This window comes from Grampus griseus (assembly GCF_964374135.1).
Source record: "Grampus griseus genome assembly, chromosome: 16".
Taxonomy (NCBI): domain Eukaryota; kingdom Metazoa; phylum Chordata; class Mammalia; order Artiodactyla; family Delphinidae; genus Grampus; species Grampus griseus.
The window spans coordinates 5,106,404-5,172,646 of NC_139010.1; the positions used below are offsets into that span (position 1 = coordinate 5,106,404).

A 66,243-nucleotide genomic window follows, 5' to 3' on the forward strand; every position below is an offset into this window, starting at 1 on the left:
CTCTTCCTCAGTCCCCAGGTCCTGAACTGTGTTTCTGTTCCTATCTTTTTTTTTTTGTTTCCTTTTCTGGAATGTCATATAAGTGGAACATAAAGTAGAGAGCCTTTTGTGTTTGACTTATTTCACCTAATGCAATGCTTTTAAGATTCCTCTGTGTTGTTGCACGTATCAGGTCAGTTGTTTATTGCTCAGTAATATGCCCTTGTATGTATCATAATTTATCTCTTCACCTGTGATGTAGGTTTGGATTATTTTCAGTTGTTGGCCATTATGAATAAAGCTTCTCTGAATATTTTCATGAACTATGTCTTTGTGTAGACAATGTATTTTTATTTCTCTTGGTAAACATCTGTGTGGACTGTATGATACATTTGTGTTTTCCGAAGTGGCTGTTCCATTTCACACTGTTACCAGAGATGGATGCGGGTTTCAGTTATTCCACATCTTCATCAATGCTTCCTATTGTCAGACTTTTAAATGTTAACCATTCATGGGAGTATGCAGTAGTATCTCATGAGATTATTTTTTTTCATTTAGTTATTGGCTGCGTTGGGTCTTCGTTGCTGCGCACGGGCTTTCTCTAGTTGTGGCGAGCGGGGGCTACTCCTCATTGCGGTGTGAGGGCTTCTCATCACGGTGGCTTCTCTTGTTGCAAAGCACGGGGCTCTAGGCACACGGACTTCAGTAGTTGTGGCACACGGGCTCAGTAGCCGTGGCTTGCAGGCTCTAGAGCACAGGCTCAGTAGTTGTGGCACATGGGCTTAGTTGTTCCGCGGCATGTGGGATCTTCCCAGACCAGGGCTGGAACCCGCGTCCCCTGCATTGGCAGGTGGATTCTTAACCACTGCGCCATCAGGGAAGCCCCATGAGATTTTAATTTGTATTTCCCTAATCACTAATGTTGTGAAGCTTCTTTTCATGGGCTTATTTGCCATCTGTGTATGTTCCTGGGTAAAGGGTCTGTGCAAATCATTCACCCATATATATTTTTTTTAATGTTCTGGATACAAGTCCTCTATCAGCTATGCATTTTGCAAATATTTTCTTCCAGTCTGTGGCTTGTCTTTTCATTTCCTTAACAGTGTCATTTGAAGGGCAGAAAATTTTAATTTCAAAGAAGCCCAATTTATCAACTTTTTTAATGGTTTGTGCCTTTTCTGTCATAGCTAAAAAGCTTTGCCTAAATAAAGGTCACAAAACTTTTCTTCTAATAGTTTTATCACCGTAGCTCTTCTATTTAAGTTTATGATCAATTTGAAATTAATGTATTGTATGTGATGCATGGTAATGGTTAGGGCTTGGTTTTTGCTTATGAATATCCAGTTGTTCCAGAATCACTTAGTAAGAGTGTCCTTCCTCCATTGCACTGCCTTTGCATCTTTGTAAAAAAATCAATTGACCATGTATGTGTGAATCTATTCTGTTCTATTTGCCTATATATACATATACATATATATATATAATTTTTTAAGCCATACTTATTGTCTTGGTTACTGTAGTATTATATTAAGTCTTGAAATCATGTAGTGTGAGTCTTTCGACTGTTTTTTTTTGTTTGTTTTCTAAAATCCTTTTGGTTATTCTAGATCCTTTGCATTTCTATGTAAATTTTAGAGTCAGCTTGTCAATTTCCATGAAAAAAACCTTCACGGATTTTGATTGGAATTGCACTGAACCTATGGACTAATTTGGGAAGAAATGAAACCTTAACAATATTGAGTTTTCCAACCCATGAACACAGCATACCTCTCCATTTATTTAGGTCTTCCTTAATTCCTGATAACAACGTTTTATATGTTTCAGTGCATAGGCCTTACACATATTTTGCTAATATTGTCCCTAAATATTTAATTTGTTGATGCTTATACAATGGTATTTAAATTTTTGTGTCCAATTATTCATTGTTAGCATATATAAGTACAATTAATTTTTGTAATCTTGACCTTTTCAACATTGCTAAACCCACTTATTAGTTCTAGTACCTTTCTGGTAAATTCTCTGGGATTTTCTATGCTGAAAATTATGTCATATGCAAATACGGTTTTACTTTTTCCTTTCTAATCTGTAGGACTTTAATTTCTTTTTCCTGACTTATTGCACTGACTGGAACCACAAGCCAAACATTGAATAGAAGTAGTAGAAGGCATTCCTTGCGTGTGTTCTTGAGCTTAAGGGGAAAGCATTCAGTGTTTCACCATTAAGTATGCTGTTAGCTATAGGTTTTCAGTAAATGCTCTTTATCAGGTTAAGGAAGTTTCTGCTATTCTTAGTCTGTGCAGAATTTTTAATAAAGAATCAATCTTAAATTTTGTCTCATGCTATTTCTTCATCTACTGACACGATCATATCATAGGTATTATTTTTTTCTTTTTTAGTGTATCAATAGACTGAATTATATTAATTAATTTTCTAATGCTGAAACAGACTTGCATTTTGGGGAAAAACCCCACTTGGTCATGAAGTACTATCCTTTTTATGTATTGAAGGATTTGAGTTGTTACAGTTTTGTTAAGGATTTTGGCTGCTGTGTTCATAAGGGACTTTGGTCTGTAGCTTTCTTTTCTTGTAAGATCTTTGCCTTGTTTTGGCATCAGGGTAATGCTGGTAATACAAGTTGAAAAGTGTTGCCTTCTCATATTTTCTGGAAAAGCTTATGTAAAATAGCTATTGTTTTAAAGGTCCATATCCCTATTTGAACTCTTTTTATTTTATTTTATTTTATTTTATTTTTGGCTGCACCACGCGGCTTGCAGAATCTTAGTTGCCTGACCAGGGATCGAACTCAGGCCCGCAGCAGTGAAAGCGTGGAGTCCTTACCACTGGACCGCCAGGGAATTCCCCAAAATTGCTATTATTTTTTAAATTTTTGGTAAAATTTCTTAAATTTTTGGTGGAATTTACCAGTGAGGCCACCTGGGCCTGGAGTAGTCTTTGTGAGAACGTTTTTATCTATGAGTTCATTTTATTTAACAGATAAAGGACTAATCAGCTTACCTATTTCTTTTGAGTAACTTGTGTCTTTTAAAGAACTAATCCATTTCATCTAAGTTATAAATTTACTGGCATAAAATTGCTTATAATAATCTCTTATTATTTTTTTATTTTTTTTAGTGACTAGGGCTCTAGAGTGATGTCCCCTCTCTAATTCCGGATATTGGTAATTTGTTTCTTCTCTTTTTTTTTGCTGATTAGTTTTGCTAGGAGTTTATCAACTTTATTGATCTTTAAAGAACCAACTTTTGGATTTATTAATTTCCTCTGTCATTTTTCTGTTTCCTGTCTCACTGATTTCTGTCCTGATCTTCATTATTTCCTTTCTTATGCTTACTTTGGTTATGCTTCGCTCTTTCACTGTGGTCAGAAGACATCGTTTTAATGATGAGAATCCTTTTAAATTTATTGAGGGTTTTTTTGTTTTTGTTTGTTTGTTTGTAGCCCACAGTATGGACTACTTTAGCAAATGTTTTATGTGCAATTGAAAAGACTGTGTATTCTACTGATGTTGGATGGAATGTTCTATAACTGTCAATTAGATCAAGTTGGTTAGTGATGTTGTTCAGATCTTATATAGCATCTCCGATTTTCTTGTCTATTTGCCTTATCCATTGGAGGGAAGTGTTGAAGCCTCCAGCTATAATTATAGACTTGACTTTTTCTTTTTCAATGCTTTCCATTTTTTTCTTTATATGTTTCAAAGCTCTGTTAATACACTCTGCATACACATTTAGGATTGTTATGTTTTCTTAAATTTACCCCTTTCTGGGACTTCCCTGGTGGTCCAGTGGTTAAGACTCCATGCTCCCAATGCAGGGGGCACAGGTTCGATCCCTGGTCGAGGAACTAAGATCCCCCATGCCACAAGGTATGGCCACAAAAAAAGAGAAGTACCCTTTTCCAATTCCTCTTTATTTCTGCCAACATTTCTCATTTTGAATAAACTTTGAATGTATAGTCCCTCTAGCTTTCTTTTGATAAGTATTAACACAGAATATCTTTTTACATAATTTTACATTTTCACCTATTTGTGTGTCTTTAAATTTAAAGTAAGTTTCTTGCTTTTTAAAATCCAATCTAGGACTTCCCTGGTGGTGCACTGGTTAAAAATCCACCTGCCAATGCAGGGGACACGGGTTCGAGCCCTGGTCCGGGAAGATCCCACGTGCCGTGGAGCAACTAAGCCCGTGAGCCACAACAACTGAAGCCCACGTGCCTAGAGCTCGCTGCAACTAAGGAAAGCCCAGGCACAGCAATGAAGACCCAATGCAGCCAAAAATAAATAAATAAATTTGAAAAATAAATAAATAAATAATAAAATCCAATCTGACAATCTTTGCTTTTTAACTGAAGTGATTAGAACATTGACATTTAATATAATTGTTAATATGACTGGGGTTAAATCTACTATCTTTCTACTTGTTTTTTATTTATCACATCTGCTCTTTAATCCTTTTTCCTCTTTCACTGTCTTCTTCTGAATTGAGAATTTTAAAAATAATTCCATTGACCTCCACTATTGACTTAGTTATTCCACTTTATTTTATTTTTAATGATTGCCCTAGGTTTTACAATATATACCTTTAAGTTATCACACTCTGTCCTGTTCTCTCTCTCTCTTCCTCCCATAACTCAACTACCTGTATGTTAGATCATTGGAATTTATCCCACAGCTCTTAGGGCCACATCACCTGCTTCTAGACTCTTTGGCAAGCTCGTTCACATGAAGATGGAGTGGACGAGGATGAAGAGTAGTCCAGCCATAGTAGCACCAGGATTTGACCCCTTTGGGCAGCTCAGAAGTTCAGAGTAGATGTTCAGCCAGGCTGCAAAGCACATGTCCAAAGGACTCAAGTCTTTGATCAAACTCTTCGCTCGAGGTGGAGAGAGAGGAGGGTGAGCGTTTAGAAAACTCAAGAAGTTTTAGAGTCTCTCTGAGTGAATTCAGTTTTTATTTCAGCCACGGTTCTGCTGGCGATAGAAATTTGCTGTCTGCCTATTAGGTGTTCTCGCAGTCGTTTCCAGGCAAACACCTTCCCCCGCCTCCTCTCCTCCTTGGGGTGAACTTGAGTTCTGGAGGGCTTTCCATCATGAGAGTGTGTGTCTGCACCAGGGCACTAAGCAACTAGTCTCACGTAACTGTCATCCTCACACACACTGACATCTGCTGAGACAGCGGGTTTCCAGCTTGGCTTCTGGTCATACGGTTCTGTTGATTCTGCCTACTAGGTCGCTTTAGTTTTGCCAGTGTTCTGGGGTGGACGTGAGCCACAATAAGCCACACACGAAAAAAATCATTCTAGTGCCTCTGGAGTACTTGCGGGGAGTGCAGGATCCAGCTGGGCTGCCGTGGCCTGTCTGTCTAGACACATTTCAGCTCCACTGCCTTTTCACCCACCAGGCCCTCCGCACAGCTTGCGGCGTTCTGTCTTCTCCCGGCAATCAACACGCTGGCTCGCCCTGCTCTCAGGTCCCCTGACACGTATGAAGTACCTGTGATCCCTCATCCCTTCCCGCAGGGCCAGTATGAGGTCAGGGATCTGTGGTGCCCTGCGGGTGACAAGCCAGTATCTCAGCTCTCTTTCTAACACTGTCCCCTCCTCCCCTAAGGGGTGCTTTCTTTGATTGGTTTTTGTTTTATCCTGAGACGGGAAAAACTAACCGAACTTATAGTCTTCTAAAACTATTATTTATGACATAAAGTGTGTGTCCCGCATTATTTAGAACTCAGATTTTTTTTTATATTCAAAATCTGAAATTTAATATTTTTCTCTTAAAATATCATCTTTGCCCTGAGTTCAAAAACCTTACTTGGGAGTCACAGGCCGAGATCTGACTTTTCTTACTCTCTGGTTCTACTACGAGAATCATCCCTTGGCAGTGGGTACAGAGTTTCAAAAAGAGGACCTGGAGATAAAGAGAAATGACTGAAGAAAAAATTATTGAGACTATCTTGATGAGTGTCTTGAAATACTATCCAGTTACATGTATATAAAAGATGGACAACTATAAAAGTTGGTCACAATTTCTTTATTTAGCATTGTTTCACTAAAAGATTTAAAATCAACGTTCAACCCTTAACCTATGAATAGTGTAAATACTTAAAAGTCTCTCCTTGTTTCTTTTGTATCTTAAAAAACCCTTGTTGTCTATTTTTAGCAAGCTTACTACTTCTATGTTTTCTTTGCCGTGACTGTGACATCTGCCTTAGGTATTAGGCTCCTCTGGAGCAGAGGCTGTATTTTTCCCAGGAACTATACTCATTTCCTGATAGATTGGTTCCGGCAGCTCTCCCGTCTCCTCCTCTAACTCCTGCAAGATATGCGGCTCCCTTTTCCCACTATCCCCAAATACAATCCTAGACTGCAGCCAAAATCGTCTACTTGCAGTTCATTTATTCATGAATAACTATGGGGAATCAACCATATGACATTTGTTGGCAGGCAGAAAAGTAGTAGCGTAGTAATATGTCATGTTTGTCGAGCACTAGGCATTGCCCACTTTTCTTAGTGTTTTATATGTATTTCACTAAGTTGTCCCAACTGTTTAAGGCATATACTGTTATTATTTCCATTTTACAGCTGAGGAGTACGAGTCTCTGAGAGGTTAGGCATCTTGCTAAAGTTACCGGGGCTAGAGCCATGATTCCAGCCCATCCAGTCCGGCTCCAAAACCCACACTCCTAATCTCCACACTGCCTCACACCCCAGGAGGTCTGTCAAATTTCTACCGAAACTCGAGGGATTCTTAGGTAGAACTACGTCAAATATGACTGACGTTAGGAAGCTACTGTCTACTTAAGTGTGTAGTGACTTCCCTGGGCGAGTGAGTTGGACAGCAATATTGTTTTGGTTGGTCTCCAGCACTCTGCCATAGGGAAGCAGCCCTTCCTGGAGGCTTATGAGTTCCTTCTCCTTGGTGGTGTGTCCTTGCAGAGACGTTGGGTGAATAAAGTTATCAGCGTTTGAAATCACTTCCCCACAATATTCCACAACTTTTTCTGATCTTATTCCCACCAAGTAACCAACTTATTATTCCACGCACAGCACTTTACCATTTACCCACCTAAGGCTTTGCCCTCTGTCTCACTACGGGAGGCTATTGGACTTACAGGTACCACCAAGTACCTTCTAACATTCCATTGATTTTCAGTCAGAATATCAAGTAGAGAGAGTAATAACATCACGGAGCCATGGCTCCTGTCACGGTCAGGGAGAGGAAGCTGGGGGGCCCCCCAAAGGGAAAGCAATGGCCCGGTACAGTGGTAGTCAGGGTGAGGGCAAAGGGGGAGCAGAAGCTGAGCAGACCGGAAAGGTCAAGCCGTGGGAAGAAAACAGCATGCAGGAATGAAAAGAGCAAAACCAGTGAATAGTCAAGGCCAGAATCCAATAGAATGAGAGCAGAACCATTTCAACACCCAAAAAGAGGTGACTGAAGTATCCAATTAAACAAGGGCGTTACCTCAGTCCTTTGAATAGGCACATGGGTCAACCCAATCTTTTGTTTCTGAACTTCTTTCGGAACCCCTATCTTTTCTGAAAGGAAGACACGGTATCATAATATCATTAGGGTAGAGGGGTGTTTTATGGAACCCAAGAGCATGAGGATAGCTGGGTCTCAGAAGCGTGCAAGGATGTGGGACCCTCAGAGGCTCTCTCTTTGCTGTCTCTGCATTTCTGCTTTATTCTTCACTCTCTGTTTCTATTGCTTTTTCTAGGACCGCAACACTCCTTAACTCGGGTGTTAGAGGTCCATCCAGATTCTCTCTCTGGATTTCAGTTTTACATTTCAGGAAGAAAAGATTCTCCGATTGGCCTAGTCTGGTCAGGTACTACCCTTGGACTAAACAATCGTGCCTAGGTTTGGGGTCAAGTTGTAGTAGCATGCATGGCTGGTGAGAACCTACTATGGGCGTTGGGCCCCTCCTTCAGTTTCACCATCTCCCAGGCCAGTCTGTGTTGCTGTAAGGATCAGATTAGAGAATATATATGAAAAGCTGCCATGAAAATGGAAAGTACTGTTACAATTTTCATGGCTGACATGTGTAACCGTAAGGAAATATTTGAAGCCCAAATTGCTTTTGTGGTAATATTGTTAGTTTCCATGCATTATAAAGACACCCTAGATATATAGAGTCCTGTAAATTGGAATCAATTTGCTTCTTCTGAGATTTAATTCTAAACCTTTTGCTTGCAAAGGATGCAGTGAGAGAAGGGCAGGCTTTCCAAGAACAGGTCTCCTGATTTATAGAGAAGAAAAGTCTAGAATTGGAGGGAGCAGGGAGAGACACAGAGACAGTCATTATTTGGCATCCAAAAAGTTAACAGAGGAAACTGTTAAGCACCAATCAAGGATGTGTGAAGGGGAAAGTGGCTGGATTTTAAGTTTCCTCTATAGAATCTCTCTTCCAGAAAAGAAGCCAGTTGTACCCCCTGGAGAGGATGCTTTGTGCCGCTAGTGATTATTGCTCCTCATTAACTTGGCCACAAAGAAGCCGTGTGCTGTGCATAGAGGTAGATGTGGTTGCTTTCTTCTAGTTAAATGCTTATTATTTTAGACCATACGGTTCTTGGGCTGTAGATTTTTATTATTAAATTTCCTGACTCCTCTTCCATTGTAAAAAGCAAACAAATAAACAAAAGGTAACTCAAAAGAAAAATATCATAAGCTTTCATTTAAAAATGTGTTTCAGGGACTCTTACGCTTGAGAGTACAGCATCTATTTTTAGCTGATAAAGCTTTAAATTCCATTCTATTTCACACTTAAAATTCAAAGGGCCAAGTAGATTGATTGATTGTTTTACTTGTAAGGATGTGTTGCCCAGAGTAAATTGTTTAACCTCATTGTGCTTTTTGAGGAGGAGAGGTAACATCTTATGTCTTGTGTGTTTCTGGGACTTTAAGCATAAAAACCATGCTAGAGCATAAAGTAAGTCATGACACAGTGTTTTTCTCTGCCTTGATGACAGTGCATCACAGAATTTTAATTATTAATGTGTTGTTCAGATGTGTCCAAATGCTTCCCTTTTAAAAGAAAAAAAGCAATGGAAAATGGAGTAACTGGGATGACACTAGAAATTAAATATAGGGCCACCTTTCTGAGATCTGTAAGTAGTTCAGAATATAGATGGAGGTGATCAAGGAGGAAAGAACCAAGTAGGAATAATCAGGTTAAACAGTAAGATGATCAAGAATAAATAAAAGGGACTTCCCTGGTGGCTCAGTGGATAAGAATCCGCCGGCCAATGCAGAGGACGTGGGTTTGATCCTTGGTCCGGGAAGATCTCACATGCTGCGGAACAACTAAGTCAACGAGCCACAACTACTGAGCCCATGTGCCACAACTACTGAAGCCCGCACAGCTAGAGCCCATGCTCTGCAACAAGAGAAGCCACCACAATGAGAAGCCCACGCACCGCAATGAAGAGTAGCCCCAACTCACCGCAACTAGAGAAAGCCTGTGTGCAGCAAAAAAGACCCAACACAGCCAAAAATAAACAAAATTAAATCTAAAAAAAAAAAAAGAATAAATAAAGGATGTTGAGAGAAGACGTGCAGGGGTGTGTGTGCATGTGTGCACACGCACACACACCCCAAAGAACAAAAACTAAATAACATATTTGAACCTCAGAATTAAACAGAGAAAATTTCCCTGTGGATCTGTTGACATCTTCTACAGGAAAAAAAAAATTACTTCTACCAGAATTTTTCAAGGAAGTGTATGCGGATGGATATTCTTGAACTGACAACCAGTCAGTCGGTCCACAAAAATGGATAACTTAGTCAGAGCCAGACAATGGCAGAGGAAATACACCCGGGAAACAAGATAGACATGATCCCAATCCTTGAGGAGCTTCTTGTCTAAAGGAGAGAGATACATAAACAAAAATAGCAGTCAATGATAAGGCTACAGAGGAATAACACAGGGTATGTCCAGGAGCTTATTAGAGGTGCACCTAACCTGGAGGGTGGGGGAGCCTGGGAAGGCAGAGAATTGCACGTTCAATGGCCCTGGGTGAGGAAATGCTACCGAATCCAAGCTCGCTCTGCTCGCCGCATGACAGGCCAATAATCAGAGATGAGGTGTTGAGGCAAGGAATACTACTTTATTCGGAAAGCTGGCAGACTGAGAAGATGGCAGACTAGTGTCTCAGAAGAACCATCTCATTGGCCTCTGGATGCCAGTTTCTTTTATAGAACAGAGAGGGGGAAGAAGTGAGGAAGTAAAGTAAAAAGGCCATTTGTCTTGCAAAATACCTCCTGGAATGGCCAGCCTCGAGGAGGGGATATGTTAATTTCTTCTTTCCTGCAGGCATCCGCAGGTGGACAGGGTCTGATTGTCTCCCTGTGAGCTGAACAAAGGCACTTTAGTTTAACATTCAGGTGGAGGGGCAGGGTTCCCCGAGGCAGGCCATTATGTATGTCAATAGCTATAGACAATACCCTTTTAGTGATTATAGCAACAAAAAGCAATGAAGAGCAAAGGTTAAAGTAAAAGAAACAGATCCAACATGGAGTCAGATTTTGTTCTTCCCTGTTACAGAAAGGGAGCATGGACTTCTGCATTCCTGAGCTCCCCTAGACTGTCCACCAGTAACTGTGAGGGGAAGTCCTCATTAGCAACTGTGGTTTAAAGGAAAATGTTTTGAACTTGAAGTCAGACCAGTTCTAGATCCACCATTAAAAGTTGTGAGATCCTGAGCTTCCTCATCTCAGTTTCCTTGTCTGTAAATTGGAAATAATAAAATATTTCCATGATTCTAAGTGACTGGAAGCTGCATTATCAATTTAATAAGAAATTTTCAAGGTAAGCATGGAGAGAGAAGTATGTGTCAATTGTAGTATACGTCCTGATTTCAGCAACATTAAAGTGTAAAAATACGTACATCATAAAATTAAGAAAATGTGGTGATCTTCCAGAGTTGTTGTGAGGATTAAATGAGATTATATACAAGAATATAATTTCACACCGTGCTGTGGACTGAATGTCTGCATCCCCCAAAATTCATATGTAGAAATCCTAACCACCCATGTAATATATTAGGAAGGGGGGCCTTTGGGAGGTCCTTAGGTCATGAGGGTGGCTCCCTTGTGAGTGGGATTAGTGCCCTTGTAAGGAGAGACAGGAGAGCTTGCTCTGCCCTCCCTCTCTCCATGTGAGGATACATAAAGAAGGTAGCTGTCTGGCATCGAGGAAGTGTGTTCTCACCAGACACCAGACCTGCCAGTGCCTTGATCATAGACTTCTCAGCCTCTAGAACTGTGAGAAGTAAATTCAGTTGTTTAAGCCACCCGGTCTATGGCATTTTTGTTATAGCAGCCTGAACAGACGAGGACACACTGTCAAGTCCTACAGTGGAAGTATTATTACTTGCCTCACCATCTGCATGAGACCCAGACTTTAATAAAATACTAATGACTTGAAAAAATGGATATGCCGTTCAATCTTGGGATCAAATTTCTTCGTAAGAGTCATTTTTATTAAGGAGGTTATATCATTCTTAACAACTAATCTGCAGAGGCTTTTAGAACTAAAAGGAAATTTAAACTTCAATGAATTCTATCCTTAAATTGTATAATAGTAAAAAACTGAGGATCAGAGAAGTAAGATTGCTTTTCTGTATACATATGGTACATGACTCCGTTGGGACAGAAAGAGGACTTTTTATAGACGATGTTGACAACCGTTAGTGATTATGGCTATGGTGAACTCTTGGAATCGCTGTGTAACCTCAGCTCCTACACAGCAGCTGAAGGATGCCAATCCCCCCAGTAAGCAATGCCTTAGCAACAGTGCGGTACAAGCTTAAGCTGATTTAGGGGGATGGGATTGGGGGGGGATGGGATGGGGGCAGGTGGGAAAGGCATAGATGGAGAATTCTGAAGTATGAGATGAGCTTCCTCCCCATGGGAAACAAAATCATGCTCAGTCTGAGGGACAGAGTTGCTGGAATTGTCGGTCCTTCTGTACAGGGGTGTTTCCATACCCCTCCAGGAGCCCTCCCCCCCCACCCTCCCGCAAGCCGTCTGAAAATGACAAAGCAGTGGAGGTCTCTCAGACACATGACCACTGGTTGGGGTGGAGAGTGAGGCATGTCTGTTCACACTAGAACCATAAGAGGTTATTATTTTCTTTGTAGTCACCAGGAAGGCTGCGTTGGGTTGGGGTGAGTGATGACATTGCTAGCATCCCAGGAAGTGCATTTGCGAATGATTCAATCACATACCTACCTACACCCATGTCCCCCCACCCTGGCCCCCCTCAGCAGCGTAGCAACGCTATAGCAACTCTCTTATCAAAGCACTGCAGGCAGGACGCAGCACTTTGTGCCTCTATCTATAGAAGGCAGATGAGGATGGGGTTGTCACCATCCCCCATCTGGGGATACTGACGCCTGGTTACATCATTGTTCTAAGCTCCCTGCAGATGACGAGAAGTCCAGTCTGTTGTTTTAACTCTGTGTTGCTCTATCTGGCACGCGGTTGGCCTGCTCTTCAACTTCAAGACAAACTGGAAACAGGCTGCCCAACAGTGGGCAAAGCTGAACTGGAGAGTCACAGGATTTTACAGCAGGAAGTCGGGTATTCAATCTGTGTTTACCTACAACGACTTCCTTGAGTTCTCAACACAGAAGTATCATTGCAACCGTCGCTGACAGATGCAGGATCAGAGACTAGGAAAGCGTAGTCAGACCGCTCAGCGTGGGGGGACTGGTTCGTAAAGGAGCTGAGATTCCCACCCGGGATCCTGACTCGCAGAGTTCTGTCAGGGCCGCGTCAGCACGCCTCCCCCCCCAGGGGTCCCCGTGCGCGCGGCCCCGTCCCCAGGCACCGGGCCTGCCCAGGGCTTCGGCTCCGCGCCCGGCGCTGCGGCGCCTCCCCAGCCTTTGTTTGAGTGCCGGAGAGCCCGGAAACAGAGAGAGGCGTGACTTCAATATTCCTGTGGTTTTTGAGCAAGCGATTGCCTAACCTGTGTCTGTCTCACGCCGGCGTGAAGCGTCCGTAGGCAGCGCCGGCTGCGCTGCGAGCGCTTCCCTGGGCGCGCGCGGCCTCCCCACCCATCCTTCCCCGTACACCAAGCAGCCAGGGCCGCGGGTGGGAGGCTCTCCTCGTGGCTGGCGTGGCGGAGCGTGGAGATCTTTTTCATTCATAAAACGAACATCCCCGCTCGCTGCCTTCCCGCCGGCCTCTTGCCGCGCCATCCGCGGCCAGGCAGGCCTGGGTCCCGGGGAATCTGCTCCGAGGGCCAAGGGGCCTAAAGTGGCCCTTTGCGCGTTCCGCCGGGAAGCCCCATTTTATAAACCCCGTGTCGTGTCCTCCCGCTGCAGAGACGACTGACATGGATCGCGGAGGGACACTCGCCACTGAAGAGACGAGATGGCTTGTGGTTCAACTCACAAGTAAAACCTCACCCTTTGACTTCAGGCTGTCCGACATTTTGTGGCTTGCATTTTTTGGAGCGACGGTCAACTGGGCTACCTCTCCATTTGTAAACAACCGGCTTTCTAGGTCCCTGTTGTCCCCCTTTTATGGCGGCAGGTGGGATCAGGGGAGTGGGCGGGAGGGATGCTGGCAGGGGCGGGGCGGGCCAGGTCGCTGCGCTAATTCAAGATGCGACCTCCATCCAGATAAAAGCTTGCTGTTAACAGCGGTTTTCTCTGCGAACCCTTAAAATTGCCCCAGGACTCCCCTAGCAGCGAGAGGCGAGCCCTCATTCGCCGAGCGGGCCCCCCTCGCCCCTCCTTTGCCCCCTCCCTGCCGCTCCTCTCGGCCCTGGAAATTACAACTCCTCGGCGCACGGCGCCGGCAGGAGGCGGCGGCGGCACGGAGACCGGAGGGGATTCCCGAGCCAGCCGGGCGCTCGCCCTCCACCCGCGGGCCGCCGCGTCGCACGGCCAAGGTCACAGGCGCCGCAGGAGCAGCGGCGGCGAACCGGAGCAGCGGGGCCGTGCTGGCCGCGGAAAGAAGGCCCCGGGGCGCGTTCGACCCGCGTCGGCAGCGGCCGCAGAGAGAGGCGAGAGAAGGTCTCCGGGCCGGCGGGGCCCCCCGAGGTAGTCGCGGGCGCAGAGGCCCGGCAGCTGAAGGCCCCCGGGTCGGCGAGAGCGGAGCTCGGGCTCCAGCGTCGGCTCCCGGGCGCTGTCCGCCACCTCGTGGTGCTGAACCCAGCCGCGGGCCAAGAGGCCTGCTCGCCCGCCTTCTCACCTACAGATCGCCCGCACTGGCGGTGGCCACCGGCCAGGGCAAAAGGGGCCCCTGGGCAGCTGCCCACTGCACCCGAGGGGCTGAAACGGGAGAGCCAGCGAACCTCAGCCCGGCAGCCGGTCCTCATGTGGAGAGGAGACGCGCGCAGCCGCCAGCGGCGGCGCTACTGCTGATTCATCCCCTAGAGCATCTCGCAGGCCACCGCGAGGGCAGCCGACCAGCTCCGGACTCTGGCCGCAGGTTGCAGCCGCTGGTGCAGGAGCCTCGCGGGCAGCAGGTGAGGACCCGCTCTCCTTCCTCTTGCCCCCAGTCGTCCGTGGGCGGTGGCCCCAGGACTGAGAGAGGGGCGTGCCCCCGGCTTGCAAAGCAGTCATGCCCGTGTGACGCGCCCGCCTCCCCCTCACTGGTGCTAGCCACGCTTGCTCGCCTCTGCCCGTCTCCGGGGCTTGGGCCGTTCCACCCTCCGCGCCGAGCCGCTCTCTCCGCCGGCGCAGCGATGGAGGAGGAGCTGAAGTGCCCCGTGTGCGGCTCGCTGTTTCGGGAGCCCATCATCTTGCCATGTTCCCACAACGTCTGCCTGCCTTGCGCCCGAACCATCGCGGTGCAGACCCCGGACGGCGAGCAGCACCTGCCCCCGCCGCTCCTGCACTCCCGGGGCTCAGGGCTGCCCGCAGGCGCCGCCGCCGCCGCCGCGCCCCCTCCGGACCATGAGACGCCGGCTGGCCCGGCCGGCGGCGGCGGCGGCGGCGGCGGCGGCGGCGGCGGGAGCGCGGCCGGCGGCGACCACGCGGACAAGCTGAGCTTGTACAGTGAGACAGACAGCGGTTACGGCTCTTACACCCCGAGCCTCAAGTCCCCCAACGGGGTTCGCGTGCTGCCCACGGTGCCTGCGCCGCCCGGCTCCTCGGCCGCCGCCGCCCGGGGCGCCGCCTGCTGCTCCCTGCCCTCGGCCTCCTCGAGCTCCATCACGTGCCCGCAGTGCCACCGCAGCGCCTCCCTGGACCACCGCGGCCTGCGCGGCTTCCGGCGCAACCGACTGCTAGAGGCCATCGTGCAGCGCCATCAGCAGGGCCGCGGGGCCGCGCACGGGGCGTCCGCAGCCGCTGCCGTGGCCGTGTGCCAGTTGTGCGACCGCACCCCGCCCGAGCCGGCCGCCACGCTCTGCGAGCAGTGCGACGTGCTCTACTGCGCTGCCTGCCAGCTCAAGTGCCATCCATCCCGGGGACCCTTCGCCAAGCACCGCCTGGTGTCGCCGCCGCCGCCGCCGCGCGCGCCCGCTGAGGCCGCCTCTGCGTCTCCAGGCGCCGCCCAGGGCGCCTCCAGCGCAGGCGGAAGCTGCAAGAGCCCGGGTGCCACCGGCGCCGGAGCGGCGGGGGGCGGCGCGGCCCGCAAGTACCCTACGTGCCCTGACCACGAAATGGAGAACTACAGCATGTACTGCGTGAGCTGCCGAGCCCCGGTGTGCTATCTGTGCCTGGAGGAGGGCCGGCACGGCAAGCACGAGGTGAAGCCGCTGGGGGCCATGTGGAAACAGCACAAGGTGAGCGCCCGCGGGGCAGGGCACGGGGCACGGACGCCAAGAAAAGGGCGCTCCCCTTCGTTAAATAAGCTCCAAGTACTCTGAGCTGAGTGTTGGAGATGGGAAGGGCATGGAAGGACGACACCCTAGGTCCCCTCGCGCCTGAGGCTTTATGATTCCACCCAAAAGTCGTCTAGAATGCAGAAGCAGGACTCGTTCACTCCCCAAATTGACGAATAAATTACCTTGATGGCCCCTCTGGGTTTATGACACCTAGGGCCCCCTTCCTCCCTCTAAAAAGTTCATATTTTTTTTTCTTTTCTTTTTTCCTTTCTTTTTTTTTTTTTTAAGTACAAGTGTTACCACCTGATTGCAGGAAAATGTCTGATGCCACCCGTGCTTGGTTAATCTTCTCTGAAGGCAGGAAGGATTCTATCCCAACCCTCAGTGAAGGGATACACTATCTCCCTTAGACCAGAATTCCCATCAGCTTCTAGAGCAGAAAGTTTTCTACTCTCTCAGCTAGTCTCCAGCACTTTCTAACCCCAGAATGCCTCTCAGCTTAAAGGGAAGATGTAATTCTTCATGCGCTTTATTTGAGACTTCGGGCGTGTGCCCTGTTAAGGAGGGAACCCACTGAGAGACCTTCTCTTCCTGGGACTCCAGGTGGCAGGAGTGCGGTGGAGTAAGCACTTAGTAGGACAGCCAGGCGCACTCATCGGCAGGCTGCTGAGGGCCATCTTTCCAGGGACTTGCCTGCAGGTGCCACCTCCCAAGTGGGAAGGAACAGCCGCTACAGGCAACTCGCACACACTTGTGGTGGCCAGTGTATCCTCACAGCTGACACCGAAGGAGAGAAGCCTTCAAACTCAGGGCAGGCCCTCGATCAGACCCCAAGGCAAGAGTGGGGTCAGCTTTTCTAACATTCACCTTAATTTCCTACTCAAAGGCCAGGCCGTGCAACTGGACTCACTGCCGAGGTCAGTGATCCGGGTCCTTTGTTCAAGGACTCCAACTGCAAATTTGGACGTTTATCATTCAGTATCCTCTTTCCAGTAAACTCTTACCCCACAAAGAGGCAGGAGATCTCCAAATAGCCCAACAGGAAGTATGTATTCTGACTGAGGAAGAAAAACACGGGAAAGTAAGGCAACTTGCCATGGTCCTCCCAGATCATCCAACTGGAAATGGACGAAAAGGGGAGCATAGATGGGAGGAGAAGAAGGGACCAAGCATTCATACAATAAATTTATTACAGTTACTGTATAATTTCTGCTACAACATGCTTGTTGTTACTGTAACTCAACATTTTCAAACAAAAAAATTAGGCAAGAACAAATGAGGAACACTTCAGAAATCCACCTCGGAAAGGGAAATTTGCATAGTAGTTCAGAAAAGGGCGATCTGGAGTCAAATCCCTAATTCTAGAGCAGCAGTTCTGATTTGGGAACAGTTTCACTCCCCCTCCAGGACATTGCCAGTGTCTGGAGACATCTCTGGTTATCCCACTTAGGAGTTGCTACTGGCATCTAGGGGTAGAGGCCAAGGAGGCTGCTGAACAGGCTACAGGGCACAGAAAACCTCCCACAAAACAATAACCCAGAAAAATATCAACAGTGCCTCTGAGAGAAACCCTGTTGTAAGTTACACAGACCTGGATCCAAATCTCAGCATTTGTAATTGACTTGCTGTAAGCGTTTAGGCACAGTTTGAAGCCCACTGAATAATATCTAACTCAGATAATTGTTGTTGGGAGTAAGTATAATGCTGTATGTTTAGCCTCTAGCACAGTACCCAGCTCACAGTAACCGATATATATTATTTATCATTATTGTTATTATAGTGCTAATACCACCAAACTTGCAGAAAGCTATAGGGCAGCAGCAAAGAGTACTTCTTTGACCTCAGTGACTTGGTAACCTGGTGAACACATGAGCTGGTAGTGTTTATGTTGAGTCCTAAAATAGCTTGGAGCTAAATGAGAATGTCTGCTGAGTGAGTTATTCATGTGATATTTTGTTGCATATTGCTTCAGGGTAATTGTAGCTGCCTTGCTTATTTCATCTTTCAAGTGAAGAGAGTCATTTTACAAATAAAGAACTCTTTTGCAAAGAGGCTGTGATCAATTACCAAGACAAGGTTCACATTCAGATTTTCGGAGCTGGTAAATTTTCGCAGCCTAGAAGGCTAGAACTAATTCTGGGTGTTGCCAGCCAAACTTTTAGACTTAGTGAAGAGTGGAAACCAAAACGAGTTGAGATGAGTTTGCAGTCTTAAAAGAGATTAAGCCTCTTACCTGGAAAAGTGAGTTGGATAATGACCAAACGGCTTCAAGAACCAAGATCAGGCAGGGAAAACATTGGTCGTCCTTGATTTGGTGTCCACAGCAGTTTTATAACATTTCTATCTGAGGAAATATGGAAAGAATATGTGATATTTGCTCAATAGAGTGGGACAGTTATCTGTGGGAAACACAGCTAAGCAGAATCTAAATGTCTCAATTTAATGCCACGTCTTCAGGGAACTAAGACATCCTCTTAAGTCCAGAAGGAATTCTCTGAGATACTTTCGTGAAAAGCTGTTTTCAAGAATGAGAAGAAGGTCTGCTGTTCTCTTTCAGCAGGTGCTGTTTTTCTACAGAAAGGGCAATCATTCAGTGCTTCTTATGAGCATCTCAACTAGGGGCTGGAGATCAAAAGATAACAGAGGGAGCCTTGATGGACCGTTTGGTCTTGCTTTGTGGGCAGGCGTCTAGACCACCACTGTGAGCTGTGAAGGTGATTACTTTTGAAAGATAAACTAGTGCACTCAATTTCACATTCCCACCAGGGCAGTTTAAGTTCTTTAGTAAAACTTAAAAGTCTCTGGATTTTGTCGTTCTTGTCATCGTCGTCGTCTAAAAATCCCAGGAGCCATGACAAAGCTTGGTACACTACCAGAACGAGAATCAGGACAGAAATATTTCCCTAACATCCCTGACTGGAGAAGCCTTAAACAAAGCTTTAATTTCTCTCTAGCACGACTGGAGCTTGCCATCTAATTAGTGATTCTTAGGGAGAGAGACATGTAAGTGACACTGAAATCTACTTTGAAACAAGATTGATTATCACTTTTCAAAAAAAGTGTAAACACACTGCTATATTTAAAATGGATAATCAACAAGGACCTACTGTACAGCAGAAGGAACTCTGCTCAATGTTATGTGGCAGCCTGGGTGGGAGGGGAGTCCGGGGGAGAATGGATACATGTATAGGTATGGCCGAGTCCCTTTGCTGTGCACCTGAAACTATCACATTGTTAATTAGCTATACTCCAATATAAAATAAAAAGTTAAAAGAAAAAACAACAGTGTAAACACTTTAGGTCTTGGCCAAACACATTTTTAGATGATTCTCCTGGAAGAGGATTAATAATTTCAAAGAACTTCTGATGTGAAGAAACTATACGTTGTGAAAGATAGGACAGGGAAGGGAAGCTTTGCATGAGTGCTTTTGTCTTTTTGCCTATTGATTGTGGAATTCCAATTTTCCTGAAGGAAAGGGTCCAGAAGGAGAGGGTCACTGTGGGATGTACCTCTTCCTAGTGTGACATGTCACAGAATGTCGGCAACCACTGTAATTCCTGCTGGGTGCAGGACTCTGAATTAAAAATGCTTAAAAGTTGATTCTTGAACTGAGGAAGGGACCGCTGGATAAGCCCTTCCTCAGAAGTCTTTTGAGAACCATGGACAATAGAATAGAATCAAAACAAAAATCTCATTGTACCCCAGGATTACTGTTCCCAATGAGTCAGGCACTTCACAAGAGCAAAGGAGATAGTGAGGTCTAGAAATCACAGGAAAGCCCGGACTTCAGGTTAGTCCCGTGCCCCAAGGATCTGCCAAAGGATACTTGGCTTCTCAGAAGCCTGGTCCTACCTTATTTTATCAAAGAGATAAAGAAAGGCTTTTAGCCTTTAAAGCCTCAGAGGAAAGACTTCCTCTATTAAAAGAGATAACACATGAATGCCCAAAGCAGAACGTATAATCATAACTGTATACGATCATAAGTATACTTACTCGAATATTTGTAGTACATCATAACCCAGGGAATAGATGCGCTTTGTTAAGAATTAGAATTACAGAGGTAGAGATGTAGAGATTAAATACCAACCCCAAATTCCAGTTTGCAGAGAAAGATCATTTCTAACATTTTGGAGTTTTTTCTTCTAGAATTCTATTGTATATTTATTTTGTAACTGTCTTTCTATTTTTCGTCTAATCATACCGTACAAATATCTTTCCTGTCAGTTAATGAACATCACTTTTCCGTTGTAAGGATTTATTATTTTGCTTGATCCACACCCTGATGCTGGGCTCATCTAGGTGTTTTCAGTCTTTTGCTGTTAGGAACACTTTTCAAGTTAAATCTATGCCTTTCTTCTTAATAATCTCCTCAGGTTACGTTTCTAAATATGGAGTTACTGTATCAAAGGAGAACTGTCTTCCAGACATCTGATGAACGTTGCCAGATTGCCTTGCAAAACGTTTATACCTATTTTTTCTCCCAACAGCAAAATTATATAAAAAATTAAAAATTCATGTAAACAGGGACCATTGGGGGAAACAATAAGGTGGATTGCCTTGTTTCTAGAAATAACTGTTGGCTACTTTCATTACATTATTGTTAGAACTATTTTTTAAAAGGGGATCACAAGTATCTAGATTTTTATATTTTTAACTACCAGTTAGTGATCTGCCTTCCCTCAAAAACTGCTTTAATAGGCATAACTAGTGCCTAAATAGCCCCTTTTGGATTTTAAGACCCCTGAAAAGACCAAGCCTTCAGGGCCCATCTAAGGCACTTTAAAAAAATTTTATTTCTTTATTTTTATTTTTGGCTGCATTGGATCTTCATTGCTGTGCACAGGCTGTCTCTAGTTGCGTCGAGCAGGGGTGTGCGGGCTTCTCATTGCGATGGCTTCTCTTGTTGCGGAGCACGGGCTTCAGTAGGTGTGGCATGTGGGCTCAGTAGTGGTGGCTCGCGGGCTCTAGAGCGCAGGCTCAGTAGTTGTGGCGTGTGGGCTTAGTTGCTCCTCGGCATGTGGGATCTTCCCAGACCAGGGCTCGAACCCGTGTGCCCTGCATTGGCAGGCGGATTTGTAATCGCTGCGCCACCAGGGAAGGCCCTAAGGCACTCTTGAGTGGGGTCTGAACAGGGAAAAAGAGGGTTAGGTAGAGAGAAATGCTTGGCAGAAATCTTCTGGGAGGTCTGAAGTCTCTATCTCTGTGGCTAATCGCTGCAAGCCGAGAGTTGCTAAACAAATCCATCAGGGCCCTCAGAGCATGCGGCATGGAAGTATGCACCATCTGAGTGCAAGCCTGGATTTTTTGAGATGTTGAGTCCTTCACCAACTCTGAAGCTCTGGGAAATGAAGTGCATAGGCTGGCTTCTGTTCCATCTGCTGCAGACTGACAGAACCAATGGCAAGTCTGCTTAGACCCCTGGAAACGTGAGCTGACTCCAATAAGTAGTGGCTGCCGCGTCTTCTGAAACCACCCTCTGTGTTAACATCACCACTGTCTTTAAAGCCACTGGGGCTGTAACCTGCCTTGTGCTTGGATTTAATTCCAAGGAGCTCAGTAATTCAGGAACAAGTATTAGAAAGAACCCCTGTGTTACAAGCTTTGAAGTACATGCTTTCCTCATCATTCCACACATCTGGAAAACAAAAAGTGGGTTTGACAGAAGGCAAGAACCCATAACTTGAATTGCTTTTCTCTTCTCTTTGAAGATTATTTATGGAGTATCAGGGTTCCGAATTGAGGAGGACCTTAGAGATTGTGAAAGGACAACCCCATGTGACTACTGCAGAATGTGTTTCCTAGTGTACGCTCTGGTGGCCACTTGATGGCTAAGCTGTTCTATTTTTAGCCTGCAGTGGGAGGTCCTTTATCTGGGTCGAGATTCTTGGTGGATAGGACCTTACTTGTGGATGTCAGTGAAATGGACTGTCCTAGAGGAGAGGGGTCTCTCAATCTCTGAGACTGCCTAGAGGGGTCAGCAAGCTGGCATACCGCCTGCTTCTGTAAATAAAGTTTTACTGGAACACAGCCATCCTCCTTTGTTTACATTTTGCCCATGGCTGCTTTGGGCTAGAACGGTTGCTTTTGGTAGAGTTGAGTACTTGTGACCAGAGATCGGCAGCCTGCAAAGCCGAAAATATTTACTCTCTGGTTCTTTATGGGGAAAAAAATAAAAATAAAAGCGCCGACTTCTAGACTAGGACCTCGTGACTCAAAGCGAGGTCCGAAGAGTAACAGAAGCAGTGCCGGGAGCTCGCTGCAGATGCCGACTCTTGAGACCCGCCACAGCCCTACTGACTCATGGTTTGAATTTAGCGAGATCCCTAGTTGATTCAGATGGACGTTCAAGTTTGAGAAACCTTGACGGGAATGCTTTGGGGGCTCCAGGGCGCTGTGCAAGTCATCTACAGCGCGTGAAGTGGACTCTAGGGGTCCCGGAGGTTTGAACCAGTCTTAATTACTCTGGGAATCTTCAGGTTCACCAGACTCTGGGTGCTGGGAGGCAATATGGTGCTCAAAGACCACCTGACCCAGAGGTGGGCGGGAACCTCTGAGGGGTGGTGGTGCTGTCTGAGCCCTCCTGGGCCAGAGCGTAGGTGACCCATGAGAAGGGAATTCTGGGCAGACGCTCTTTGCTGCTTCCCTGGGTTTGAACAGAAACGTACATACTGCTGTTTGTATCTCTGGGTTTCCTTTGGGTTTGTGTCTTCGTCGTTCTATAAAGGAGCAAAGCGGGCGCTCTGTCCACTCTTTAGGCAGTTTTAAAGGTCCTGGCCAGAGGGTGGAGGAGGTTGGAACTCTCAGAGCCGTGAGGCCTGAAGGAGCAGGAGAGAAGCAGGCAGGTGTTGCGGGGCTCTCATGAGTTCACCCCTCCCCGCCTGGCATTTCCCCTTCCTAGGGTAGCCCGGTTCCTAACAGAGACCATAAACCCCAGCATGCTCCTTCTGCACATGAGGAACGTGAGGCCGAGGGGCTTGCCACAGTTGCACAGCAATTTGTGAAATGATTCTGGAAAAACATGATCGATTCCTCCCTTGTACATTCTGATGAACTATAAAAATAACAGGATGCTCTGTGTATCTGAACAAAAACAGGTGCCTAGAGCATTCTCTAAAGAGTAATGAGGTATGGAAAAATACAGGGTTAGCGGACACCTAGTCTAGACAGTGGGGACAGAGAGTAGGGCAACAGCCCCTCCCTTATTCAACGGACACGGGCAGCAGAAAAGGGAGATGAAAGGTTGAGGAGGACACAGTTCATCCTGTTCGGAGCAAAGAGGATAAAAGAACTTGAGTGCTGGAGGGAATCTAAGAGATCAAATGGCTCTGTCTCTTCATTTTTCATGTGGCTGCAGAGGGAAGAAGTGGTTTGCAGGGAAGAGTAGTCAAGGATCCACAAGGGACAGAAACAGGTGAGGGAGTTGGAAGGGTGTAAATGACGGATGTAACAGACAGGAACCTGGACCCCTCCACAGGAGGGTCTGGGCCTTGGTCACATGTCCTCTGAAAAGTCTATCCAGGCTGTGCATAGTTTAAAAAACACAGGTCAGGGTTGTGTTAGGAAAGTTTGGCAAATGTTTGTACTTATCCAATCTCCCAGTTCTTCCTTATCGTTTGATTCTGGGTGGTAATCCATAAAACCAAGAAACCAATAAAATATGAGTCATCGTAAATGACAGTCCTCTTTAAAAAACAGAGGGTTGTGGCTTACATCACTCCATAAATAACGCGTCACCAAATGTCTGACTACCTATCCGCTGAGCCGTGTACCCACAGGACCAAAAGTCAGCTCTGGCACTCACTGAGGATAACTTAAAAACTGATGATGCCTCTTGACCTGTAAGTCGTTTCCCTGAGCTATGCCGCTAATGAGCACTTATTCTTCAATCGACCTAATTCCTTATTCAGTCAACACGTAAGTCTTCGGTGCCGGTATCCTACCAGCACCACTGTAAGCACCAAGGCCATGGAAGGGCATGTTCTTTTCCCTCAAAGAACAGAGGTCTAGTCACAGGAGAGAGAAAATCAACACATGCATAAACAAGTAAATAAATTGGAGAATTTCGGATAGTAGTAAGTACTAGGATGGAAGTACAATAATGTGATAAAAAGCAGTTGGGCAGACTTCTTCAGGGGGAAGGTTGGAAAAGCAAGACTTGACGATTGGCTGAGAAGTAACCAGCCCAGCACACTTCTGAAGGCAGCTCGCTTCACAGGGAGAGGAAGAGCCGAAGAACCGAGAACGGGAGTTGGGGGACCCCCACCGTGCCTGAAGGACAGAAACGTGCCTTTGCAGTACAATGAAAAAGGTGGATAAGGTACAGGAGCAGAGACACAGGGAGGGTCCAGACGACGCAGGGCCTGGCAGCCCACAGGGAACAGATGGGATTTTATGGTGAATGCAAAGAGAGGTGACTAGAGGACTTTAACCTGGGGAGTGATGTTTATTTTTTTAAATATATACGTATTTTAAATGTATTTATTTGGTTGCACTGGGTCTTAGTTGTGGCACGTGGGCTCCTTAGTTGTGGCACACAAACTCTTCGTTGCAGCACGCACGTGGAATCTAGTTCCCTGACCAGGGATCGAACCTGGGCCCCCAGCATTGGAAGCGTGGAGTCTTAAGCACTGTGCAACCAGGGAAGTCCCCTATTTTTTAAAAGATCTTTCTGACTGCAGCTGGGAAATGTGTGGTAGGGGGACAAGAGTAGGGGAAGGAAGACCACTTCCTAGGCTGTGAGAGTCACTTGGGCTGTAAATATGGGGGCTTGAACTAGGAGGGAGGCAGCAGGAATGAAGAGAAGTGTATGCATTCACATGCTGCCTGGGGTTCTCTGAGCTTCTTGGACTCGTGGTCTGATGTCTTTTATTATTTTTGGAAACTTTTTGTCTATTATCTCTCTCGATGATTCTTTTGCTCTGCCCTCTGTCTCTCATACTTCTGGGATTCCAATTACATGTGTGTTACGTTGTTTGATATTGTTCCACCGTTCTTGGATGCTCTCTTCTTTTTCCCGTAGTCATTCTTTTTGTCTCTGTTACAGTTTCATTCATTTCTGTGGACCTCTCTTGAAGTTCACTGATTCTTTCCTAGGCTGTGTCAAGTCAACAGATTAGTCCCTTTCCATCTTCTCAGTTGTCCTGACCCTTCCCCAGCAATAGGAAGCCTTGAATGGTCTGGACCCAGGCCTGTTTCCTGCATCTTCTCCAGGAAGATTGGGTTTTTTCTTTTCCGTATCTCCAGCCACGTGGGATCTTCACTTTGCTCGGGGGGGGCGGGGAGGAGTGGCTTAAGGTTTTTTTCTGGCGGGGATAAGGGTCCTGGTAGGGCTTTGTACTTTCCTGTGGTGACTGTCACATCTCTCCTTCAAGCCAGCTCTGCGGTGCAAATGTTTCCCTCTTTTAATCTAGTAGGCACTTTAGATTGTGCAAGTGGTCAGGTTCCACTTTTCTCTTTGGTCACTAAAATGCTTAGAGCCAAATATTTTGTGTGTACACAATGGATGTGATTATGTTATAAACTGTGAGCCTCATTTCTGGCTCCATTTTCTGCTCCCACCCTTGGTTTTCTTTCTTTTAAGTTATGCAACCTTGAATTCTGTAGACCCTTGCAAGCTGCCTTAAATCCCTTCTGAACTAACTAGGTTAATAAATAAATGAGTCGCCTGCTTGAATAAAACCACAGGGAACAAGAAACTTCTGGAAAACCTCATTAAAGTAGTCCCCTACTGGGACTTCCATGTTGATCCAGTGGGTAAGACTCTGCCCTCCCAATGCAGGGGGCCTGGGTTTGATCCCTGGTTGAGGAACTAGATCCCACACGCATGCCACAGCTAAGAGTCCGCATGCTGCAACGAAAATCCTGAGTGCCGCAACTAAGACCTGGCGCAGCCAAAATAAATAAATAAATATTTAAAAAGAGGGGAAAAAAAAGATAGTTCCCTGCTTCTGAGCAGTGCCCAGTCACTGTTACAAAAGCTAAATACTGTTTGAAATGTTCAGATCAAGAAACAGGGACTTGCCCAGTCACTGGGACACATGACTGTTCCCTTCTCCCTGTTAGTCCCTTGTAATAAAGAAACTCCAAAATGACTGGTGTTGACAGCGGGATCATGTGTCCGGGTTCACATCCTTCATGTGAATATCACCACATACCTCCGTTCGTTTTGAGGGTGTGATTATCACCTCTCAAACTGGCTTCCTGTACGCGGATTTGCAGCTTATCACTGATGAATATTTGTCCTCCACACAGCCAGGCAGGGTTCCACCCCTCTAGCTTGTTGGGAGTATGAAGGTGTTCAGAGGGGAAGTCAGGGCACGTTAAGGCCAGAATACCCTGCTGAGGGGTGTCAGGAACCACAAGAGCTTTGAGATTTTTGCCTGTGTACAAGCTAACATATGCTCTTGCCACGGTTCATGGATGTCGGCAGATGTGAGACTCCTGGGTCAGAGTTGGAGAACAGTTTTATCACTCACGGCAGCAGCAGCAGTCAGAGAATCAGCATGTCTGTGCCATTTCCCGGAGCCCAGTTCCCCCAGGGTGATGTGAAGAGAGCCAGATGACACCCCCACACACAGTAGGTTGCATTACAGAAGAGAGGAACCTCAGCTCAGGGAGGCTGAATCTTCTGTAAGATGCAGTGAGCACCGAGCTCTTCGCTCCAGAGGGAGACAGCAAGTCCAGTTCCCAAAGTTGTTTCTGCAGACATCCTTGGAAAGATAGCCAGAACAAAGAGCAATCAGTGCCTCGCTGACAACACTTGTAAAAACCAAGAGAGCAAAGTTATCTTCCAACAGGAAGATTAAGTCAAAACGCAGGTAGTTCCTCAAGTGGTTTCTGCTTGTATACGTTATGGGTAACGTCTCCAAGCTCCTCTGGTTCTCCGAACTCCTTGCTTCGGTTGGGGTACCCAGACCTCGGGGTTTTTCTGGATGGTGATGGTGGTGAGGAAGGTGGTGGAATGTCTGTGGTGTGGGCCACAGGAAGTCTGAGGACAGCTAAGGTGGCTTTCATTCCTGAGTCCATTTGTCTCCTCTGGCACGTGAAGGACACACAGCATCTCATGACTCTGTATGATGCAACTGAAACGTTCCACTGGACGAGCATGCCTTGGGCACCTGCTGTAACCCACAGGCAGTGCCGAGGGCTGTGGATGCACTTGAAACAGGCTGCAGGGAGCTCACAGACGCCTGGAAGAGGGGATGATGTTACTCCAACCTAATGTTTGCACAAACAATATAAAAAAGTGGAATAAGTGCCACAGTTGTCATGTGAATAAACTGATGAGGGACGAGACAGGAGAAGGAAGTTAATCCCGCCTGGAGATTTGCAAGGGGAAGGGGAAGGGGTAGTGAGCGGGAGGTTAAGCAGGAGATGGTGTCTGAGCTGGGGTCGTGAATGATGGGTAGGAGTTTTATTAGTTGGGAAAGAAAGGAGAGACTTCAATATACAGCACTGTGTGAGATGTTAAAAAAGATACTGAAAATCGAGTTCCTACTTCAAATAGCTTCTTATCTGCTGGTCGAGCACCAGGGATGAACGTACATTCACACGAAGCCGAGGGACCTTGAGAACCACGACACCACTTCTGATAAAAGTGAGGGAACTTGAAATACCCATCCTTTAGCATCTGAGACTCACAGAAAACATTCGGGATCTGGAGAGAGTGGTGAGAGAACGATGGGAGAAATGGATTCCAGAAGCCACATGTAAAGGGACAGCTAGCTTGAAAGCCTAAGGAAGATTTAAACGTTGGCTTCATTTAAATTTCAGGGAAGAACTGGGGTAGGCTGGCTATAATCCCTTTGAAGGTTCTTGTAAATTTGCTTTCTTTTCCCAGGTTGTTATATTTATCCTGTTTGCCAGTAAAACCTGGCAGCAAAACCCTTTTGAACATCTCGATTTGCTTTGCTAAGTTAAGAGGAGAAGGGGGCCAAAAAAGAAGTGAGGAAACTGTATGGGAAAAGAAGGAGTAAGGCAACGGCGGAAGGAACTTGGGAAAAGGTTGATAAAGACGGCGATCTTGCACTGGTCATTAGCTCTAGCCTTTTAGATGGACAGGAGGGCCCGTCTCTCCATTTCCTCACAAGAAATAAAGAACAGTACCAGAGCGCAGATAACTGGGGCTAAACCCTAAGTGTAAGTGGGCGCAGAGCAGAGTCAGATCGATGGCAGACTGCAGGGACGGCTGTACGGAGGGGATTGGAGCTGAGCTGGGTTTCAAAGTGCTGGGAGGATTTTCAGAGGTGAAAGGAAGGAGGTATCCAGACAGGAAAGGAGAGTGTCCTTTTCTGTAATTTGATCATGGATAGAAAGCTCTAAGACACGTCCTCATGATCGTCACAAAAACCATCCTATTATGGTTGCCGGTGACTGGAGTTGGCCTGATCCCAGTGAAGACGCAGTTTGGGTTATGGGTGATAAAAAACATCACCTGACTTTGCCCCGTGTATGGCCTTTGTACGAGTACAAAGTCAGGATTCTGGTCCGGGGACTTTGTGCGCCCACCATCCTATCCCAGGCTGGTTTGCTACCACTGGAACATGATCTGAATGACTCTTTTTTTTTTTTTTCTTGCAAATACCTCTTTGAGATCCTGCTTTCAGTTTCTTTTTTTAATAAACTTATTTTATTTATTTGTTTTTGGCTGTGTTGGGTCTTCGTTGCTGCACGCGGGCTTTCTCTAGTTGCGGCGAGCGGGGGCTACTCTTCATTGTGGTGCGTGGGCTTCTCACTGTGGTGGCTTCTCTTGTTGTGGAGCACGGGCTCTAGGTATGTGGGCTTCAGTAGTTGTGGCATGCAGGCTTCAGTAGTTGTGGCTCACGGGCTCTAGAGCGCAGGCTCAGTAGTTGTGGCACACGGGCTTATTTGCTCCGCGGCATGTGGGATCCTCCCGGACCAGGGCTCCAACCCACGTCCCCTGCATTGGCAGGCGGATTCTTAACCACTGCGCCACCAGGGAAGCCTTTGTACTCCCAGTACCCAGCAGAGCAGCTGGCACCCAGTAAGCCACGAGAAGCATCAATTTAATAAGTGAATGGTGACAACACGAAAATGTATTCTAATATCAGCACCGTAAATGACTATTCCAGTGGGGTCCCTCTTAGCTTCATGGAACAGAGTGATTCCTGCAGGAGGGGGCACTCCAGGGAACAGTGTGGAAAATGAGGGCAGGAGGAATTATGCATTTTTCTGGGCCCCTTATTGAAGAGAGCCATTCACACTCATTAGCATAGCACACCCCTCCCCCATTAGATGAGCTAACGGTTTTGGAAACAATCAGCTGATCTAGTGGGACGACAGAAGCCAGCTGGAAATATCGGTGGGATTTCTCCCAGATGTTAGCTGTTACATCTTGTCCGGAGAACAGATCGAGTCTCAGTTTACTAGACTGCCATTCCCGAACTCTTTAGTGCTCCAGAGGTAGCAGGATGCGTCGAATAAGAACGTTCGTTTTAGAGACAGCTCTCCCAAAACTCTACCACTTGCCAGGGAGTGAGATCATGCATTTTGAGAACTCATGACAGGGGACTTCCCTGGTGGCACAGCGGTTAAGACTCTGCGCTCCCAAGGCAGGGGGCCCGGGTTCGATCCCTGGTCAGGGAACTAGAGTCCACACGCGTGCCGCCACCGAGAGTTTGCGTGACAAAGAAGCCCGCGAGCTGCAGCTAAGGAGCCCACCTGCCACAGCTAAGACCCAGCGCAACCAAATAAATAAATAAAAGGAGCTCGTGGCAGCGCACACCACAGAGTAAGTGCTCGGTGAAAGAAAGCCAGAATCATAATTGGCCCCACATCGTGATTATTGTGAGTGTCGAGGCCAAGCACGGTGGGAAAGAAGAGGCGACAGTTTCAGAGTCTGAGGTGGTTCCCAAGAGCCCCCTTGTGGGAGGGCTGAGACGCAGCCGTCACCCTAATGACGCAGCTGTCCCTTGGTAGGGCCTCTTCACCACACCACATGAACAGGTGCTACAGAGATCTGTCCTAGGACTGCCCGGACCAACCTTCTGGTCGCCACTGACTGATATCATGGGAAGGATCTGGATTGAAATCAAAAGCTCTGGGTTCAGTTTGGAGCTGTGTCTCGAGATAGGGCTCTTAATGTCTCTCAGCCTCAGTTTCCACACTTGAAAGGTATGAGGACGAAGCGAGATGAAGTAAAGGTTCGCATGGCAGCTGCAGGGCACTCAGTTTATTGTAACCCCCGACCTCTTTCCTGAAGGAATAAGCAGCTTGGCCGCGTCCCCTCTTCTCTAAAGAACCCAAAGCCCACTTTATGGTGTAGAGAAAGACTGTGTGTAATATGATTCCATTTAGTGAATATATATGAAAGAACATGTGTTAGAATAGGAGTAAAAACTGTGCATAGGGTACTAGTTTCCTGGGGCTGCTGTAACAAATTATCACAACCTGGGTGGCTTGAAACAACCAAAATTTATTGTCTCACAGCTCTGGAGGCTGCAAGTCAGAGATCAAGGTGTCACAGGGCCACGCTCCCTCTGAAAGCTCTGGGAAGCCTTGATCCAGGCCTCTCTCCTGGCTTCAGGGGGTGCCTTGGCTTGTGGCCACGTAACTCCAGTCTTGCCCCTGTGTGTGTGTGTGTGTGTGTGTGTGTGTGTGTGTGTGTGTGTGTCTGTGTCCAAATTTCCCTTTTTCTGAAAACATCAGTCATACTGGATGAGGGGCCAGTCTACCCCACTATGACCTCATCTTAGCTAACTACACCTGCAGTGACCCTGTAAGTCACATTCGGAGGCACTAAGGATCAAGACAGTGAAAGACAATCGCAAGTTACCAACCGGGCAGAGGAAGCCGGTTGTCTCCTCGTACCCTGTGAAAATGCTTGGCTGGATTGAATTTGAATTGTTTTCGAGCAGAGACTAGGCACTCTAAGGCGAGTGGGAGTTCAGATTCCGGTCGTGGGTCGGGGAGAATGAAGGTTTTGAGGTGGGAGAGGGGCTGCGGTGTTGGGTGGGCAGCGAGGGCCCTGGAGACTCTGGGTGGAGAGCAGGAGAGGGGATGGAGGAGAGAGGGGGCTCTCAAAGGGAACCTTGTCATCCTTGCGACTTTTCCCTGAGCCCTTATGAAGATCACCGCAGTCAATTATGTTGAAAATATTAGCCATCCAGGGTTATAGTAAGAAACGGTATTTTTGCATCAAGACATTGTTCTGGAGTTCAAATGTCCTGAATCAGAGGGCATTTGGGGAAAGAGCAAGTGACTGTTTTCAGTTGTAAAATTGCTTAGCTACCCAGGGTAGAAATTTCAAATGAGATCTTAGTAACATATGAATTTTTTTAATGAAAGTAACTTTATTGTTTTGTCTAATTATAAAAGAATAATATGCATTATTTTTAAACATTCAGACAATACAGAGGAGATGCAAAGAAACATGTGAAAAATCACCTATACTCTTACAATTCTTACATGTGTGATACACACACACATTTATATAATTACCTTAATAGCGATCATATATATGCCACACATATATATGTATATAATTTTTAAATAAATGAGCTCTTCTTACATGTGCTTTTGGTATAATGTTTTTCTTTCCGTTGAACAATCTGTTATGGAGATTGTCCTACATCGATATAGAAACACGTTGCCATTTTAATGGATGTTGGGTATTCATTCATGTGGATAAAACATCACTGATTTAATCATTATTCCTGAACATTTAAGATCATGTACAAATGTTTACTGTTTTTAGTGATGCGACGACATCTCTGGATGCTTATCCTAGTATTCCCTTTAGGATAAAGTCCTATACAAACATTAAAACATTTTAGGGATTTATTTCTTACCTCTCGCTGAAATATGGAGCCAGGATCTCGTCTTTAAGAAGCAATTCTTGGGACTTCCCTGGTGGTCCAGTGGCTAGGACTCCACACTCCCAATGCAGGGGGCCTGGGTTCGATCCCTGGTCAGGGAACCAGATCCCACATGCTGCAACTAAGAGTTCGCAAGTCGCAACTAAGAGTTCGCATGCCGCCACTGAAGATCCCAAGTGCTGCAACTAAAGACCAGCGCAGCCAAATGAATAAATAAGAAGCAATTCTCAACTGCTCCGTGTCTCCCCGGGTGCCATCTTCCTCTCCTGCCCCTCTCGCAAACGCTCTCCTGCCAAACCTATCGCACTGGTGTCGGCAGCAGGACGGAGAGAGAAGGCAATGGTAGAAGGAGGGGTTGGGTGACCCAGGGGAAGGAAGAAAAAAGTCACGTGTTTTAATGTGTTATTTGATTTCAGTTGTCACAGCTAAGTAGGTAGTGTAATCCCCAGCATGTAGATTCTAGTAAGAGAGGAAGAACGTGCCCAAGAGCACATGGCTAGTAAAGGAAAGCCAAAGTCTGCCTGACTCCAGAGACCGTTTTGCCAGATTTAATTATTTGTTCAAAATATTTTCTGCTCTCCTTGTGGGAAAGCTGTACTTCTTTCTCCACTGATATAAGGTTGGGCCGTGTAACTTGCTCTGGCAAATGAATGATAGAGGAAGTGATGTGTGCTACCTCCCAGGAGAAGCTTTAACAGCCAAGGTGTGTTTCTGCCATAGCTCCTTTTCTTCTGCTATGAGGCTAAGATGTCTCAAATATGGGATATGCTCCTCTAGCTTGGATCCTGAAACAAAGAGGGCATGTGACCTGCAGTGCGCATCCAGTGTGAGCAAGAAGTAAACCTTTGTTGTTGGAAGCTTCTGAGTTGGTAGGGGATGTTTGTTACTGCAGCTTACCAAGCTGAGGCTATCTAATACAAACACACTCTTTCCATTTCACTTTCTTGTGTCTCTTGCCCGAGCCAGGCCCTGGTTATTGGTCAAAATATTTCTGTCTTTTCCTTTGGTTGCAGAAGAATGAGGACATAGTTTTTTGTTTTTTTAATTTATTTATCTTTGGCTGCTTTGGGTCTTTGTTGCTGCACACGGGCTTTTGCTAGTTGCAGCGAGCGGGGGCTACTCTTTGTTGTGGTGCATGGGCTTCTCATTGTGGTGGCTTCTCTTGTTGCGGAGCCACAAGAGCAGGAGAGGAGTCTGCAAAGGCTTCTGGGGATGCCAACGTAGGGAGATTTCTGCAGACAGAGACAAGCAGAGGGAGCTGTGGGTCCCATGGAGCCGTCTTCTCCTTGTAAATATCCAGGAGAAAGCAACACCTAGAGAACAGCGATTTATAAGAAATAAAAGACCAGTGTGTCTTCTCTTTTTACAACCAGACCAGCACTGCTGGCCTTGCTTTATACAACTTCCAGGAACCAAATAAATCGCTTTTGCATTTTTGGCCTCTTCATGGAGATTAAGGCAGATTGTCCCAGCCCTGATGGAAGATGGAGGCCAGGGCTGTGAGCTGAAGGAAGTAGCCCACCTGGAGGCAGGGAGAGGAGTGTCCTCCTGGGGACTGGGTAGGGGATGGGCATGGGGTGTGGTGCTTGTGGGCCGTGTTGTGGAGCCAAAGAATACTGGTTGGGAAGGACACCAAGTTCCTGTAGAGGATGCTGAAGGTCTCTGGGTCTCCTGGTCCATGGAGCAGACTTTTGGGAGGAATGTCTCAGAATGCAGCTGGAGCAGCCATGCCTGACAGAGGAGGACTAGCCCTCACCATAAGCTCATGGACTTCAGTAGTTGCGGCACACGGGCTCAGTAGTTGTGGCTCACGGGCTTAGTTGCTCTGTGGCATGTGGGATCTTCCCGGACCAGGGCTCGAACCCGTGTCCCCTGCATTGGCAGACGGATTCTTAACCACTGTGCCACCAGGGAAGTCCCTCTTGAGGGTCATTTGGCACTAACTGACCCTCTTATCAGAATGGGATGCAACCGTGTGCGCATGGGTACATGCAGTGAGGTAGCCAGTTCCCTTCAGGCCTGCCTCATTTTTGACCTCAGCGTTAAGTCCTAACCAGAGAAGTTTGGTTGGTGGCTCTGAAAGATCAATACTGGCAGCTTAAAGGTCCCTGTTGACAAGCTGAACTGCTCCCCCTGCACACCTGGGGCAGGAGCTCACCGAGAACTCCTGAGCTGTCAGCATTTTGGGGAATCGGAGTCTGAAGCCGAGCTGTGGTCAGGGCGGAGGAGAGGCCTCTCGCCATCAACCGTCTCCAGAGGGACTGAGCTTACGCAGCTGCAGCATGAGTCACTAATTACAACATAGATATCTTTGTGTTTGTTTAGCCTCCTAGCCAGTTAGAGCGAAAGAAACCAACTGTGGTTCACTTGAATTGAAGAAAATTTACTGGAAAAATAACATGCTTGTTTCTAAGCATTTACAGAATCCGAGAGAGCTTTGAGAGCCACGTTCAAAATTACAACAGGGACCACATACAGCCCTGCATGTTTGCTAGCCTCTGTTCTCAGCACCTCACAGGCAGCAACTCAATCCCACGATAACACCACAAGGTACCTCCTGCAGGAAGAGACTAAACAATTCACCCAAGGGCACAGAGGATGTGAGTTGGGATCCACACCTGGCATTCAGGTTCCAAAGGCCTTCTCGAGCCCTAAGAAGCAGGAGCTACAAGAATGGTCTCCTCCCGGGAGTCTGGTCAGGGACCTATAGAACAAATGCCTGTATTTCTGCGTTCCTTTGCCCCTTTCTCAGTTTTGAGTTCCAAGGAGCTGACATACTCCCAGCTAGAGCAGGGCATGTGCCTGCCCCTTGTTGGGTGATGACAGTGGGACTGGGGCCATGATCCCAGTCCTACCAGATGGTACCTGGAGGGAAAGAGGCAATTTCTCAAGGCAAAACAAAAGTACCGTTAGGAAGGTTAATGGACGGCCAACAGCAGGGAAGCAGCGGTGCCTGCGATGGTCTGGAGAAGACCTGTCTGGGATCTCATTATGCTCAGAACCCCCGTCCCTAGAGTGCCAGCCCCTGAGCCCGGGGCTCTCCACGCAGGCTCTCTCTTAAACCTTGGAACAGCCCTTGGGGTGCACATCACTGCCCCCATTTCCAGTAAGGACACAAAGGCTCACAGAGAAACTTGGTCACATAGAACCAGGCTTGGAGTTCAGCCCTTGACTGCATAGTCCAGTCCGCACATGGCGAGGCTTCTGGGCACGTGGCTGGCAGGTCAGGAGCTTAGTCCGCTCTCCAGCCTGGTTAGCGCGAGGCTGAGCTGAGCTTCTGGGGAGCTTTGCCCCCGTCACCACCTCCCGTCCGCCAAAGCCTGAGTGGCTGGCTCGGCGGTGGGAACGGGGGATGTCAAACCAGCCACCTTGTAGTCGCACCTCATCCACTCCTGGCCTTTTTCCCCCGTTGTCAGGGTTCACAACTCAGTGATCTCAAACCTCTGTGAGGAAAGAGCCCTCCATCCCCTGGGCCACCCTGCATCCCACCCGCCACTTTGGAGGGACCGAGGGAGGAAAGTCAGAAGGTATCCAGCTCTGTTTTTACTCAAGTCAAGTGGGGAAGGAGTGGTGCTCAGGAGATCCCACCAGGGCGGGCCCCCCAGGGAGAAGCCCCGGGAAGAGGCCCCGGGCCCAGCAGGATGGGCAGGACGGGCCAGGCGGTGAGGCGGGGTCGCCACAGGCGCCAGCCGTCGGAGCCCCCAGAAGTCAACCTAGACACCTCCCGCTGCACACCGGGGCCCCGCCCGAGGGAGCCAAGACTCACCCCTGCTTCTCTGCTGCCTCAGCGCACACGGCACTAAACTCAGTCAATCCACAAGCCACGCGAGCGAGCGCCTGTTGTGTGCAGGCCCCGCGCTGGGCACACGGATGAATTCACGTCTCACTGGAGGAGCCTCGCTCCACTGAGGGCCAGGGGACAAGTAACTAGATACCAGACAGACAGTGACAAGGACTAAAATTGGGGGTAAGCAGGAGGCCAAGGGGGAGCAGAGGAGAGGAGGACCCCACAGACTCATGGAGTCCGGGAAGACTTCATGGAAAAGGGGAAGTGCACCTGGCCTTGGGCAGGCTGATCCAGGGCTCCAGGTGGGCGTTGTGAGGGCAAGTGATGGCTGGGACAAGGCTCACAACGCAGGGGGGGAAGCGAGGGGAGCGGATCTGCCGGAAGCCGGTGTCTGGGTTCAAAAGCCCCAGGGAGGGCGGAGGTGCTGACCCCCCACCAGCACACCACCGGGCCTCCTCAGCTGTAGGTGGCCAACGGGTGCCTGTTGACGCATCAGCCGGTGACTGGGTGAAGGTCTTGACGGCCAGGGTGAAGGTCTTGACGGCCAGGCTGCAGGGTTCCCCCCTTGTTCAGCAAGAGCCACAGGAGAGGAGACCTTGAGCCCCAAGGGCCAGGCGGAGAAAGAGTCCAGCAAAGACGCCATTTCTTACTGAAGGAGGAGTGCATTTCCAGGCAGGACAGAACAGATTGGGGTCTGCCCTGGTTTATGATTTAAGCAGGACAGCTGTGAACCTCCCACTTTAAACCCTTTTGTATTAGTGTGTGATAGGAGTGTATCAAGGTACAGTCGCCCCGCTGTATCCGAGGATTCAACCATCTGTGGATCAAAATTAGTTGAGGAAAAAAATTGCAGAAAGTTCCAAAAAGCAAAATTTGAGTTAGCCACATGTTGGCAACTCTTTTCTTAACATTTACATGGTATTAGGTGTTTTAAGTAATGTAGAGATGGTTTAAAGTATGTGAAAGGCTGTGTGTGGGTTACATGCAAATACTACTACCCATTTTATGAGGGACAGTTCTGGAGGCCAAGTCTGAGATCAAGGTGTCACACGGCCCTGAAGTCTCTAGGGAAGGATCTATTCCAGGCCTCTCTCCCAGCCTCTGGCAGTTCCTTGCTTTGTGGTAGCATAACTCCGATCTCCATGTGGCGTTTTCCCTCTGTGTACATCTGTCTCTGTGTCCACATTTCCCCTTTTTATAAGGACACCAGCCACATTGGATTAGGACCCACCCTAATGACCAAATTTTAACTTGCGTACCTCTGTAAAGACACCGTCTCCAAATAAGGTCACATTCTGAGGTCCTAAGAGTTGGGACGCGGACACATCTTTTTAGGTGGCCATAATTCAACCCATAACACCTCCCCTTGAGGCTGCCCCGGGTGCAGCCTTGAGTTGGGAAGGGCTGCGTGATGGAGAGGTGGCGCTCTGGCCGTTTTGCTTCTCTCCTGCTGCCAGAGGCCTGTACCTACACACGCCCACGAGGCCCATGTCTGCCGAATCCGCAAGGCCAATTGGGCTGCTCATCTTAACGGGCATATGAGTCTTAAACAAGATAAACGTAAGAGAGGAAAGTTCCGAAGCTCCCCGGGCAAGTGACAAGGCCAGGAGGTCACCACTGTGTTAGCTGTTGGTGTCCCGGGGGCTGGGTCCTTAGGACCCCTTGGCAAGAGGCAGCATTTGAGAGGAGGCGGGGAAGGGGGCCTTACCATGGGAGGGTGCAGGGCCACCTGCCTGGGCGGAAAGTCAGTGGCCACAAGTGCTCAAGGCTCTCAGGAGGGTGCTTCGAAGGTAGTTTCTCTGCTTGTCCAGGAGCCCCTGACTTTTGATTTTCTTAAACGAGCTCTCCACATCACTCTTTATTACTGCTGTTCTGTCAAAGGATTAGGACATTTTTAACTCATTTTACGGATTATCGTCAGCCACGAATTTGAAAAGCCAGCACCCGTTAGTGAGTGGAGGAGGAAAAGGGGGAGGAAACGCGCCTTGGCCCCATTTCACAGCCTCTTCCTCTGTGCTGAGTGAGCGCGCCAGACACTCGGTGAAAATTCGGCTGTCCTTGACCGTGTGCCCCAGAAGTGCGGGAGCAGGGCGGCTAGCTCTCCTGGCGCAGAGGCTCTATATCCAGTGGCTCCGAATCGCTCCCCCCAGAGCCCTGGGAAGGCAGTTAGGCTGAGGGCCAGGGAACCTAGCTTTAGGGACAGCGGAGTGAATCGCTGGCCGTACCCTCCGCAGATAAAAGCAAATCCTCCTTTTATTCTCCCCCAGAGTGCAGCTGCTTACGTGTTCCCCCGACCTCTCCATTCTCGCATTACACAGCCTCCCGGTGTAATAGTGTCATACTGTGATTTATAATAAAATATGTATTTGGTCTTCATCTCGGTTCCTGGCACAGAGCTCCTAAACCTCTAGGAATTTCCTAAGTGATGAGAGTGATAAAGTATCTTTCATGATGAGGTGATTGTTGGAAAGCCTCAGGTAACCGAAGGATGGACTGGTTGCCAGGGGAACGACCGTGTGAGTAGGGGCTGTAGCTGTCAATCCCCCACTCGGCCCTCCTCCCAGCCTCTGGGGAGGAGAGATGGGCTGGCACTTCAATCAATCACCGATGACCAACGACTTACTCAATCACGCCTGTGTAATGAAGCCTCCATAAAACCCCGAAAGGATGGGGTCCTGAGAGCTTCCGGGCTGGGAACACGCGGAGATGCGGGGCGAGGGCATTGAAGCTCTGTGCCCTTCCCCAGACCTTGCCCCCTGCATCTCCTCCGTCTGGTCGTTCCTAGTTACATCCTTTTATAATAAACTGGTGATCTAGTAAGTAAAGTGTTTCTGAGTTCTGGGAAAGTAATCAAACCCAAGGAGGAGGTGTGGGAACATCCTATCTCTGGGCACTCGGCGGGAAGCACAGGTGATAACCTGGAGTTGCGATTGGCTGAAGGGGAGACAGACCTGCAGGCTGAGCCCGTAACCTGCGGGATCTGACACTCTTTGCAGATAGAAAGTGTCCGAGCTGAGTTGAATTGTAGGACAGCCGGCTGGCACCGGAGAATTGCTTGGTGTGGGGAAAGAACCCACACGTTGAAACTGGCGTCAGACTCATAAAGAGAAACGTCTTTTCGAGCGCTGTGTCCTGTGACTGTCCACATAAACCCCTTCCACCCCTCCCACCCCTCAACTGCATCAGGACGCGCCCTCCGGGTCCTGCGGTCCCCAGCTGGCTGCCTCTGCGCAGGGCTGGAGTGGGAGTCCTGACAGCACCTCCTGCTTGCGGGCAGGGGCGGGGCGCTACGCCTCACTGCTGTGCTGCCACGTCACCCAGGCTGAAGGGGGCCTTGCTTTGACACTTCGGAAGTTGCTCTGGTTCCCTAGGCAGCTGCACGTTTGAAACGTTAATGGAGGGGAGATGGAGAAAGTCACTCGACGGACAGGCAGCCTCACCTGAACAGGAAGAATGTGAGTCAAGATGCTGCCAGGAGAGGACGGACTGTCCCTCCCCATCAGCCCGCTTACGGACGGTTTGGCTGGAAATCAGGGTTTCTCCTTCCTCTGTCTTGCTTGAGTATCTGAAAGGCAGCCCAGTGCTAGGAGCAACGGCTTTGGGTCCAGAGAAACCTTGGTCGGAGCCTTAGCTCCATCCATCAGCTTCTAGCTGTGTGACTTTGAGCCTCGGTCCCCTCTTCTGTAAAATGAGGAAAATGCTAGCACCCCCCTGGTAGGTTGTGAGAAACCAACAAAATTAGACACGTTATTTGGTGTCGGCATTCAGTGAACGCTGTCTGCCGTCATCACCGTAGCTACTGACCCAGGTCATGAGCGTCAGAGAGCTGTACCGGGGCAAGAGAGGGGAGGCCACAATGCCAGGGGGCAGCCGGGTCCAGGCAGCCTGCATTTTACCCTGTGGCACGAGAAGCACCCTCTTCTGGCCTTAGGGGAGGGTCTTTGTGGGGTAGATGTTAGTTCTCTGGGTGGGTCCTATCCTGATACCTGTCCTGCATCCTCAGTAAGGGGCTGAGGACCCAGGTGGGATCAGACCTTCAGAGGGGCGTGGCTTCTGGTCCCTCTGTGTGCTTGGCACCTGGCCCAAGCTGGGAGTATGGCACTGCATATGCCCAATACGCCTCCATCCAGCGCACAGGCCTCTGAAGTAGCAGACGTTGAACAGTTCATCCGTCACATGTGAAAGGAGACCAGAAGAGATCAATTCAGTTGCCAGGTATGGCAGGCTGAGTAAAGGCCCCCAAGGATGTGCACGTCCCAACCTCCAGAATTTGTGACCATGGCACCTTACATGGCAAAATGGACTTTGCAGGTGTAATTAGATTAAGGATCTTGAGGGGAGGAGCTTATCCTTAATTGCTCAGCTGGTTTAAGGTCATCACAGGGGCCCTTGTAAGAGGGAGACAGGAAGGCCACAGTCAGAGACAGGAGGACAGAAGTGAGAGGCTGAGTGATGCAAGGAAGGGGCCACCAGCCAAGGGATGTGGGTAACCTCTAGAAGACGGAAAAGACAAGAAAAAAGGTCTCTCGGGGTTTCCCTGGTGGTCCAGTGTGTAAGACTCCACACTTCCAATGCAGGGGTGCCTGGGTTCAATCCCTGGTCGGGGACCTAGGATCCTGCATGCAAGCCACAACTAGGAAGCCCACCTGCGGCAACAAAGATCCCACGTGCCGCAGCTGAGACCCGGTGGAGCCAAAATAAATAAATATTTTAAAAATAAATGAATAAATAAAGCCAAGGGCATGTTTTTTTAAAAAAAAAAAAAAAGAAAGAAAGAAAAGGGGTCCCTCTCTAGAGCCTCCAGAAGGAAGCTGACAGCTTGACTTTGGCCTGTAAGACTCACTTCGGACTTCTGGCCTCCAGGGCTATAAAAGAATAAACCAGTGTTGCTTAGGTCCCTGAGTTTATCGTAATTCTTGATAGCAGCAACAAGAAGCCAATATACCGTGAGAACCCACAACACGAGGGGCTGAATAAGTCTGCGGAGTCAAGGGAGGGTAGAGCCCCTCGGAGTATCAGTCCTGGGTGGGGACTGTCAGGGACCATGGAGGCTTCATAGACAGCATGTCTCCATATAGAGGTTCTGGGGGTTGGAGGTGGCTTCAGTGCACAGAACAGCGCACTAGATTAGCATCTGGAGACCCCCATTCAAAGCCACCTCTCGTTACTGTCTCAGTGGCCGGAAACACAGTGAGCCAGTGGGGACAGGAGAGGATCCTCTGAGCTGTTTTGCCTACGGGGACTCCCCCCGAATCTGGGTCACATCCACTGAAGAGAGAGGCTGCCTGCATCACCCCTGGAGCCTAGTTCTCCTGCCAAAACCCCTTTCTGCTTCTGGGGGACCCTCAGTCTACCATGGAAGGGGCCTGCCACCTGGCAAATATTCATCTGATCGCTCTCTAGGTAGACGTCTACCCGAGGCCCACCCTGCTCCGCTGGACCCCTAGCATCAGTCCTTCACACCTGTGTGACACATCCTTTACAACCTGGACCCTTGGATGGGGGCAGGCTGGGAAGGGGGATCCTGTAGGGCTGGGGTCTCATGCGCCCTGTGTGGGTCGTGTCCTCACCCCCTCCAGAGCCTCCACGTGCCTGTCTCACCCACCTTCTCCTGTTCCCAGGTGTCGTCCCTGTGGGTGGGATAGTACCCTCCCATGCAGTCTCCAGCTTTGTCACTTCATCTGCTTCAGTAGTAAGGGCACCCGAGGCCCCCTGCCGTGTCGCTGCACCTCGGTTTAGGCTGACCACCAGGGCAGTCGTATTTATCTTGGTCGCTGGCCTCTTGGCGAAGGGCTTTTCCAGCACGTCAGCGGGGCTTTTGCAGCCGTTTGTGGTAGCAGGTGGATCAGGAAAGGGGAAGCAGGCCTAGGTGGAACCCTCTGGTCTTCCGGAAGAGGGAGGGCATCGGAGGTTCTGTCAGGTAGGACTAAACTGGGGCAGGATCCGTGCCAGCGGTTAACTAGAAACAGTTAATACCCAGAAGTCGTGAAAAGAGCTTTGATCCGCAGGGCAGGGTTGGACTGCCAGTGCCCAGGACCAGATGGGGCTTCATACCCTAGAAATGGCGGGTCCAGAGTGGCCACATGGCCGTTTTAATTAAGCCCAGCGTGTAAGAGGATTGAGACGTGACTAGCTCGGGGCAGCTAGTCAGACAAAATCTAGAACAGAATCCATCCACTGACTGGATCTCTGCGGAGCACATTCTAGGTGTGAGGCCCGTGCTGCCTGTGCAGAGGTGCACAGGACAAGCTTGCAGGGTGGCCGACGGGACAGGGGAGCAGACGCATTTCCCCTGGGCTGCTCATCTCAAGGAGAGTGAGACACGCCCTGGAAGGAGTGCCAAGGGCACGTTCCATTTGGGCAGGGAAGCAAAGCGTCAAGAGGAGGTGGCATCTGGTGGCCATCTCTAGATGCTTGGTGCCTCATGTCTGCACTTCTGCTGGGTAATCCTGACGTCAGAGAACAAAGACCAAGTTTAAAAGGAGGCAACTTGGGACTTGCCTGGTGGCGCAGGGGTTAAGAATCCGCCTGCCAACGCAGGGGACACGGGTTCGAGCCCTGGTCTGGGAAGATCCCACATGCCGCGGAGCAACTAAGCCCGTGCGCCACAACTACTGAGCCTGCGCTCTAGAGCCCGCAAGCCACAACTACTGAACCCACGTGCTGCAACTACTGAAGCCCGCGTGCCTAGAGCCCGTGCTCCACAACAAGAGAAGCCACCGCAGTGAGAAGCCCACTCACTGCAACGAAGAGCAGACCCCACTTGCCACAACTAGAGAAAGCCTGTGCGCAGCAACGAAGACCCAACGCAGCCACAGATTAATTAATTAATTTTCTAAAATAAATAAAAGGAGACAATTTAGGGGCTTCTCCACAGAGTCTGTTTCAAACATGAGAATTATCTCTGAAAGGTCCTAGTTGGGTAATTTAGATAATTCATGTCTTGGTCTGTTTGGGCTGCGATAAGCAAATCCCACAAAACAACAGAGGTTTATTTCTCACAGTTCTGAAAGCTGGACATCCAAGATCCGGCTGCCGGCCAACTTAGTTCCTGCTGAGGCTGTCTTCGGGCCTTTGCGGACAGCCACCTTCTCACTGTGTCCTCACGTGGCCTTTCCTCAGTGCAGTGGGAGGAGAGGGGGAAAGCGCTCTCCCATGTCTTTTCTTTAAGGGCACTGATCCCATCATGGGGCCTCCACCTATGTGACCTAATTGCCTCCCAAAGGTCCCATCTCCTAATACCATCATACTGCAGGTTAAGGCTTCAACATATGGATTTGGGGAGGACACATTCAGTCCGTAACAACCCATATATGATGGGTTGAACGACTGAGAGGATTTCGGGAAAGCTTGGGCTATATTTCTAAGCATAATAGTAAGAACTCGTATGAGGTAGGGGTTGTTATTCCCACCTTACAGGGGAGGACCCTATAGAACAAAGAGATGAAGCATCTTCCCAAGATGCACAGCTAATGAATGACAGCGCCAAGATTTGACTGTACTGGCCCAGAGTTCTCTTGCTTAATGCAGTATGAGGCCCTCTAACACCATCCAGAATGGGAGGGAGAAGGGAGAAAGCTACCCCATGTACCTAGAAGCTACTCTTTCGGGATGCAGGCAAAGATGTGATGCTAGGCCAGGAAGCAGGTGGTTTGGCCCACTTGGAAATACATTTTTAAGCTGTCTGTCTAAACTTAGAGACTCCGCAGCAATGTAGTTCTAACCTTAGAGGAATAAAAAGGCATAAAATACAATGTTTGATTCAAGTTAAAATCCATTCAGTCATTTTAAAAAATTTATCTTCGGTCTGGATACTTCCTTTCTTTCCAAGAGGATAGTATAACCAGCATCCACAGAGACAGAGCAATCCATTCTCATTTCTCAGACGGCAGGCTCTTCTCTCGGACCAGAAAGACACAATTTTCAGTGTCCCCTGCTGGCCCCAAGGTAGCCCTGTGGAAAAGAGGAAGAGCATGTTTCAAAACACTGAAGCCAAATACGGTATGCTGTGAACCCATAACACGTTGCCAATAAGTGAACCACTTGTCCCTTGAGAAATGGTTTCCACCTTCGCCGCCCAAACCCTGACTCCTTTGCCACTAGAATAACCAGGTCCAGTTTCCACAGTGCTGTCACCTGGGCAAGGAGAGGTGTCTCGTGGCCACATCACACAGGAAGGAACTGGGGTCAAGAAAGGGTCAAGTGTGTGCTTGTCGGGACATCCCTCGACGGCGACCGGACCTCACATGGGTGTCCGGGCTCTTCCCGGAGACCAGGAGACCGGGCACAGGTCTCTGTGCAGGCGAGCACCCTGCTGGGCCGGGGCCAGACGGCGTCAAGAGAAAGCAGAGGGCATGTCTGGTGGGCCTGGAGCCGTGTCTACTGAGCTGTGAGATCATTCCCCTTTCAGATGGGCGTTTGCCTAAGGTCCCTGGAGGCCTTCAAAGATCACTCTGTTCTGGGCTCCTTGCCAAGGTCCTGGGTCTACTTGCCAAGCAGGAAGCAGGTCCACAGGCCCTGGGGTGGGACGGGCCGCGGGGAGGCCAGGGCTGGCGGGGACAGAGCCCCGCTGGCTCCAGTTCCCCGGGTGAAGGGAAGGGGACTCTCACTAATGCAGCCTCTCGCCGGAAAAGGTGGTCGCCGTGGCGATGGATCTGCAGGGACCTGTCTTAGCTTAGCATCCGCTTCTAGTGGAGCAATTGCTTTGCTTTGTATTCAGCCAGTGAGCAGTTTTTGAGCCCCTGCTTTGTGCCAGTGCCTGGCTAGAAAGACAAAGACAAAAAACAAAGTCCCCGCCGTGAAGGATTGTATAGGTTCCTGGGAATCGGTCCCTCCGTGGGGAGGGAAGGGGTGCAGCCTCAGTGGGCCCTCTGCTCTGGGTGACTGTGGTGGGGAGGGAGGTGCCCCTCTTTTCTGGGCACTGATGATGGGCCTGAGGGATGCCGGCCTCTCCGGCTCCTGCTGGGCACGGTTATCAGGGACAGGCTGAGCTGCCCGAGGACCTGGACCCCTCTAAGGACGGGTGCAAAGATCTGTGCTACCCAGGGACTTCCCTGGTGGTCCAGTGGTTGAGAATCTGCCTCCCAGTGCAGGGGACGGGGGTTCGATCCCTGGTCAGGGAACTAAGATCCCACACGCCACGGGGCAACTGAGCCCATTCGCTGCAACTAAGACCGAACGCAGCCAAATAATATTAAAAATAAAAATTAGGGCTTCCCTGGTGGCACAGTAGTTGAGAGTCTGCCTGCCGATGCAGGGGACGCGGGTTCGTGCCCCGGTCCAAGAAGATCCCACATGCCGCAGAGCGGCTGGGCCCGTGAGCCGTGGCCGCTGAGCCTGCGCGTCCGGAGCCTGTGCTCCGCAACAGGAGAGGCCACAGCAGTGAGAGGCCCGCGTACCGCAAAAAAAAAAAAAAATTAAAATTAAAAGAAGATCTGTGCTGCCCAGAACAGCAGCCACTGGCCAAACGTGGTGGCTGAAAACTTTAAATAAAATTTAAATCCAGTCCCTCAGTTACATTAGCCACCTTCAAGTGCTCAGAGCCACCCATGCTGGTGGCAGCTGGATTAGAGCAGACACAGAACACGCTGCTGTTCCTGTAAGGTCGACTGGATATTCTTCCTGCGTGGATAATTGCAGTAGAAAGTGGTCCACGCCGGGTGCCCGTGGAGGGAGGGGCCTACACCAGCTGAGGTGGGGGGCATGGGGAAGCCAGTGGAAGAAGGAAGAGCTTCTCCGGAAGCCGCCTTTCTGCTGAGCCACACCTGAGGCTCCCAGCTGTCTCCCAGCAGGACAGAGCCCAGACCTCACCTTGACCTCACCTTGAACGTTGGTGACCCTGGTCTGAGGCCCCTTCCTTCTCCCGGTGTCTCCTCATCCACTCCGTGGCTATGTTTGTACCATCCAGCGGATCGCAAACTGCATCAGAAACCCCTGGAGAACTTGTTAAAAGACAGATTCCTGGGTTTCACCCCCAGTTTCTGATCAGTAAGACAGGGGTGAGGCTGGAGAATTTGCGTTTCTAACAAATTCCTGGATGATGCTGATGCTGTCAGTCTGAGAACCACACTTGGAAAACCATGGATATGGTCCAAAGAATCACATTCATTGATTCAGTCATTCAACCAATATTTGTTTCATGCTGCCATGGGCACGGTGCTCTTTCTGTATGTGAGCAACCAGGCAAGGTCCCTGTTCTGGGGAGCCTACGTTTTCGGGAGGAGAGACAGACAGGAAGCAAACCTGTGTTGGGTGGTGATGAACATTATGAAGAATAAAGCAGGGCAAAGGAAGAGGCCCCGCTGACAGATCAAATCTGAGCAGAGACCTAATGGAATATTACTCAGCCATGAAAAGGAACAAAATGGGGTCATTTGTAGAGATGTCGATGGACCTAGAGTCTGTCATACAGCGTGAGGTAAGTCAGAAAGAGAAAAACAAATATTGTATATTAACGCATATATGTGGAATCTGGAAAAATGGTACAGATGAACCTATTTGCAGGGCAGGAATAGAAATGCAGACATAGTGAACGGACATGTGGACACAGCCGGGGGAAGGGGAGGGTGGGACGAATTGGGAGATTAGGTTTGACATAAATACACTACCATGTGTAAAACAGATAGCTAGTGGGAAGCTGCTGTATAGCTCAGGGAGCTCAGCTTGGTGCTCTGTGATGACCCAGACGGGTGGGATGCGGGGCGGGAGGGAGGGAAGTCCCTGAGGGAGGGGATATATGTATACATACAGCCGATTCACTTCATTGTACAGCAGAAACAACATTGTAAAGCTATTATACTCTAATTTTTTAAAAAAAGAAAAGAACGTGGAGAGCAGGTATGACCCAGCCTTTCTGGCCCCATTTTTGCTCTGCCCTCAGCTTTTTACTCTGAAACATGAGTTGTGTTAAAAAATCAAGGGCACCAGTCTATTCAATAGCAAGATTTTGAAGACAAATTCGATGGTGTGTGTGTATGTGTTTCATTCAAAAGAAGCCTGAGGCTGACAACTGGGCAGGGTAAGGAGTCCCTAGCACTAAGGAGGAGGCCACCATCATCCCCTTCCACGTGATGTCTTGGGACCCCCAGTCCATATGGCTCAGGCTCACTTCCAGTTCCTTTCCCCGCCCATCCCGCTCAGGCCAAAAGGCGCCTGTGCAGGGGTGGGGTGGGCAGAGCGTGGCCTGGGACCTGGGGTTCCCTCACATAGGCGTCTGAGTTCCTACTGATGGGGGGGCACAACTGCTACAGTGGGGAGGGGGCCAGACCCAGTCAAGGCTCTACTTGCCTTCTTGTCCTGGGTCCTGTCAGCCTGAACCAATTAGCTGAATGCTCCTTTCTTCTATCCAGCTTTTGGGGTCCAGACAGAAGAGTGTTGGTCAACCAACACTTTATCAACGATAGCTGGATAAATAAACACATGCGATAGAGTCCGGGAGTCAATAGCGGTCCCTTCGTAAGTGAGGACGGTTCCTGGGTTCTACCCTCTTATAAACACAAGCCTTCATGATGAAGTGCAGACCAAGTGCCTTTAACACCTAATTTTCCTTTTCAACCTGTGATATCTTTTAGGCCCAACTGTCTCAGGCCTTAAATGGAGTTTCCGATAAGGCAAAAGAAGCCAAGGAGTTTCTAGTTCAGCTGAAGAACATTCTGCAGCAGATCCAGGTGAGCATAGCTCCGGCGGGGAGGGGAGTCCCTGCAGGAGGTACGTGAAGCTTAGCGGAGGAGAGGAAAGGTCCCGTGGCAGGCGCTTTTCAGTGCTGCACATGAGGCCTAATTGTCCCACTGCACGCCTCAGATGCTGCGGACATCACACGCTCAATCCACTGACACCCCTGTGACGTCTGATAGGAAAGGGATTTTGCATGAACTCAGAGAGAATCCTAGAACAAGAACTGGGCAGAAATAATGCAGCACTCTGCGTGGCCACGTAGCCCTAGGCGGTATCTGTATACGGTGCTTTTGTACCAACGCATCAAAATATAAAAGCATCATTTACTAAACAGATGTATTTACTGAGCACCCATGCTGTGTCACACGCAAGCCCGACGCAGATCAGGAAGGCACAGCCTCTGTCCCCAGGAGCTCTGTCTGTCGGGGAGACAGCGTATAAATAAATGCACGCGTGGGGGAACTTTCCCACAGATCATGAACCGTAGAGCATTCCGGTGTCTGGATGGGAAAAAGGACTGAGGGCACTGAATTCCTAAGCAGCCAATAAAAACCATGCTTCCTAATAAGTGAAAGCACAGAATTCCGCTGCCAGGCGTTTCCTGTCCTGGTTCTGATGTTTCAGGGACACCGGAGGTATCCGTTTGGTGGGGCAGCTGTAACCATCGATTGAGTGGCTTCAACAACAGTAACTTATTTTCTCATAGTTCTGGAGGCTGGAAGTCCAAGATCAAGGTGTCAGCAGGGATGGCTCCTCCCAGGGCCTCTCTCCTTGGTGTACAGATGGCCATCTTCTCCCTGTGTCCTCACACCGTCCTCCCTCTGTGTGTGTCTGTGTCCTGATCTCCTCTTGTAAGGACGCCAGTCAGACTGGATCAGGGCCCAGCCTGATGACCTCATTTAACTTACTTCTTTCAAGGCCCTGTCTCCAAACACAGCCCCATTCTGAGGTCCTGGGGGTTAGGACTTCAAATAGGCACTTGGGGCAGGGGTGGGAGAGAACACCACCAGCCCATGACACGGGGTCTGAATCCAGGCTGACCTGAGTGATGTTGAAAGTTTTTTTTTTTTTTCTTTTTTAAACTGAGAGAGTCAGATCCTACAGCAAGAACAGTGGGTTTTGTTTGTTTTACTGTTTTCTGATTAGAGAAAGCAAAAGTATGTTATAGAAATTTTGAAAAGTAGAGAGTAACAGACAGAAGTAAGAAAAGTTCACCAATATCTCAGCCCCTGAGGTGACGCCCTCGCCGTTTTGACACGTTGCCCCACTGCTTTACACACACACACGCACGTGCAGTGTGCGGTTACGCTGCACACGCTTGCAGCTGCTCTTCTTCTTCGGTCTCTCCCACGAGCTTTTCCCGTGGCATTGAAAACCCTCACAAACCCTCATGGTTTGGATGACTGAATATTCCCTCCATCCTATAGATGTGCTGAGACTCACACGTGCACTGTTTCCAGTTCAGTAACGGGACAGCTCACCCCGGGACGAGCTTGCTGGTGTGCCCCTGTGTCTCTCGTGCTGGCCACGTTTCCGAGTGTCTTCTCCCTAAAGCTCTGTGCATCCCACAGGAGAACGGCCTGGACCACGAGGCCTGCCTGGTGGCTCAGTGTGACGCGCTGGTTGATGCTCTAACCCGGCAGAAAGCCAAGCTGCTTACCAAGATTACCAAAGAGAGGGAGAACAAGCTGAAGGTGGGTCCCCGGGCGGCCGATGCCCTCGGTCCCATCATGGCCTCCGAGCCGAGCTCGGGGGAGCACGCAGTGTAGGCTCTGGGTCAGTGTTAGTTGAGTGAACAAACGAATGAATGAGTGAATGAACGAACGAATGAATGAACGAATGAAGGAATGAACAAACGAATGAATGAATGAATGAACGAATGAACGAATGAATGAATGAACGAGCGAATGAATAAATGAATGAACGAACGAATGAATGAATGAACGAACGAATGAATGAATGAATGGGGAGAGGAAGGGCTGAGCAAGTTGGCCTGGGACCTACTTACACTCGTGTCACTTTCCCTGAAGCAATCAGCACCCCTGCTCTCCCTCCAAAGCTGGAGGGAGATGCCTGAATCCTGCTGTTTTCAGTCAGAAGGCCACTCTCTCCCATCTTCTCCCGGCCCCTGTCTTCTGTCGAAGGGACACTGCCTGTTCTCATCTTGCAGAGCAGAGGTGGCCACGGCGGGTGACAAGGCTCCGGCTCTCCCCCTTCTTCGGGCTTTCTGATGTCTGGTGCTCGCAGTGGTCAGCAGGGACACCACAGCCAGTGGCCACCGCGGCAGGGGGAGGCTTCCCCCCACTCGGCACCGGGTCCCCGGCCCAGGCAGGTGCCCCGTGAACACCCTGCCTTGACAGAAACTACTCGCCTCATTGTCTGGGCTCGACCTATTCTACAGACGTCTCCCAACTGAATCAGGAAATGTTACTTTCAAGGAAAGAAGGAGTGTGTGTTGGGGATGAGCCATGGTTTACACGCAAAGCAGCCGAGCCCCTTGAGTTTCCACCCAACGCGTGAGACTGGGGCACCGGTCACTAGGAGGGTTTCAGGGGGTGCACGTTCTCTGCTTCTCCAGCCAGAGTTCAGGAAGGTTGCTCTGTGGGGTGTGGCGACCCTGCTTGTTGGGAAGCGGGTCCATTTACCGCCCACGTAACGAGGGCACGTGGAGCTCAGGAACACAGCAGCAGCAGGAGAGGGTGCAAGGCAGCCGGGACCCATGCCGCTTGCCGCTGCAGCCGGGCTGCTGTTCCTCAATGAGACAGTTACTAGGGATACTTCTCGTGGCAGATGGTTTGGGACCAGATCAATCACTGCACGCTGAAGCTGCGCCAGTCCACAGGGCTGATGGAGTACTGCCTGGAGGTGATCAAGGAGAACGACCCGTCCGGGTTTCTGCAGGTGAGCGGGCTGGGCATTGTTCCTCCAAATCCACTGCCATGCCCCAGACTAGCCGAGGTTCTAGGAAGGTCCCTCCCAGCAGCTTGGAGTTGAGCAGAATCTCCTGTGCTCAGCGATTCCAGAAGACCTAGGTTCTCTTCTTAGCTCTGCGTCTCACTAGCTGTGACCCTGGCTCTGTGTCATCCTTAAATGAGGAGATCAAACATCATAATCCCTAGGGCTGAAATGCCGTGCTTTCGTGCCTCGACTTGAAACCCCAGTTCAACATTTTCCCCACAGATGAGAAAAGACAGTCTTTGCCAATCAAGCTGGAAAGATTGCACAGGACGAAGTGAGTCAGAAGAATCCACATGACCCGTTCCCTCAGGGTGCGGAGTCCTGCAGGTCTGGGCACGTGACCACTGCCTGCAAAGCCAGTGCAGCCTTGCTGGGCATCCTTCCAGCAGCCAGTCTGACTCGGGGTCACGAACACCTCTTGGGATCATGTGTGTGATTCAGACAGAAGCTCTGTCCTCCGTCTCTGGGGAACATGATGAATCTCCTGGACTGGTCCCCAGCAAGGGTGCATGGAGTCATGGCTCTACAGGGACACGTGCAAATGTCTGAATGAGCAGGACTTGCCAGCAGAGGAGAACAGAGCTGTGGGTTTGATGCAGTGAGAGTCTGGAGCAGAAGCTGCAGCACAACGTGGAGGAAACACAGTGGGAGGGAGGGAGCTACACGCTCCTGGGGATGAACGAGTTGCTTTCAGACCCTGGGACAAACCACTAGTATGTTTCAATTTGCAAAGTGCTGGATCTAGCAAAAGAGGGAGAGTGAAGACTGTTTTTGTATATTTTAAAAGTACTGGGCTTCCCTGGTGGCGCAGTGGTTGGGAGTCCGCCTGCCAATGCAGGGGACGCGGGTTCGTGCCCCAGTCCGGGAAGATCCCACATGCCGCAGAGCGGCTGGGCCCATGAGCCATGGCCGCTGAGCCTGCGCGTCCGGAGCCTGTGCTCCGCAACGAGAGAGGCCACAGCAGTGAGGGGCCCGCGTACCGCAAAAAAAAAAAAAAAAAAGTACTGGACTTCCCTAGCGGTCTGCTGGTTAGAACTCCGCGCTCCCACTGCAGGGGGCGTGGTTTTGATCCCTGGTTGGGAATGACCACGCATGACGCGCAGTGCGGCCAAAATAAATAAATAAAGTAAAAGAATTCTTTTAAAAAGTATCATTTGCTTCGCAAAAGGGTTTAGCCTGAAACAGCAAGTGCTTCTTTACGTTTAACATGACTAAGCTGTTAAAAGATGATCTCTGCCAGGGCGTGAGTGGGCGTGCTTAACCACCGCAGACCCCTGCGCCCACAAAGTCCCTGTCCCTTCCTTACCCCCTGCTACGCTATTTTCCCTTTGCACGTGGAAACCCTAAACTCTGTGCTTCCTTTAAGATCTCGGACGCCCTGATCAAGCGTGTCCAGGTGTCTCAAGAGCAGTGGGTCAAAGGTGCCCTGGAGCCGAAGGTGTCTGCAGAGTTTGAACTGACCTTGGACAGTGGGCCACTGCTGCAGGCCATCCACCAGCTGGACTTCATTCAGATGAAATGTAGGGGTGAGCCGTGGTTGGCCCAGTTCAGGTGATGCTGCTTCTGGAAGAGGCATCCACTCTGCAGCGCAGCTTAGTGCCCTCAGAAGACTTGGGACACTGGTGTGACCCAGAGTGGGAGGGAGGGACGCCTGAGTCACAGACCTGGGTTCAGATCCCAGCTCAGCGACCCTCAAGCTGGGTGACCTCTGTGGGTAGCACCCAGCCTGGGCCAAACTTTTCCCGTTTGTGAAAGAGGATCATTTGTTCATTCAGAGACACCTGTTGAGTGTCTACCACGTGCCGGGCACCATCCCAGGTGCTCAGCACACAGCCGTGAGCAAGTGTACAGACTCCCTCACTAGACAGAGCTGATAGTTAGAGAAAGAAATAGACAACACGTCGATAATTCAGTACAACAGGTAGTGTAATGTAAACTGATAGTGGCAGGTGGGACAAACAAGGTGCCTTTTGAGAAGGGGGCATTAGTAGACATGGGTGTGGGGGGGGAGGTATTTTGAGGTGAGGAGGAAAGAGATGTAAGGAAAGAACATTCCAGAAGGCCGAGGGGTGGTGAGTGCAAAGGCCCCGAGGCAGGTATAAGTGTTCTGTGTTCCAAGAAGAGCGAGAAGGTCAGAGGTGAGAGCAGACGGGAGAAGGTGGTGGGTCGTAGCGGTGAGTTCAGAGACCCACGGGGGACACGAGCTAAGGGTTAAGCAAAGTTTGCATAGCTTTCCCCAGGTTACAAAATTAGCAAGTGACGTCCCCCTGCCTCTCCAGAGACGTTAAGGGTACATTCAGGAGGGGGAATGAAGCTCTTTGGTTTTTTTAGACCCATATATCCAAGGGCTGAGTGCCACACCTACAGAATCTGTGAACTCAGGAAAATCCTTACTTCAAAATGCACGGCCATTTTTAAACCAGAGACACCCAGTCTCTTGTGCATCTCTGTGCTTTCTCCCATACTCAGTTTGCACCTCCCAATCTCACCTTAATCGAACTTACGATACACTTGACTCAAATCCCTAATTCCACGGGTTGACTGCCTGATACTGTAAGATGGCCTCTCCTTCCGGAATCTAGTTCCCTGGGCCTTTAAAACGCTTCCAGACAAAGGTCTCAGTGGGTCTTTGCACTTTGCCCTTCCCGCCCCCGAGAGCATCTTCCGGGCCCCAGGTGTGAGCTGCTTGCCGCCCTGTGCAGAGGGTCCGCAGAGGCCGGGCTGCAAGTCCTCACCAGCTGCTCATGGGGCCGAGCCAAAACCACTGGTTCTTAGTGGGCAGGTGGGCAAGGGGCAGCTCTTCCTCAGGGCTCCAGACCCAGAGGGGTGGAGGCACCTGCCAGGCCTCTCCCTGCCCCAGATCCCAGGACCCCCGTCCAGGGTTGAGAAGCACACTGAGCTGCGCCCACGAGCAGCCAGGAGGGACGCAGGGTGGCCACCTTTCCTCCTGGGGTGCGGCCGGGTCCACGCGGCCTCCCTGTGCCCTGCAGGGGTTTGTGCACTAAAGCCCACCTGTCCCCGTCACAGTGCCGCCCGTGCCCCTGCTGCAGCTGGAGAAGTGCTGCACCCGGAACAACAGCGTCACGCTGGCCTGGAGGACGCCGCCCTTCACCCACAGCACCGTGGACGGCTACATCCTGGAGCTGGACGACGGAGACGGGGGCCAGTTCCGGGTGAGGCCCTGCTGCTTGCCGGGGGGAACTTGCGTTGTCCCAGCCTCTGCACCAGCCCAGGGGGCTGCCCTTAGCTCTGATGCCACCAGCGAGGGCATCGGCCCCCAGGACGCAGAGCAAGTGGGCCCAGGCTCATGGGATGTGGGGCTTCTCTACCGAGGGCTGGGTCTGGGCAGGCAGAGGCGGCGGCCACAGAAAGTTCTGGATGGTTTTTCTGTGAAGACTGACACAGGTTGGAGGCCGAGGTAGAGCTCCGAAAAGGTGTCCCCCGCGGTACCCACTTCCCAGTCAGCCCAGCAGCGCACTGGTATCTGGTCAGCACCCTCCCACCCAGCACCCCGAAGCCTCTCCCCAGCCCCTCGAGGTTCCTTCACACCTGCCTTGCCCAGTTCAGTGATTAGTTCACCTGGCAAGGTGGGAAGACACCTGAGAAATATTTGTTGGGTTGGGGTGACCGTCTACGTTCATGTCCCAAATGATGAAATCTGTGTGGACAGTAAATATGCTTAGCGAGTCACAAGTGCGTCTTCTAGTCTCGGCCCGTGGTAGCAAACCTGGACGGCTCCCCACCCCAAGCCAGCGCCCTAACACATCTCTACCGCGAGACGGCACACAGTGAAGTTCAGGCTCCCGTCCAGTCGTTGTGCTGACAGGAACACCAGGGCGTACAAACTCGGGGTCTGCTGAGAGCTCCACCTTTCTGTCCCCAAGAGACTAAATAAAGACTCGTTCTAACAAACCAGCGCAGTCATAACAATTCTCACACTTCTTCTCCTGGGAAGTGGCACCCATTCAACGTCTCTTGCCAACGGTCAATATTCTCTTTGTTTCCCTCAACTGGATTGATGCCTATGTCTTGTCTTGTCTTATTTCAAGAATTTCAGAGTTGGGGAAATCACTGCAGTACTCCCTTGGGAATAATTGAGTCCCTGGGGATATGGGCTCTTTAGTGAGAAGCTGAGGTTGCTTTGGCCAGGAATAGTGGGTCATACACCGGGTCCAGAACCTCAGCCGTTCCAGTCGTGCAAATGAGCTAGGAACTGACAGAGCTCCCTGACTAACCAGAAACTGGGAGGAGAGCTTATGGTTTCGAAACGGGAAGAAAGAGGAGACTGTTTGAGATATTAAAAGAAGCAGCCAGGACTTCCCTGGTGGTGCAGTGGTTAAGGATCCGCCTGCCAATGGGAAGATCCCACATGCTGTGGAGCAACTAAGCCGTCTAGAGCCCGCGAGCCACACTCCTGAGCCCGCGTGCCACAACAACTGAAGTCCGCACACCTAGAGCCTGTGCCCCACAATAAGAGAAGCCACTGCAATGAGAAGCCCGCGCACCGCAACGAAGAGTAGCCCCCACTCGCCACAACTAGAGAAAGCCCGCGCGCTGCAACGAAGACCCAATGCAGCCAAAACTAAATATTAAATAAATAAATAAATCTTTAAAAAATAAAAATAAAAGAAGCAGTCCACAGGGCTGAACTGAAGATTCAAAGGCTTCTCCCCTTTGAAGCATGACCACTAACAAAAGCTCCACCCGAGGGCTAGAATTTATGAGAAACCACGTGTTATGGTGGGAAAAGCGTGGACGCTAAATGCAGACAGACCTGGATTTGAACGCTGGCTTCTAAACGGATTAACTGTGATCTTGGGCAAGTTGCCTACCTTCTCTGAGTATCCTTGTGAATAAAATAATGAAAATAATAGCAATGTCCCAGGGTTGTACGAGGATTAAGATGTCTTATACAGGGACTTTCCTGGCGGTCCAGCGGGTAAGACTCCGTGCTCCCAGTGCAGGGGTCCCGGGTTCCATCCTTAGATCCTGCACGCATGCCGCAACTAAGAAGTCCGCAGGCCGCAATGAAGATCCTGCGTGCCGCAACTAAGACCCTGCTGCAGCCAAAATAATAATAACATAAATAAATAAACATTTTTTGAAAAGATGCCTTATACAGCGCCTGGCACACAGCTACTATTATCAGTAACTTGGAAAAACAAATGAAGAGAAACACCCCAAGTAATCAAGCAGACGTTTTAGACTAAGCTGATGTAATGCCATAGGTGAGGTGTAAGGCTATGCATTTGGGGGAAGTTAATAGGACAGAGTAAGTGTGAAGTAAACGGGAAACAAAGTAAATGTTCTAGAAAAGGACCTTTGGGAGCCGATGCAGAAATGTCCCACCCTCTGGGGAGGCCAGGAAAAAAGCAGCTCCAGGAGTCCCAAAAGGAGGAGGAAGGTGGCAGCCTCAGCAGTGGGAGAAGCGGGGAAGGAGGTGGAGTGCCCGTCTTACTCCAGAAATGGCCAAATCAACTTGAACCACCTGCGCCTGGCCACGCCCTTCCTCCATCTGCTTTTTCCCATCATGTGTGATGACCCTTCCCTTTCAAATATCTTTTGTTTTATTTAGATGCTTAGCCCATGTTTTTTCTAACTTAATTTCCCACTGGAAACCAATAATCCCCTCTTACTCCAATCGAGAAGGAAGTGGGGTTTTCAGCAGCCCCACTCCCGGGCTCCGGAGTCCTGTCCGTCCGGCCTCTCCTCTGCGGAGGCAGGATGGTCTCGGGCAGCATCCCGGCTACCGCACCTCATACCTTCGCAGGAGAGGGCCCATCAGCCAATAGGAAGAGTTTGTGTCCAACTTGGACGTGGCCTGAGACTCGGCCACCACGTGTCCAAAATCTCCTTATTAATAACTCTTCGGGGATGCTAGCACTCTGATGTCACCGTGCGGCTAAGAGAAATTTTCCACATAACGGAGGCGCCTGACGAGCCGTCTGGGTCTCTTCCAGGAGGTGTACGTCGGCAAGGAGACCCTGTGCACCATTGACGGCCTTCACTTCAACAGCACCTACAATGCCAGGGTCAAGGCTTTCAACTCCTCTGGCGTCGGGCCCTACAGTAAGACCGTCGTCCTGCAGACGTCCGACGGTGAGCCCTGGGGTGTCTCGGGGGAAACAGATTCAGGCCCAACCCACACAGACGGGCAGACAGACAAGGGAAATCTGTGAGCTGCTCATGAGGGAGCGTGAGGGAGTGGCGGAAACAGGCGAGTCTGTCTCTTCCAGCCCCGCCCCTGCTCCGCTCACTTGGCTCCATGTGCCTCACCTCCCTGCCCCCCAGCCACGAAGGAAAGAGACACTCCTTCACCCCATTTGCTGGAGCTGGGAAGGGAAGCTAGGAGTTGAGAGGCACAGGGAGGCTAAACTCCCACTTCCGAGGGGCCGAGAGCGGGTAGGACGGTCCCAGAGAAGAGAAGGCACGCGGCTGCCAGGGAGGAACCTACCCCTCGAATACCCAGCGCGAGAGCTCAGATCTGAGGCGTGCCCACCGCGCTTCATCCTTTCAGGTTTCAGGCAACAAGAGCACGTCGGCTTTCTGCGGGATTTTGATCATCTGAGTCCTTAGCGTCGAGGGATGATGTAGGGGTCCCAGGACGGTGCCAGCCCTGTGTTTAGTGTCATTGTTTATCCCAGCATGTCCTCTGGGGAACACGTGACAGCCTGGACTGTCTCCCAGGGACAGGAGCAGATGATGCTTTCCCCCCCAAGATGGGTTCACCAGCTGTGTGCCCACGGGGGCCCTCGCCTGCCAGCGGGCTGTGAAGCAGAGCCTGGAGCTCTGGGGCTTTGGTGACCTCACTTCACCTCTCTGCGTCTCAAATCCCCCTCCCACGAGGTGGGGTCTGGATATCTACTCCCCCTCACTCATAACAGTGCCCGAAGCGTGCAGAAGGGGCTTAGAAACCAAGATTCCACGAAAGCATTTAGACTGGGGGCCTGACTGTCTGTGTTCCTTGGCAAGGTTGGGTTCATGGGATTGGGATATTGGATGAACACAGAGGAGGGAACGTGAGTGTGTGTGTGTGTGTGTGTGTGTGTGTGTGTGTGTGTGTGAATCGCACAGGGAAGAACATTCGACACCGGGTGCCCGCTTCTTGAGATGCCAGTGGGTCTGTGTCTCCGAGCCCAGGTCACAGGCTGCCACTCACCCTGCGCCTCTTGCCCCTTCCTTTGCAGTGGCCTGGTTCACGTTTGACCCCAACTCTGGGCACCGGGACATCATTTTATCCAACGACAACCAGACGGCCACCTGCAGCAGCTACGATGACCGGGTGGTGCTGGGCACGGCGGCCTTCTCCAAGGGCGTGCATTACTGGGAGCTGCACGTGGACCGCTACGACAACCACCCGGACCCCGCCTTCGGGGTGGCCAGGGCCAGCGTGGGCAAGGACATGATGCTGGGCAAGGACGACAAGGCCTGGGCCATGTACGTGGACAGCAACCGCAGCTGGTTCATGCACTGCAGCTCCCACACCAACAGGTGCGTGAGCGCCCGGCCTCCCTGTCGCGGGGCTTAGGGATGAGAGCCCTCCTGCTGTTCCCACGTTCCAGGGTCGGGAATGGCAGGCGGTGTTTTCGGCCACTTTGGCGTCCAGCTTCCAGGGAGAAGCGAGCGCTGGCCCGCAGCGCAGAGGCAGGATCGGACAGAGTCTAGAGCACAGCAGAGCCAGCGGGTGTGCAGGCCGCTCGGCGAGCCCCGCGCCTGGGTTCCGCCGCCCCTCCCCTCTGCTTTCCTCCACACCCGTCAGCCCAGCAGGGCTGTGAATCAGCCCGGCGGGAGGTGCGGCACCCTTGGGGCGCTCCTTGCTGGTGGCTCTGTCCCGGGCACCCCCAGCACTGCCTCACCCTGAGCCCGGCCCCGGCAGTGGTGTCACCAGGCTGGACACAGGAAACTCCCATGCTGGGGGGACAGGCCCTCTGGGGCTGCCCTGGCGAAGGAACCCACAAGTGGAGGGTTGTGACCCTCAGAGCTGCCTGCTTGCTGTGGGGTTTCCTTCCCAGTCTGCTGAGGGCCTTCTCCCCAGCGGCAGAGGCGAGGGGCCCCGAGAGGCCGACCTCCCTGCACGCCAGCGCTGGGCAAGGTCAGCTCTGGGGGCTCTCGGTGCTCTGAGCCCACCTGCAGCTCTGCAAATGGCCCCAGGGGTCCTGGTCTGGGGCAGGGACTTGCCCGAGGATCCTCGGGGCGGGGTTGGGGGGGGGTGGAGGCCGATCGGACCCTCCCACCTGCCTTTTCACTGGCAGTGACCGTCTCTCCAGAGGCAGCCCTGCGCGGGCGCTAAGGACGGCCTGCTCACAGACCGCGCAGGGGCCGAGTCTGGGCCCAGCAGCTCCGTCTCTACTTGCTTAGGCCACGCAGGCGCCCAGATACACTGGGACGGGCGTAACAAGAGAGAGCAGGTGCGGAGCTTTCTTTGTGCCCCATGCTGTGGGAAGCCCCTGGCTCCTACGGTTCCATCTGGGCCCTGGGAAAGTGCGACTGTGATCGCCATTTTGCAGATTATGAGATTGGGGCGTAAGGTTGATGCTCAAGTCACAGGACTCATTAGAGGCGGTGTCAGGGTTTAACTCAGGATGCCGGCTCCAGTTCCGGGGGGCAGGGGCGGGGCGGAACGGTCGGGGCTGGGCCGGGGGACCCCGGGGGAGGCTGCAGCTTGGGCGGGTCATTACCGCCACCTGGTGGTCAGCATCTGAACAGCACCAACAGGCCCGCTGCCAGTTTCCTTCCCCACCGGCGGGCTCCTGCCCTGGGGGGCCCGGCTCACCCTCCGGGAAACCTGCCCTCTGAAAACTCCCAGCGAGCGCTGCTCGCCGTTTCCCGTGCTCCCAGCCCACCATCAGCCTCCAGCTGACCAGCTCATTCCCAGTCAGGAAAGGACAAGGATGGTTTGGTGATCCGAGCAGAGCAGCCAGTGGCAAGGCCGGCTGACCTCAGCCCCAGCCAAGGGAGGGGACGGTCCGACGGCCTCGGCCCGCCCGCCCCGGTGCTGCCCGCCTAAGGACCGGCCCCGCCCGGTGGAGGCGAATCCCAGCCACCACGAAATGGAGCCTCGCAGCAGGTGTCAGGAGCGTCACGACGCACGCCCTGTGCCCCGCCGCGGGTCACCGTGGGATGGCCAGCGCCCTGCCCCGCCGCGGGGGCTGTGTTTTTAGGCGAGGGTACCCACAGCATCCTTTCGGGGATCCTCCCGTCCTCACCTACGTGCCGGGCTCCTCTTCCCAGGACGGAAGGCGGCGTGTGCAAGGGGGCCACCGTGGGCGTGCTACTGGACCTGAACGAGCACACCCTGACCTTCTTCATCAACGGGCAGCAGCAGGGCCCTACGGCCTTCAGCCACGTGGACGGGGTCTTCATGCCGGCCCTCAGCCTCAACCGCAACGTGCAGGTACCGCGCACCCTCCAGGCCAGGGCCCGTCTGCTGCCCCCGGCCCCGGCCCCGCTGCCCGTGGGCCTCCAAAGTGCGCTGGGCAAAGGGGGCTCTAAAGAAGCCGCCCGCGGTGCCGTCCAGGCAGGGAACTTACCCACCGGCCCACCTGGGCATCCCCTGGAGACGCTCCTCTCCGGCGTGATGTTTTCTTGCTTGTCCGCTTGAAAGGAGCAGAGGCTCTAGGTGGCGGCTTCGGGGCGGGGTGTGGAGGGGGCGGGTGACAGGCAGGGTGGAGAGGGCCAGGGAGGGTGAAGGAGGGAGGCAAGTCCTGCTTCCATGTTCTGGGAGAGAGGAAGGTCGGTGCCCTTGCCCGGCGTGGGCCCCGATGGCCCGGGGTGTGCTGGGCCTCCACGTGGCTTTCCCCCGAGAGGAGAGACCGAACTGAGGCGGGACCTCTCCTAAGGGTTCCCTCTCACCCTCCCTGTCCCTCTGGCTCCTGCGTGAAGCAGGCAGCCCCTCAGGGCCAGGCCCAGTCCTGGGGGCTGCGGGGGTACCGCCGGCCCAGGAGGCCCGACACACCCAGAGGCAAAATGGGAGCCCGGTGAGGGGGTGAGGGAAGCTTGGAGAGCAGTGTGGAGCAGGGTGCCAGCCTTTGTTCCCGGCACACTGCTCCTCCCCCCGGGAGGTATATGGGGTGGGGGGCAGGCCTGCTTCGCGGTGCCCACTGACCCTGAATACTGTCACCTACTGATTGATTTGTACCTCCAGTCCTTGCAAAAGGGCTTTGAGGCAGCCTGAAATATGGGCTGTTCTTCCACAGCGTTCATAGAACAGATGTAGGAGAGGAAAGAGGGCCATGGAAAGAAAGCAGAAACGCATGTAAACCCGGAGCCCCAGTCCCCCGACTGTAAGAGAGCATCAGCCTTGCTGGGGCTCCCGGCAGCGGGGGCGGCGTGAAAGAGGCAACGACCAGCTCCTGGGGCAGACTCCCGGGCCCGATGTCAGTGAGGACGAGCCTGATAAACAGCTGACTCCACAGCACAGAGGAGGCGGGCTGCCGCCCGTGGGGATCCCGGGGCAGAGGGCGGCACAGCTGCTGAGCTGTCTGAGCTCAGGGTTCACGGGTGGCAGCTCCCGCCCTCGCTCACCGCATCTTCTTTTCCAGGTCACCCTGCACACGGGATTGGAAGTGCCAACCAACCTGGCGCGGCCAAAGCTGCCGGGCAACTAGCCTCCCAGGCCCTGCTCTGCACGGCTGCCCCTCACTGCACTCACATAACCCTGAGGGCAGCACAGCCACATCCTGGGTGCAGCCCAGCAGCCACGGAGCATCTCAGAGACCCGCTTTCTTTGGGGGACGGAGGCCCCAGTCAGTGGTGAACACGGGAGTGTGTTTCCCCTCGTTCCACCGGCCGTTACAAATACGAAGAGGGACCTTTCTCAAGGGAGCAAGGAGTGTTCGGGTTTCATTTTGTTTCCTGCCCTCCGATTTAGAAGCTTGTCTTTTTGGGGGGCAAGAGGAGAGCAGGCTCTGAGACGTGAATCCTGAGAGCAGGAGGCGGCGGGAGGCGCTCGGGAATCTCGTGGCCTCAGTGTCAAGTCTTTGCTGGACTCCGCTCCTTCAGAGAACCAAGGGTGCAGGTTCCCATCTCTGCCAGGAAACGTTGTTATCCTTTAGCTTTTCGGTTCTGGAGTCTTCAGTACGTTATGCCACTTGCAGACCTAATCCAGGATGGATAGAGAGGGATGTTAATCATTCATCATGATCTTTGCCGCTCTCGTTGAACTGTTGAGAACTTTTTAAAATAGTTTCCTTAGGTCCTTCATTAGTCCACCAACCTCTCTCTCTTACACACACACACACACACACCAGTCTGCTACAATTCACTCAGTTCTTAAACACAAAAGAAAACACTGGAATCTGAATCACTATGTGAAGAGTCTCCACCTGGTGATGGCTTTTTCGGGAGCTGGCTTCCCACGACGTTCGCTGCAAACCTGTTAACTCTTCCGAGCTCGGAGGCTCTCAGACTCATGAGCGTATGAGATGGGAGTCCCTGGGGAAGTCTCTTATACTCAGTCCACCTTCACTTTGAGACCATCTACTGTCAACGTGAACGCATCATGAGAGCAAAAGGTGGCCCCGATGGCAGGGGAGGCTCTGCCCTGACGGGGCGGGCAGGACTCTGCAGGAGGCAGGAAACAGATGACGTCATGTTCCTGGTCTCCCTGCTTGCCCGCCAGCCCGGGTGTGCGGAGTCCACGTGGCCAGGGCGGGGCTCTGGGGTGAGCCCTCCCCTGCCTGCTGGGAACACCAACCTTCTCCCTTGAGTCCGCAGCCCGCTGCAGGGTCTGAGCCCGGAGCCGGCCGCCGTCCTGGCCCCGGAGCCCCTCCCCCTCCTCCCGGGTCTCTTCTTCCTTGACCTCCACCGCCTCCATCACCAACTGGTAGTACGCCGTTCTCTCTCCTTTTTAAAAGAATATATTTTATCAAGCATTCTTTTTGAGGTCGAGGGGTAACTTGTCTATTTGCTGGATTGGATTTTTATAAAACTTAGCCCAGAAACCGGCACCAACTGTGTTTACTCAGTTCACTCACTTCTACCTGCTAGTTTAGACGCTGCACTTGCTTTCTGAGTCAGCCCGGCCAGTGCTGTGCAAATCCTACCCTCTATTCAGCAGATCCGACAATCCTACCTCAAGCTCCCGCTCCCAGACGGGGGGGTGGCCTGCGAGGCCGGCTGCCCCGCGTCTGCAGGAGCCGCCTGGTGCTGTGTTCAAGCCCCCGCCGCCCAGGCCCTGGCAACCACCTGCTCGGTGGAGTCGAGGTCTTGCCCCGTCCTCGTCGTCCGGCGGGTGGCTCCCAGGGCACTCCCGCATCTCGCCCCGAAGCCCCGGCCGGAGCCCAGCAGGTGATGCGCACGGCCCGGTGCCCCGGCCGCCTGCCCCGTCTCCGCTTCCACTGCCCTTCCGTCTCACTCCTGGGCCACGGCCCCGGCAGCCTCGGCTTGGAGGGTATGGAAGGTTCCTGAAGGTTGGAGGAACCAGAGGAGGCATAGCCTTCCCGGGGCCAAGGGAGCCGTGGCCGGCAGGGCCAGAGGCGTCGGCTTTGGGATGTGTCTTTTGGGAAAGATGAGCTCGTCGGTCCCGAGGCGGGCCGGGCCGGTGGAATTGGCTCTTTTCGGTGGAGTCTGGGTGAAAGGCTGGGGAGCTCCCAGGATCATGGAAGCCGTGTGACCATGCGGCCCTGGCCCTGAGTCTTCGGGGAGGAGCTCCTGGGCATCAGCCTGGACTTAGTACCAGCCTTCGGAGAGCCAGCACCTCGGTCAGAGGGAGATGGGAAAGGGAGAAGGGAAGCCTCTTTAGGGAGAACATGACCTGTGGCTCAGAGAGAAGCCACCGGGACTCTCTCCCTACGGCCGCAGCGGCCAGAGGGGCTGTGAGTGGGGAGCCGGTGAGCATGTGCCTTTCCCAACTCCTCCAGGGGCCCAGAAGCAATACGGCGGATACTGGGGACCGCGTCAGGCTGTCCTACAGCCACCTCTCCCGTCCTCAGCACAAAACACCTTCTAGGAACCAGAACGGACCTCGGGGAGAAGGCAGGTCCGTGCGGCACACCCGTGTTCTTGAGGAACCAGCAGACTGAACAAGGGACTCGTCAACAACTCATGGCCTTGGGTCACCCTCTCGAGAAGCCTGGGATTCAGAGTAGAAGCGACAGGTCACGGGCTTCTCATCTGCCATCGAATTCCCTGTTCCTTTACAATGCGGTGACATGTCTGTACATAAAAAACGATATCAAGATGATGCTTTGGTCGGACTGGCTGACGGATAACTTGGTATTCGTCTATCAAGCAGTTTCGGTGAGAAAGGAATTCAAAGTAATTTAAAGTGTCAAGTTCCATTATATTGTAAATAACGCCCCCCCCCCCCCCCCAAGCAACGTAGTTCTGCAGTTTGTTCTTTGCTAGTGAGCCAGTTTGGTCCAAGTGTATGCCTTTCCTTTTAGAATTAATCTCTTTAAAAATTGTCCAGTAGCATTTCACTGTATAGCATCCTAGCTCCTAATTCAAAGCAAGGTAAGACATTACACACAGCCCGGCTTCCCCCTCTGTCCTGTTTGGGAAAATAACGATTACAATTAAAGTGGGCATCAGTCATCCTGACCCACAAAGGGACTCACCTAAAAACTATAAAATTGTAGATAGTTATAGGCTGAGTCTTCAGCCCTATACGTACGTATCTGTAGTTTCGACAGCAACCTCAGGCGCCCTGTGGCCCACCGACACTGGAGAGGGTCATGCGTACAGCGCAAGCCTGGGCAGAACAGGGGTTCAGAGAGCCATGGGGACAGGCCCATCCTCCTTGCTCTTAGCACCCAGGACTGCCCCGTCTCTGGTGCCCCTGCCCTCTGCCTACCAGAGCACTCTCAGGAAAGGACCAGGATGCAGGATCTATGTGTACTTCTTCCAGGGATATTTGCTTTTAAGCCTTAATTCTAGTTGCAACTGAAAGGCTTGGTCCCCTGAGAAGGCGGGTTTCAGAGCAGGTGAGCAGGCCGCTTGTACAGGAAGCTGCCGCTGGTCCCAGGGCGCCTGCTGGCTGTGAGGTCGGGAGGGTGGATACAGCCTGTGAATGCTGAAAAACACTATCAGCCTGTGAATGCTGAAAAACACTATCACGAGACCCTGGGCGATGCCAGGAGTTCTCAGCCTCAGCACTACTGACATTCGGCACGGTGGGCGAGAGCGGGAGGGATATTTCTCTGTTGTGGGATCCTGCCCTGTGCACTACAGGACGTTGAGAAGCGTCCCTGACTCACTAGATGCCAGTAGCGCCCCAAATTAGTTGTGACAGGTAGAAGCGTCTGCAGACTCCCTGGCTGAGAACCACCGGGTTATGCTGGCAGTCTGTCACGTGTCCATACGTACAGTGATGCGTGAGGCGTCCATGCTGTGGTCCCCGGAAAGCCTGTACCGCGAGGCTGCGGGCTTCACCTTGGCACCCACGAGCAGGCTTTCCCAGGTCTGCAGTGTCCTGCCAGATGGGGCAGGTCGGTAAAAGGAGGGGAGCCTCTCACAGAAGCCAATCCGTCAGGTCTCACTCTGTACTCCCCAAATGTCCCCAACCCACCCCCATGCCTAGAAAGCAAAACTCCTTACCCGTGTTTTTGCCTGCCCACTTTTTGCCTTCCACTTTTGACTGGAAGCAACAGGAACTTCTTCGGAGGGGTGTGGCCTTCAGCTGGTCAAAGAAATCTAATCAGGCATCATCAAAAAGCTATTCAAGGCCTCTGCGGATCCTGGGAAATCTCGGCTTTTCTTTTGCAAGTGAGCCAGGAGCTATTCATTGGTCACGTTCCTTGATCCACGGCTCTAACTTTAAATGGACTGTAAGACAGTGAAGAGTAGGTTTGGGGCAGGAGACCAGGCTCAGCCCCCAGAAACGCCTCTCCTTGAACCTGGTACCGGTGCGGCCAAATCTCTTCAGTGTTTCCGTGCCTCAGTCTCCCCGCCTGAACGTGGGAGCGGCCACACTAACCTACCTCGTCTGGTGTGCTGTGAGGAACGCTCCTTAGAGAAGAAAGCGGCGCGTTTCATCTATGGAGGTCCAGGCTAACAGCTCACATTCAGAGGACGTGCGGCGACTTTCCCAAGCTTTCTCTGACCAGTGTCTTCCATCCAAGCCTCTTGAGACCAGGAGCACGTGCTGACTACACAGCTGCCTGGCCGTGAGGAGGCAAAACCGGCTTCACGTGAGCAAAGAGGGCAACACAGCAGCTGTTCCCACTGTCAGAGCAGAAGAGCCGTCAGCAGGCTACGCGTCAGTGTTCCCAAAGGCGTCTGCAGGCAGAAACCCCCTTGAAACATGGAAGGAGAGTGACCGCCTTCCTGCCTCCTTGGTTATCTTAGTTCTAGTATCTAAGGGGTCCCCCAGCCGATGATGTGTCTCCTCTGTTTCCAAAGATCTCAGCAGAGGGAGTGGCTTTGAAAACCAACATCTAAGTGTGGAAGGCGGGTTAGGCAGAGGGGCTGCTGTCATCACAGGCTGGGACTCACTTGCACTACCTGGCAAGGGGGGGCTCCTGGCTTTCGCGATGAACCATGCCGACTTGAGTCAGGAGGTGGGAGCTGAGAGTCCAGGCAAACCTCTACGCCTTCTCTCAAAGGGCGCGGCTCCCACAGGGCGGGGGCTGCCTGGCCGGGTCCCGGGAGACCCAGGGGACTCTCGGGCCAGCAAGGTGGGCGCTGGTCCCCAGGCCAGGCCCTCAGGAAGCCTCTGAGGAGAGTCCAAGACAGGCTTCAGGTGTGGAAAAGTGACTGCTTGCGGCTGTGGACGCAGGAGCGTGGCGGATGCTTCCTGGGGGAGGCTGCAGCCTGAGGAGGGCTTTTCCGACTCCTCACCTGGTGGCCCGACGGCCCAGACCCCGGGGTTGCTCAGCACCAACAGGAAGTGCAGAGGGAACAAAGCAGAAAACGTGAAGTGCATGATGTAGAATTGCTGCTTTCACACTAAGCTGTTGTAACAAGCATGAGAGATGTGTGTCTAACGTTGGCAAAGGAATTTTAAGAGTAACAGAAAGCTTTGTGTCCTTGTTTCGGCTGTCGACAGAACCTGCGTCTTCCTGTCTGTGTTTGCCCCGCCCTCTCCCTCCCCCACCCCTCCCCCACCGCACCCGCTTTCTGTCGGCATTTGGCGGCAGCTCTTGGTCCCGTCGGTGTTCACGTTCCACTGGAAACACGGAGGAGGGAAGTGGGGGGGAGGTAGGCAACGTTTTTCTAAGTTTTGTATTGGTATCCCAAGCGTTTGTATTTTTGAATTGCAGACACTGTG

The 66,243-nt window shown here is 51.0% G+C and overlaps 1 protein-coding gene across 2 annotated transcripts; it reads left to right on the forward strand.

The window, feature by feature from the left end:
* Window positions 1-14,692: 14,692 nt before the first annotated feature.
* TRIM67 (tripartite motif containing 67) lies at window positions 14,693-60,640 on the forward strand (the record flags this gene model as incomplete). Of its 2 annotated transcripts, none has more annotated exons than XM_082674247.1 (10): window positions 14,693-15,736; window positions 46,973-47,068; window positions 48,647-48,769; window positions 49,866-49,976; window positions 51,400-51,559; window positions 53,061-53,206; window positions 55,994-56,132; window positions 57,221-57,524; window positions 59,265-59,427; window positions 60,575-60,640. In XM_082674247.1, 10 exons carry the CDS (start codon window positions 14,693-14,695, stop codon window positions 60,638-60,640), a joined length of 2,352 nt encoding a protein of 783 aa, XP_082530373.1. The 2 variants fall into 2 exon arrangements, with proteins under 2 accessions (XP_082530373.1, XP_082530374.1); XM_082674248.1 differs by having other exon boundaries at window positions 51,400-51,553.
* Window positions 60,641-66,243: the final 5,603 nt, after the last annotated feature.